Source organism: Anabas testudineus, chromosome 9 (genome assembly GCF_900324465.2).
Source record: "Anabas testudineus chromosome 9, fAnaTes1.2, whole genome shotgun sequence".
NCBI lineage: Eukaryota > Metazoa > Chordata > Actinopteri > Anabantiformes > Anabantidae > Anabas > Anabas testudineus.
Window position 1 is genome coordinate 5968429 of NC_046618.1, and position 65609 is coordinate 6034037.

Sequence of the window (65609 nt, forward strand, 5' to 3'; positions counted from 1 at the left end):
TAACAGCCAAACTTTTAGCTTTTAGCAAAACTGAATAGACCATGTGCCACATGAATAAAAAGTCATGTGTCCATGTTACATATCTTAGGCCTAATATTATCATGCAGTATTTAAAGTGTGCATCAGATACCTCAAATGTTCCACTCAAGTCTGTGTTTGTCTAAATGTGCGTGAGATAAGAAGACTAGAGAACTAATGGAGTGTGTTTAGGGTCCACTTTTATGAAGGGGATTGCATCTGTGCAGATAAAGGATGACCCTGGCCTCCCCACCTCCTTGCTAGGTAAAAAACAGTCTGTCCTCCATCAAGGTTTAGTGCAGTGAGATATTTCTTTTTCTGTCTCCTTGATTCCTCCTCAGTCTCCCTCTCCCTAATAAAATAATGAAATTGCTCTCTCCCTTCCTCTCTTTCTCGCTGTCCTGCTTGAGTTGACACTTGGCCAGATTCCTTGGTGCAGCTGAGTCATAAAGGTTTCAGTGCACTCTGATTTATGGACAGTGATGTGGGTGAGGGTGAGGCAGCAGGAAAAACACTGGTGTCAGCTCACTGATCACACAGAGACTGTAGGCACATCAGAACAGAGACAACCTGCTGACTTGAGATGAAGACAAAAAAGACACTGTAACTTCAATATTTAACAAGAAAAAATGAATGATGTTCCACTAGCAGGCGATGCTGATGATGTGAAGGTTGATACTGTCTGATAACCTCATGTGTTTTTTCACTGATGGAAAGACCTTAAACAATCCTGACTTGCTGACTTGCTGTTTTGCTCCAGCCCCTCCAGTCAATTGTGATTTATCAAGGGCTCTTTAGCTGCCATATGTACTTTTACCATTAACCTCCATTAACATTCCAGTGGGAAGAGAACATTTAGTTTTAAAGCCAGAATAAGAAAAGGAGCCCCAGGCAAATTAACAAGTAAAAAATCTCAATCCTGGCTTGTGAAAGTAAGTAGAATAACCTAAAAGCTGAATATCATTTTTTACTAATGCGTGCTAAATGTTGTTTGATTTGTCATTTCATTGAAAGTATTCCTGTTTATAAGTACAAATGAAAAGCCCGGAGCCAGCTCTAGGTTGACAAGGCTTCAAGGCTTTATTGAAGATCATTGCAGCACATTGTGGACTTAAAGCACTCAGTGGAGACCTGAAGTAAGGCATTTCAAAGTCGGTATTGCACGTACAGACATACAGGCATGTTTCGGTGGCAGTAAAGCACACAGGTGTTTGCAAACAAATCTTCACAATGCAGAATTTCTTTTCTAGACATGGTATCTAGCTTTTAAATAGTTTAATTCCTTTGCTGGGACATCGTGCACGTGGGCATACGTGTTAGGCACGTTGATCATACAGAAGCTACATTCAGCAATACTTATTTTCAAAAGATCAGTTGGTTTGAATAAGACATCAAGAAATCTCGGTATGTTGAGCACCAGAGATCATTCAGCTACAAGCTAGCAGGTATTTATAAAGCATGAAAATTTAAACTTTTTTATCTGATGTTTTTTCATCTTTGTCTTCAGCCTCCACCTCCTCTCCTTCGCCAGCTTCTTCGTCCTCCCCCTTCTCACCCTCTGCATCACCCTCTTCTTCTTTCTGCTGTGCGTCGTGCTCTTCTTGAGCTTGGGTCTCATCTCCTCCTTCCTCTTGTTTTTCTCCATCTTCTGCTTCACCCTCTTCAGTTCCAAAATCAATGAGGAAAGATGAAAGACAATAATTTACTGCTACACACATGCACATATTAATTAAACAAAATGACCACACTAACCTTCTCCATCTGCTTCTTCCTCTCCCTCTTCTTGTTTTTCCTCCTCCTTTTCTTCCACCTCCTCCTCTTCCTGGCCCTCTTCTCCCTGCTCTTCCTCGTCCTCTCCTTCCTTCTCTTCCTCTTGCTCCTGATCCTCCTCCTCCTTCTCTTCCTCTTCCACCTGCTCTTCCTCCTCCTCTTGAGGAGGGCTAGCCTCTGCTTGCTGTGCCTGGCTTGCAGAAATTGTCTCCTCTGTGGAGAGTGATGAAGTATACAAGCGAGAGCTCAGCAGGTACGGCACTGCAGACTGCATGGAGACGTGTGTTCTTCCATAGGCTGGAGCAGCATACATGGCTTGGGAGTAAACCATGGCAGAGCCCGGTCCTGCCACACTTAAACGGCTCTCTTCTCCTTCAAGGAGCTTCCTGTGACAAGAAACACAACAAGAAACACATTTTCATTATATCTTTTTAATTTTACATTATTATATATGGCACTCAGTACAAACACAAACTATAATAAAGTAAGCAAAACATGGCAAAGAATCAATTAATGATTAAATTACTTACCTGTAAGCTGCAATTTCAATATCCAAGGCCATCTTCACATTCAGCAGGTCCTGATAATCTTTCAAGTAGCGAGCCATGTCGCTCTTGTTTGCTCTCAGCTCTTCCTCCAGTTGACTTATTGTATCCTGTATAGAAACAAAATAAATGTGTTAGTGGCATATTAGTTAGAACATAGTGGATGTACATAGTATCTAATCTAATCTTTGGGGTGTCATGCTCTAAAACTGGCCACAAGGCTGTAACACTCATCTCAATTTCCATTCACCATCTTTATTTATTTTTAAATTATTTTTATCATAGAAAGAAATGTAGGGACACAGGCAACACTGCCCCTTTACTTCAGTGTCTTTCTGTTTCTGACCTGCAGTGCAGAGATCTCAGCACTTTGTTTAGCTTCCACCTCCTGTAGTTGGTTTTCCAGAGCTTGGTTCATCTCCTGGCAGGCATCAATCTCCAGCGTCTTGGCTTTGAGGAGCCGGCGGTATTCTCCAGCCTCATCTTTGACATTTCTTGCACTTTCAGTGTTGAGAGCAGCACCTACTGTCATCACATTCATCTTGTTACAGAACCACTCTTCAGCTGACTGGAGGTTGCGTTGGGCCAGCTTCTCATACTGCACTCGGATGTCGCGAAGAGCAACAGATAGGTCAGGTTTAGTGACCTCCATCTCTACTGACACCTCTGCACTGTACTGTATTTGGGTCTGCAGCTCTGCAATTTCACTCTCACACAGACGCTTCAGGAAGGCCAGCTCATCCAGCAGAGTACCAACTCTTTTCTCAAGTTCAGCCTGACCCAGTGCAGCTTCATCTGCACCCTTTCTAGCATCCATTAGCCTCCCCTCTGCCTCCTCTCTGCCAAGCACTTCCTCCTCATAGCGCTTTTGCAGGTTCCTCAGCACATCATCCATTCGATCCCTGTGATCTTGGGCTGCTTCTTTCTCGTGGCGGGCCTCTTCTACAGCAGCACGAAGCTGGCGGATCTCATGCTCATACAGGGCCTGTAGATTGGATGGCTCTGCATTCCTCTGCCTGAGCAGTAGCAGTTCAGTCTCCAGCAACTTGTTCTGCTGCTCCAGTTCATGGACCCGCTCAATGAAGCTTGCAAAGCGGTCATTCAGGTCCTGCAGCTCAGCCTTCTCCTGGGTCCTTATTGCTTTGAACTCAGAACTGACCTGGGCTGCTTGGTCAAGGCGTAGCTCAGTAGCAGCTGCAAGCACTGGAGCAGACAGCACAGAGGAGTAGGTGGAAGTAGCTCGAGTTTGCGCTGGATAAATTCTGCGTGAGGATGCATAGGAAGCTATTGGGGCAGAATGACTGAAACAGGCAGACCTAGATCCTATTCCTCCACCGGCTCCATATCCTGTACTGCGCACAACTACTCTCCTCTTGTAAGTAGAAGGGTAGTAAGGGTCAAAGCCAGTGGAAGTCATGCCTTGAGAGATGGGCTACTCTATGTCTAGCAATATAGCTGGGTTGACTGCATAGTGGGTCTGCATTACCCTGACTTATATAGAGCCAGTAATGACTGTGACGTAAGCTTTTTTTTTGCCGGTATGCTGACAGAATGAATTGATAATGGTCCAGGCTGCTAGTCTCAGCCAAGACAGAGACTGGGTGGGGTGAGGAGTGTAGGAGGGTGGAGGAGGATTGGAATAAGCAGCAAGGGACTGCAACAGACAGGGTCACTGAGGATAAAAACAGTATCTGTTACTTGTAAAAACTGCAGAACTTGTTACAAATGGCCACTGTAAAGCATGACACATACATAATTTATCTGTATTGATGGAAGGGGAAATAAAACCTTCTAAAATGGCACTGGGTGGTATCATTTGTCTACTGTACAAAAAAAGAGCATTAATTATTATGATATTGTGAGTATAATGGATAAATATATTAGAATATGAACAAAAATGTAACCGTCTGAAAGATCCCATGATTGAAAAATATCACCTCAATGTCAGACATTTTACATTATTATGATAAAGGTTTGCCATCTAGTGGTTGTCTGTTTACCATACACCTTACAAATGCAAACTATGAAACTGAAAAAGATTATGTAGATTATGATGTAGGAGAAATGTAGTACGTATGGTAATTGTCTACACAAAGTGCTTATAAATAAACCTACTGTTTTTGAGACTGGCAATGGTTTGCCCTGCAGTAGAAACAGGGTATGGAATCTGTTGTCGCATGATTGAAATTAATAATACTGTTGGTTTAACTTATGAGAAAAAAAGGTTTGGCTGAAGAAAATACTAGTGAATATTATATTTTTCTGCAATGGTTACACTGACATGATTCACTTTGTTATTTAACTACTACAACATTATGTGGTGAGACCGTTTTACGTAATTTAAAAGTGTATCCGCCATATTAATAGCTAAAGTCTAACTATGCTTGTCATATTGTTATTTCTAATTATAATTTGCCTGGGAGGTAAGTTACGTTTGTTGAGGTGATTTCACTTAAAATCACACTCTGTGATTGGACACATAAATACGCCCACACAACTTATTGACCAATGAGTGACGAGGTTACTGACTGGCGGGTAGCAAATGTCGTTCTGTGACGCAGGCGCTCCTAACGTTGACAACAACAAAGGATGATGGATAAATGAAGTTTACAACTTGCTTTGTGCTTCATGTCCACTCATGATCGCAGTGTTGGAAGGTTCGCTGTCTTGCTGCATTGTTACCAACGTTAACACACGTAGTTAAAACGATTATGAACGGTAAGCCTCCCTGCTTTGCAAGTGATGGTCACCCGGTGAAACACTGTTAGCTAACCTAGCCTAGCATTAGTTAGCTAGGTGTCTGATAAACGTTACATCAGCTAGCTGAGGCAATAATTTGCTGTTACCTGCTGAACTTGTTTGTTAAAACCTAGGGAAAATATATTCACCACCTTCTGTCCGGAGTTTTGCTTGTGTTATAAGCCAGTGAAGCATCACTCAGGGTACTGTGCCTTATTGCCCCAACACAGAGCTACGCTACCCAGGCTGGGTTTTGAGTGGCATTTGGCTAAGGCTAGCTAATCACTCCCGTTCCTCTAGCCCCTTCTAGTATAGTGTAGACGATAACTGTCTAACACTGTATAAGGTTTCCCTGCTTTTTAAAGTTAGGTCGAGCTGGGCTTTATTTAATCAGAGCACCACATGCAATCAGCAATATACACATTGAATAATAGACGACGTCTTGTAGACGACTGGCACTTAATTACTAATTAAAAGGTTGTGTAAAGCGAGTCTTTATAGGTGGTTGTCGAGAGATGGGCCGTACAATACATTTTTTTTGTATGTTTTCTCACCAAACATCAACACCTTCAACACTGCATTTACTTGTTTTTGTTGTCTTCTTCGCTTGATCTCTATTTGCCTCCCCGACATGTAACGTTATATAGATCATACGAAAAGCTGCAGGCCCTGAAGGTGGAAGGTCTACTTTCCAGCTATTAGGATGGTAAGACTTAATATCGTCGATTGTATCTTTAATGTCTGTTTTGGCTGGCTTATCAATACTTCTTGTGAATGTGCACACTGATATGCTTCCATTAGCTGTCCTTGATGTGTTACCCAAAGGTTATGGTTGGTTTTTCTGCATTGTTCTGTACAGATTCGCATAGCAGCTCTAAATGCTGCTGCAACAGCTGCAGATGAGTCTGAAGACCCATTGAAAACTAACAAGAGTCAGACGAAAGAGGCCCAGGTACAGAGTTTACTGTAACGATTGAGAAATATGTGACATCTTCACTGATGTCATGTCATTACTTTTCACATTATAATTTAAAATGTTGTCACCTTTGTTTTATCCATAGGAAGCAGAGGCTTTTGCTCTATATCATAAAGCTTTAGATCTTCAAAAACATGACAAATTTGAAGAGTCTGCCAAGGCTTATCATGAGCTCCTCAAAACTCCACTGCTCAAAGAGGTAAATATTTGATACAATTTGAGTCATGTCACTGTTGTCAAAAATCTTTAATTTGATGACATAGATCTAAAATCTAAAATTCAGTGTATCTGGGATGTACTACAGATCAGTGCTCTCACATAATCACAGCAATAAAGCCCATTAAGTTTTGATATTATCTGCTAGTGCTGAATACCTTTTTCTCTAATTGCATCAGCGTTCTTTGACTAAAATTCAGTTTATGTGACAAAATTATTTTCACTGATTTAATAAAATGTTCAGTATGCGTCGTGCTTTTATGTTCAAGAAGCACAATACTGTGTTATATTGTGTTTGGTGTCACCAGTAATGTATCCTTTAAATTCTTAGGCCATGCCCTCAGATGACCAGAGAGTGGGTCTCAAGCATCCTGGACTGATGCTGAAATATTCTACTTTTAAAAACTTGGCTAGTATGGCTGCATCACGGGATGACCTGGAGACTGCTATGGAGTTTTATTTGGAGGTAGAACAATACAACAGTGCCAGTCTATTATCCTTGGGAATGGCACCAAATAAGACAAAAAAAATGCGTCTTTTAAATTCATCTGCATAACACTATGGCAAGTGTTCATACAATTTTTTCTTCTCTGTTCCTTTATTAGGCAGTAATGTTGGATTCCACTGACGTCAACATGTGGTATAAAATTGGTCAGGTGGCTGTGCGACTGGTGCGCATTCCCCTTGCTCGACATGCCTTTGAGGAGGGATTGCACTGTAACCCAGACCACTGGCCGTGCCTGGACAACCTTATAACTATTCTTTACACACTAAGTGACTACACCTGTATGTAATACATCATCATAAGCTTTTTATCCTGTGTCATTGTCAATGTGAGAGTTAAAGTAGAGAAGTAATTGGAAGAAATCATATGCAAACATTTTTCCAGGCTGTCTGTACTTCATCGCCAAGGCCCTAGAGAAGGATCATTGTTACACTAAAGGCCTGGTGTTAAAGGAAAAAATATTTGAAGAGCAGCCCTGTCTGAAGAGAGACACATTGCAAATGTTCATGAAATGGTAAAAAGCAGTTTACTTTTGCCTCCTCATCTTAGAATGTGCTTGTGCTGCAGCTTCACAGTTTCACATCGCTGACAAACCCCTGTGTCGTTGTATGGTGTGGTCCATTTACAGCAATATGTCTATCCACTATGTGGAAGTGGAGGAAGAGGAACGCAATACCATTGTGGAAGAGGCACTGGAGATAAGAAAGCGCAGACAGGCTCTCTCCCACTGTGAACCAAAACCTGACCTTGTCCTGATTCAGCCCATTCGCTGCCTCTCGTGAGTGATGTGCTGCTGTGTTTGATGGTCTTGTGTCTAGGTGGTTTCATTTAAATTAGCTCATCTCTTTTGAATAATAATTAAAAAAATATATATATGTGTCAGGATTTGTGCATCTTTATGTGCCTTTCTGAGGATAGGCCAGCTAATACTCATGCAGATCTAGAACATAAAAAAAAAAAAAAGGATATACTACATTAATATGAACTTAACTTATTCTGTTTTTTGTTTGTTTTGCTATTTGTATCCCTTTTTAACACACTAATCTAATGGAATGTTAATTAAATGTTTTTGTTTTTTTTTTATCTTAGATGGAAGCATGTGGGGGAAAGTCTTCTCGCGATGTACAGACATCAGACCACATGTGAGCCACCTCGGCCGAGTCTTGGCCGCAGAATTGACTTGTCAGAGTACCGTGACCCACACTTCCTCCAGAACCTCCCCCAACCCAGCAGCCCGGTCAGTTTAGGCCAGACCACCGTGCTGAGCAGCAGCCCTAGTTCATCCTTGCCACCAGTGTCCTTGCCTGAGCCAGCAGTGTTACCCCAACCATGCACTCAACCTCTGATTACACCCAGTCAAACCACTGTGGAGATCAGTTCTGCTCCACTTGTCGGTTAGTTGTTGATGAGAAATATATCCTCTTTTTGCCTATTCATGATATTCGAGAATTCTAGTAGTATTAGCTTATTAAACTATGAAAGCAACTGTATAGTCAGCATTCTGTAAAAAGTTTGTCTGTTTTATGTTCACAGCTACAGCCATGGAGGTTTCTCTCACCGACAAAGTGAAGAAAGCTCCGAAAAGGAAACGCGTGATTGAAGATAGTGGAGAGACCGCCAAGCGACGCTCAGCACGTGTTCGGAACACAAAATGCAAGAAGGAGGAGAAGATTGATTTTCAGGAGCTGCTTTTTAAGTACCTACCTTCCAGGCTAAAAAAGTTTGACCCGGATGATGATGAGAGTCTGAGTAATCTTGGAACACAGTGTGAAGGGAAAGAGGACATACAGCCTTTGCATGGGAGTTGTTTGCCTGTTGATTCAGTTGAATACATGGAATCTGGTATGTTGTGTATTAGGTATTTACTATGCATGCCTGTGGCATCACACCATTTCAGTTATCTTAACAAACTGTGCATTCTCTTGTATAGAACAACAAGATGTCCACAACTTTCTACTCAATAATATGACCAATGGTGGCATACTGGACCTTATGATGCGCTATCTGAAAGCAGTGTGTCAGAACTTCATGGAGGAGTGGCCTCAAGGGCTCACTGCTGTGGTACTGGATGTCTATCAGATGTGGAGGAAACATAGTGGTGGTCTTCCTAACCCTCTGCTTCGGGACTGCAGCAACCAACACATCCGGGTATGTGACAAGAAAACTGGTTAAGTTTCTTGATTACATGAATTGTAATTAGATTGCAGATGTTAATTGTTTTAGAATGATTTCCTGTGAGCCAGAGACTCGCTGGACAGAAAATATTGCTCCCTGCAACATTCAATCAGGGAAAAAATCCTTAACTATAATTATTTCAACAGGTTCACTTTGGTGTTGTGCATCTTAATAATTTTTGTTTTGTGTAAAAATGAAAACTGTGAAAAAAATTGTGTTATTTTAGCAAATGTCTTCACGTCCGTCCAGGGTCTAGTAGGTTTAAATATTCTCAAATTGGAACCAGGGGTTTAACTGTAGTGTTTCATCATTATTGGTTTTGCATTTTGAACCCACTCTGATGTGTTTATATCTGCTACATGTGTAGGAGATGTTGGCAATGAGCTTAGCATGCATGGAGTTGAAGCTGGAGCAGTGGTTACACAAAAAAGGGAAGACTTGTAAGTACTAGTTTACTAACCATTAAGATTCCTGTTTTCTGTTTTAAATGTTGTATGGCATTTCTCAATTTTTATTTACCTAAATGTGCAAAAATTGTTGTGATTTAATTTCAAATTGCAATCTCTGGCCCGAAGGGGGCACTGCAGTTACACTTTTGAGAATGATATACAGAATTTGTAAAAGGAATTTAATGGGAGCAGCATTTTTTCCTTTACCATTACGCATGGCCCGAGTTCAGTTCTCCATATATTGAGAGCCAGTCAAAGCTAATTAATGTTCATATGTTAATAAATTGACAACAGGCCAAAATTAAACCCGTCTGTTCCTTAACTTCAGTTTCAGGAGTCACATTCTCCCAGTGCAATCTTTATTGATAATTTCTCATGACTTGTATAATAAATTGGAGTTTTTTTCCTTATATAGTGTCACCGAGAAGAAGCAGCATTGGTGCTAGCAATGATACAGCTGACTCAGAATTCCCTGGGCAGCATTTCCAGGGTGATATGTTACTCCTGGCATTAGGCTCATCCCAAAAGGACTTGTTTGAGAATGACTGGCTGGATGTTATGGTGCGTGTCTACTGGCTCAAGGCACGGTTCTTAGCCCTACAGGTAAAGTGAATATAAAATAAATGCTGACTTCTGCTTTTGAGTCCTTTACACCCAGTTATAACTAGTACTGTAAGTCTGTGTTTCTTAACTTCTGTCAGGGAGATATGGAATTGGCCCTGGAGAGCTACGATGTCTGTATAGGCCTGTTACAGAGCAAACCAAAGACCCCTGATGGGAAACATTACGCTATCAACCTGCCTAACTTACGTGCAGATGCAGTAATCTCTGTGGAGGAGGTCAGTGGACTGGTTGATAAAACAAATGTGTTTCATTGGTTTAAATATTGGTTCCAACATGTTATCAGAACTAATTTCTCAATATTACCATTCCAGCTTTTCTGTGGTAATACATTGAGTGTTATATATGCACAATAGAAAGTTTTGCTTAAAAAGATCAGCGTAATATAATATATTATATATAATATAATAACTTCAGCTGTAGCTGTTGATGTTGTGGGATTCACTTTGGTTTCGACGGTCGTTCACAGATTGACAAGAGGTTGAAGTCTCTGGAGCGTTGTCAGTCTTTGGAGGAGATCCAGCGTCTCTTTGAGTCTGCAGACTTTGAGTCTGTTGTGCGCTTGTTGCAGCCCACTCTTAATTACGGGAGCAGGAGTAAATCTCTGGAGTTTGTGAGCTCAGCACCAGAGCGGCCTGCTCAGCTGATGCTACTGCAGGTTAATTATGCTACATCAATTCAACCAATGTGTCTTTTGAAATGTGTGATGGTTGACACTTGTCATTATCCGAAATTACCCCGTTTCCATAGAATTCCCTGCTGAAGCTGCAAGACTACCAGCAGTGTTTCGAGTGCAGCGAAGTGGCTCTGAATGAAGCCCTGCAGCAGCTCAGCTCTGCTTCGAACACCTCTCCCCCAAGTAAGGAGGAGTGGGTCAGCATCATAAGAAAGTTGCTGGATGGCATTGAGGTCTGCTTCAACAAAGACTCTGAGCTTCTAAGCAAAGTTCCCCACTTCTCTAGTATGGCTCGACTGGCTAACAACCTGATTCAGGTTAGAAGAGAGCTAAAGATAACCCTGGTTGTCTGAAAGAAACAGTGAATATAATAATTAACCTAAAGCTTTTTTGATATTTAGATTTATTGTGTCATTGCTGTTGTGTTTTCAGCTGATTGATCTTAGCATGACCATTTCCGACGATCCCAAGGAGCCTTATTTCTTCTCAGTTTTGCCTTGGATTATCCTGTATCGCATTATTAAACACGAAGAGGCTGCTTTTAACTGTATGCTTCGACAGCATATATCAATAGGGGATGATGAAGGTTTGTTGATTCTTGTTTTAATGTCTTCAGTTTTACACTTCCTGTGTTGTCCTGGCAGTTGTTAGTGACCCCATCCCATCTCATTTTCAGATGATTCAGACACTCCTATGCTGCCCTCCTCCCTGATGCTTCTTAACACAGCACATGAGTATCTTGGCCGTCGCTCCTTGTGCTGCAACTCAGACGGTGCACTCCTTAAGTTCTTTGTAAGTTTCTTTGTAGACTTACGCTTATTGATTTTTTTATTGAAAGAAATTATTGAAGAAATTAATAATTATTCTATATTCATTGCTTCTTAAAACATTTATCTGAAACAGACTTTGTATTACTGTGAACCCATTTATAAAAGCCATTTCAATAATTTCATTTTTATGCTTTGTTGTAGGTTCGAGTTTTGGAAAAAGAGTTTGCTGCTCCCTCGAACAATGAATCTCACCCCTACAAAGAGGAGTTGGAGATGGCTTTGGAACAGTGCTTTTTCTGTCTATATGCCTACCCTAGTAAGAAGAGCAAGGCCCGCTACCTCGAGGACCACTCATCCCCTCAGGTCAAACACAGTAATACTAATACAAACTGGTATACCTGTATACCTCTTAAACACACTTGAAGGGAGAACTACAAACTTCCATAATAAGTTTATGTTGCACAATACCACACAATACGTCTCTGCCAGTTTGAGCCAAAATTTAACATTGTGATCATTGTTAAGGTTGAATTCGTGGTTTAATTGCTGTATTGGATCACACTAGATTGTACAGATGTACGTTATAAAGTGGACAGTGAGTGTAGTATTTAATTGAAAGTGTAAAAACACAACTCCAATTGTGACTGAGCTGGTAATTACTTGATAGCCAAATGCTGGTGAAGAGGCGGTGAAATAGTGAAGAGGTGGTGAAAATGGCTCAAAGCTTTATTTAATAGGTATGATTTCTCGTGTATATTGGCAAACCTACATAAATAGAGTGCTTGATGACGCATTAACCTCCACAACACAGAGGAAGTCTGCTTCATCCATTAATGTTGTTTTGTTGGCTTACAAGGTACACACGTTAAATAAATTGAGGCTGTGAAATGGCATTGATGTCATAATAGCATTAATTTGCCGAGTGGAAAATGTGAACCCATTTAGACAAACCACAAACATCATTCCCTGAAAATTCTAGTTTATAGTACTTTACTGTTTTATTTATAGTAAATATTTTGTGCACTCTTCTGTGTCTACTATGTGGAGTCTAACACAGTTAGTCCAGCATTTATTTGTTTTGATAACAATCATTCTTTGGGAATAGCTACATGTGACTTGACTACAAAAAATTTAAAATCTAGTAACTCTAATAATACCTTGCAAATTTAATCCCTGTGTGACTCATAGCACTGGGAGGCTTGACAGAACTTGGTCGCTTGTACTTTTTGTAATGTATGTGTCCCAGCACTAGGTGGGTGTCATTCCCTCTGTTCCTTTAGATAACTACCGTTCTAAACCTTGTTACCACTAATTTGCTCTGGTGCTTTTTGTTACACTCTTAACATAATGCAATATGACACTAATACTTTCTGTGTTTTACAGGTTGAACTGCTGTGGAGTGATGCCCTCTTCATGTTCCAGTATTTCAAACCTAAGTCACTGCCTGAGTTTGACAGCTATAAGACGAGCACAGTGTCTGCAGAGCTGGCCAATCTGCTGAGAAGGTTTGCTGGCATTGCTCCCTCAAGTGACACCCCAGTCCTCAGCATGGAAGAAGTGGCAGCCTATATTGAGGGCCTGTCAGAGAAGGTCAGTCAGTGGGTCGAGAGTGAATGTAGGGAGCATCAGTGAGCTAGACTATCTAAACAGTATCTTAATTTTTACTGTGTTTTTAAGTCTTGTTGTTCTTCCTTTATCACTTCACTTCTTGTAACTGTAACAGTTTAAGACATTTTTTATTTAATTTATTTCAGGCCCCATGCCTTCCTGAGGGCAGCGCTCCTCCACCTCTGATCATTAATGAGGTTTACTACCTGCTGGCCGATTACCATTTCAAGAACAAGGAGCAGTCCAAAGCCATAAAGTTCTATATGCATGACATCTGTGTATGGCCCAACAGGTAGCCTATTTCTGCTTATCAATGTTGGCAAATAACAGTGCCTTTATAGGGGTTTGTTTTGTTGTATTTTACATTACATCAAATTCAAAGATGTTCCTTTCCTCAGGTTTGACTCCTGGGCGGGTATGGCTTTAGCCCGAGCCAGTCGTATCCAGGAAAAGCTCAACTCCAATGAGCTGAAAAGTGACGTTCCTATATGGAAACACTCCCAGGCAGTACTTAACTGCTTTAAGAGGGCCCTGGAGATGGACAGCTCCAACTTGTCTTTGTGGATCGAGTATGGTACCATGTCTTATGCACTGCATTCATTTGCTTCTCGGCAGCTTAAGCAGTGGCGCAGCGAGCTGCCCCCAGAGGTAGTTAAACAGGTGAGGCCCCTGTCAACATGAGCAGTGTATCTGTATTCCCTGTCAGTTTATGTTAAGTCTATTGTTATGCTACATTTTCCACATATAAGCTATATAGATGTTACACAAATGTCACATGCTTGTTACGCATGTGAATTAGTTGTAGACTAAATTGATCTGTCGTGTTAAGCTCAATTAGGCATGAGGGCTCCACTGCATGTCTGTGTTTTGTGCTGTGTGTTGTTTTAGATGGAAGAAAGGAGAGATTCCATGTTGGAGACAGCGCTCCAGTGTTTCCAGAGTGCATCCCGTTGTGAGGGTGACAGTGATGAAGAAGAGTGGCTTATTCACTACATGCTGGGGAAGATAGCAGAGAAACGCAAGCGGCCTCCAACAGAATATCTGCAGTTTTACAAAAAGGTAAAGAACCTGTAATACTTAACCCTGCTCATACGTCTTAGCCAATGTTATGTGAAGAATATGGTGAATTATTTATCATTTAAAAATGAAATTTGATGTTGAGGATATCCACAGTGACTATTATATGGATTATAGTCCTTATGATCAGTTTAGGTTTGGTTAAGTCCTGCTCTCTTAAAGGGCAAATTACATGACTCACATTTAAAGGGTGATTTACAAAACAGCTCTTTCACAAGAATGCACATAATGCTATGTGACCTACATATAGATTTTGTAATTTTCTACACTTTTTCAAATTCATCCTGCTTCTGAAGTTGTATTTCATGATTATCCAAGCAGTGTTTATACAGTCTCCATTAATTGAGATTTAAAGAGGTGACTTTATACATGAGTACATTAGTGTAATAGACAAACATTCTTAAAAGTAAATTCATTAAAAAAGGACATTTTTAATTCAGTTGTCATCACGGAAACCGAGAAAATAAAATCTTGATTTAGAAAATAATTGGAATAATCCTTCAATACCAAGGTGATTGCAGGCATTTTTCTTGCACTCCCTGGAGTAGTTTTGTAATCCGCCTACAGAAAACAAAGATCACTGCCCTTCCACCCTCGCATTGTTCTTCCAAGAGAGAACAATGTATGGAGTTAGTCATAGTTCTGTTGTTCTGATTAGATGAGTGGGGGCAGATGAACCTGGAAGAAACATGGTGTCATGAAGGTCAGCAGAGGCTGAGTGGGGCAGTGTGAACGTAGTGAACCCTGATGTAGGCATACATATTGTCTTCTTCTAATTATTGCACTCATTTTGCATATTTAAGTTTAGATAGACAGAAGTGAAAGTTTTGCTCATTATTCTACACTTAATAATCCATATTGACAAAGTGAAAATGTTGAAAATGTATTAAGAATCATACACTGACATCTCATTTGTAGAAGCCCCTTTGGCAGCAATTACAGTTTTGATTCCTCTCAGATCTGCATCCGAGTGAGTTTGTTTTTCTGATTGTTTTTGTGCTGTTCATAGTGGCTGTTTTAGTTACATACATGATAACCAACCAGATGTGCACTCCATGTCCTCTTCTCACTTCTCACTGATCTTGAGGAAACGGCAATTGATACAAAGACAATATGGGTAGAACCTGGCAGAAATTCAGAGCAGAGTGAACAAACTTTGCCCCATGTGTTCTGATTATGGGAAACCTCTGGTTAAGGGTCAGTAAGTTCCTGTGGTCGAAAAGAGACTTGTCCTGAAGCCACACCCGCATTATCTTGACTGTATGCTTCAGGTCATTGTTGTGCTGAGAGGTGAACTGCTATCCCAGACTTAGGCTGTGTACACTTTTTAGCAGAACCTGGTGATTTCTCTCTATTTGGCTGCAGTCATCCATTTTTCAGGTTTGACCAGTCTTTCTAAAGCACTCGTTAGCACAATGCTGCCACTGTAGGACAATATTAACTAAGGATATAGTACTTTGTCAAGTCTCTAAACTGCATTCACTTTTCCCTCAATTACATCTTTTCCCTTCATTTAGTTTCATTTTGTGATAGAACTAGTGATGTGTAATGTGAAAATTTTCTAACAAGGAAAATTAGATGTCCTGTCTTCTAGACAATCGTGTGTGTGAGACATCTGCAAAGCAGAGTTATGTATCAAGACTGGGGGACCCCAATGACTTCTAGTTTGAGTGAGGAATGATTACTTAAGAGACTTGGGATGTACACACAGTATTTGGAGGTTCTGTTCAAAGGTTTCACTTTTTGTCTCATCAGACTTCAGAATCTTTTTCCTGAGTTCGTTAAACTCCAGATCGAGCTGCCATATGCCTTTTGTCTACCATAAAGGCCTGACTCCTTGAGTGTTATTGGTCATCCTTCTGGCAGCTCCTCCTAAAACCTATCCAGTAGACTTCTGAACTAATTTAGAGTGACTGGTTCTTTGCCATCTCCCAGATCTAGGCTGATCTTGACCAGAAGGGTTATGGTTGTACATTTCTTTAATTTCACAATTATAGAGGCCTCTGTGCTTCTGGGAACACTCAGAGCTTTAGCAATAGTGTTATATTCTTGCCATAGTCGATGCCTCACTACAGTTCATGGAGATTAGAAACATGATGCACCTAACTATGGTTTGGTGTGCCACAGTGTTTTGTTGTTTCCACTTGTCATTAAGGGTTATTGTACATAATGAGCAAAAACAGCATCAGTTTTTACCATTAAAAATTTAATTTACAAAAGAGTGTGAAAAACAAAAAGGGTTCTGAATGCTTTCTGAAGACATAGTGTTTTGCCAGATGTTTGCGTTGGGTTGTTGATTTTCTCATATTTGTTTGTAGGCTGCAAACTACCTGCATGAAGAGGCTGCTAGGTACCCTCGGAAAATCCATTACCATAATCCTCCTGACCTAGCTATGGAGGCCCTTGAGGTAAACTACCTGTGGCTGGTAGCTCACATAGTATCACATATCTAGATGTCTTGTCACATCAGTGTAGTGTTATGTAAGGTAACTGTCAGAAAGCATGTATATGGAACGAGGTTGTCCCTAAACCTGTGGATTATTAATCTTCTTTTTCTTATTTTATTTTCCAGTTGCATTTCCGTTTGAGTGCCACCATTCTGAAATTATTAGAATCTGGTTATTTTGATCTGGACCATGAGCTCTTGTTTAATTTGCTGGTTGAGGCAGCTACAGGGCCTTTTGCAAGGGGGGAAGAGAAAAGTATGCCAAGCATGCCAAGATCCCATGAAAAGTAAGCCTTGTCAATATAACTTAGCAAAAATAACTAAAAAGCATTTAAAGTTACGACCATCCATTAATTCTCAACACTGTTTATAATTCATTATAGGGAGAAGCCCCCCTCCATGATGGATGAAGACTTTAACTGCTCATCAGTTTGCATAGGGAATGTCCTGAGCTCCTCCCTCCCATCAGTTACCACCCCAGGTCTGACATCCCCTCCTTACGTGGCCACGCCGTTTGACCACGATTACGCCAAACGCAAAACACTCCGACGGCAGCAGTGGCAGCAGCAGCGGCATGAAGAGCAGCAGGCTGATGGTACAGTCCCAGTCCTAGACACTGTCTCTGGGGTTGGGCTCTTTGGCCTTTCTGCACAGGGACAGGAAGCCCACTGGGGAGTGCTCAGATTGCTAATCACCATGCTTAATGGCTTTGGTTTCAGTTACAATGATCCCCATGCACTGGGTGATTGGGATGTGGTGAAATGGGCAATATGGCTACTGATTATTTGACTAATTTGCTATGCCTGACAAAACAACAGTGCTGAATCAAATAGAAGTGAAGATTGAATTTTGCAGGGTGCATAAAGGCATGTGTGTATGTGTGGGCGTGTGTGTTTGTGTAATGGAATAACATCAATTTCTAGTCACTGCTTTGTTGCTGGTCTGATTTTTCTTTCCTTACCAATCATCTTGCCTCTCCTTATATGTTATAATTGTTTTGTTTTAACTTGCTTAGGCTTACAGCATCATGGAGACATCTGTGCCGTATTGCAGACTTGGACACTATTCAGCCTCCATCAATTTGTACCTCGACAAAAAGGCTGCCAATTCTCAGCAGTCCTGATTGTTGCTATTTTGTCTGCTAGTAGTAGTTAGCATTGTTTTGTTAGTTACAATGGTTACAAGTTTATCAGCATGCATCTCTCACCTAGTTTTAATCAGGTAATTTATTTTCATTAATCTCTTGTAAGAAACCCTTGAGTACAGCTGAAGCAATGAGAACAGACAAACCACCAAGTACATGTATTATACAAATAACATCAGAAACAATCTAATATCTCTAAAAAGGTACAAAATTAAATCGCACCTGGTCAGAAGCAATGTTTTATATGTTGATAGAAACCAGTGTTTTCAAGTTTACTTTTTCTCCACAGTGCATCAATAATAGACTGAAGTTATCATAATAGGTTTGTCTGAAATTAGCAAAAGTCTGACAACTTGGGGGTTCTCTCATACAAATAAAGATGCTAATTTCATGTTTTAGAACAGCTGAAGTACTCTCGCCAACAATTCTGATAAACAGGATTTTCATTGTTATTTAACCCACAAAGCAGTGTCTGGTTTTCTCATGATGCTCAAAAATCTTTTCTCTTTTTGATGCAGTAATGTGCTACATGTACATAATATGCTTTCGGTAATGTGCATCGCATACATTCTATACAATGAACATTATAGCTAGCCATTTTGATTCATGCACATTAATCATCTGTTATGTAAGCTCTTGTCTTGCAGTGACGCATTCGTACCTGTGTTAGAATTTAAGAGAAGATACTTTTGGTATGCCTGAGTAGGTTTTTGTCATATTTTATTGTGTCATGAAGACATCAGAATTAATTATGTTCAAAGTCTCTACAGGGTATTGTGAAACAGAAACTGAATGTTGTTTGGAGAACACAATCCTGGCCATTGCTCCCATATGAAAAATAATGTGACGTCTGTTCACCCACCCCATATGTCATGTTTAGCTTGAATGTGCAAATAACGCAGCCATATTGCCCACGTTGCCAGTTTTGTCACCCTTTCCAGATTCCTTCCTACCTACCTACCTGCCTGCTACCTCTTTGCCTGCTTGCTTTTACCACCTGCTTTGCCATTTAAATGCATGTAGTTCTAATGGGGTGAATGTCTTCACGACTGGACAAAGTTAGTCCTGTATCACAATCCACTAAATTGTCTGGTGTACCATGTGGTCTCATGTTATTTGAGCTTGGTGTGGGCTTAAATTGACAGAAAGTCAAACTGCCAGGAGATATTTCAAAATCTTGCCTGAATCCTATGTTTTGCTCTTTTCCACTAATTGGCCATAACTTTCAATTTTTGCCAATTAGTGTGAAAATGCCAAGTCAGGAGGAACATGGTTGGCCTGTGGTTGGCACACTCTGTGACTGAAGTCAGAAATTACCCCACCATGCACATGTTTGCTTGTAGGTGTCCAGTCTCTTTGGCTTGAGTCCTGCTTAAAGCACATTGAGGTGATAAGACTGTAAGACCTGATTCAGACATGCGCTTGATCAAATCTTTATCAGGAAAAATGCTCTATTTTATAATCTAATTTATCATCTACCAGAGATATTCTTTCTGACTTTTTACCATGTATTTACTTCCTGTTGCTAAATGTGTCTGAATCAGGTTCTACATTTTCAAGGAGAGTGGTATTAAATCTGTACCTCGTCTATCCGGAAAGATAAACTATTGATTTCTTTTTTTTAAGCCAATTGCAGATTATTCTTAAGGTGACGTTTTACATGTTTATATTTTAAAACCAGCTCCCCATATCTTCAACAGCCTCACCAGAGTTTGACCATGATTACTGCCTGCCCAGGTCTCCAATTTGGCTGGCTTCCCTGAATGGTACTGCTCTACCCACGAAACTCTTTAAGAGGCTATCATTTTAATCCAGTGTGTTCTTGCAGGAAGCACTGAATACACAGTTTTCAGTTTACATATTAAATACTACAGTACCATAGTAAGTTTGCTGTTAACTATTCACTGAATCGTAGTCCCATGTGTGCCCTATGTTATTCTCTGAAATAGCCAGAACTTGATTCTGTTATTTACAGTTCCCAGCCAAGGACCATTTATTTTTGCTGAGGCTGCACAACATGGCAATTAAGAGGAATGCTGGTATTTTGGTTCTGGACCACTTACAAAAACAAACCATCTCTCCTTCATAACAGTGTGTCATTAGTGATGCACTAATAAGGATTTGTGGCTCATGACCTATTTTTGTTTCATAATTATAATTTATTACACCCCCGTTACCCCACATTACAACAGGGAATGTTTGGCATTGAAAACAAGTCACCAACCAGTAGCTTGAAAGGCCCACACAGCATGCTGTTAAAGCATGCAATTACCCATCCTAGATAATTGGTTGAAACAATACAGTAATCTCAGTGTATTGACCATTGAAGACTATCCCACCTGAATAATAACTGTGTTACCAGTTTTTAGAAGCAGAATATGTGTATTTATCCATCATATTCCAAAAGACTAAAGTTATTTGTCCCTATCTGCAGCCATGCAACTGGCAGCATGACGTGTTTTTTTTTTTTTTTTTTTTTTCTTTTGTTGGTGTTCCATTGGCAGAGCGCAGTCAGGACAGTGAGGTGGTGATGCTCTCTGATTCCAACTCCACTCAGGATGCCTTCACAGATCCGACCAGCTCTCAAGACAGCAGCCACAAACCCGCTTCAGGGAAAACCAGTTCATCCTCATCAGAAAGTACAACTCCCGTAAAAGATGGGCAGCCTGCATCTGAGGACGCAGGTAAACAGTGATTCAGATAATGGAACTTATTTTTGACTGTAGTTACCTGTCCCACTACATTTAAATCAGTCAGCACATGCACATATGAATTGTAAAAAAATATACATGAGCTATACTATAAATGTGGTGTCTTGTTCACAGTCTTAAAGTTTTTGATTTAAATCTTACACCAGTGTCACGGGGAGACCATACCAACATCCAGACAGAAGAGAAAATTATCCAAGAAGTAGTAGAAGCTGTGGTGGTGACACTACCGGAGGCTCCATTCTCTAAGATTTCTGTGGACTCTTGTCCTAATCCGCTGATTGTCCCAGCGACGCCTCCAAAGCCAGCACCCTCTCAACAGGCTGCTCCTCAAACCCCAGCCAGCGAGGGCAAACGGAAGCCAGAGCCTCCCGCTGAGGTGATTGAGGTGCCCAAGGCCCTGCCTACTGAACGTTCCGATCAGAGGCGAATGCTGGTGGAAATGTGCGTCCGTGCTCTCTTCCTCTGCCTCAGCCGCTTCCCTCAACACTACAAGAGCCTCTATCGCCTGGCCTTCTTCTACACCAACAGCAAGACGCATCAGGTCAGACCATCCGAGTTAACTGATGGCACTAGTTCATTCTCATTTCATTTCAAAGGCCAAGTCATCCATTACACCCAAGCTATACACCTATAATCAGTGTCTCCTGCCATTAATGGTGACATTTACAGAAGATGAGTCTTACTAAGACTTCCTGCAATTTCCTCAAAAGTCACATGGACTGTTGGCATTGATTATTTTTGTGACAAGTATATAAGAGCTATGTTGGATATTTCGTATTTCTTGGATATTCATGTGGGCCTGTGAGCTCTGCAGTGATGCACAAGTTGCTGAAACAGCCTGTGTTGCCTATAAGGCTCTGTGGGCAGAGGTGTGTGTGGGTGGTAGCGCAGTGCTCTCTCAGCCAGTTTGGCACAGGGAAGTTGTGTCGAGCTTTACTGTGGTGGCATCCTTCTGTCAGCACTTTGCATGTTGAACCTTTTTTAATACAGCCTTTGTCCTTACTCACTTAGAAATGGAAAGGTCCTGTCTGTTTTCTATTTTACATTTTGTTAAATGTTCACTTACTTGAGAATACTGTATTATGGTAGTGTTCTAATGTACAAATATATTCTTAATAGCGTCTTCATTCTATATTTTATTAGTTAAAGAATTAAATTAATTTGAGGCTCATTTAAATGTAGGATAACTTTCGGTTTAGGCTTACAAAGCTGGCAAGGTATCTCTCAGCTTTTGCCTCCAGTGTGGTTTTTAGCAAGCTGCAAATGCACCCTGGCAGTGACTTGATAGCATAGTCACTTGATGTGATGCTGTTGACGCAGGTCGCTCAGCTGCCCTCACAGCTCATATTCAAAAAGCATCTCTGCTCCTTTTTGTTTTTAGGAAAATCTCACATCTCACATAGACTGGCCATCTTTATTTTCGCTCTAAAGATGGAAGGCGAAGAAGCCCTTTAATTTCGTTTTCATTTTGTTCATTTCAACTAGTAGGATTGTGAAAGATAAGACGAAGTGATATTAGCCATCTCTTCAGACGGAGCACTGGTACAGACACTGATTTGTGAGTCATCGTGCTGTGAAAAGCATTCTGCATTTTAGTGATTTGCGAATGAGCATAATTTTCTTTTTATCAGATATTAAACACTGCATGCAGAGATACATCTTGTGTTTATCTCTTCTCTGTTTTGAAGAAGGGGGTATCCCCTTGGTTTTCTCTTTAGTAATTCAACCGTGTTTTGTATATAAAAATTGACATAAAAATGTATGTGGGATCTTTTCATTTATTTATTTATTTCCCGAAACAGAACCTACAGTGGGCCCGAGATGTGTTGCTAGGAAGCAGTGTCCCATGGCAACAGCTGAAGCACATGCCAGCACAAGGACTTTTCTGTGAAAGAAACAAGACAAACCTGTTCAATGTAAGTCAGAGTTTAACATGCCTGCATGTTTTCTGGGTTTTCAGTTTTTTTTCCTCTTACGCTATATGTTGTTGCATCACCACGTGTCATATAATACATTTTAGTAACCTTTGTCATTACTGGATTTATTGACTCAAGGTAAGTCCAGTATTGTGTTAAAGAATTAGCATGGTGATAAAGATTAATTAACACATTAAATACCTTATATTATTGGCACATTAGTAGAAACTAGAGAATGGAAATAAACAAGGATTTGTTTGCTTTAGTCTTATTTCTGTTTAAGCAGAAAACGGAGTTCAAAATGATTTTGACAAAGAAACAATGTTTCAGCATCACTTAGCTGCCTGTATATCTGGGATTTCACTGAATTTCTTTATTTTACCCCACACAATATTTAAATAATAGCTTTAAAGGTCAATTTTATGTTTAAGAGAGATTTGTACTGGCAAATATTTAATAATCCAGCTTCAGTCAGTGTCGTGTTAATGAGTTACTGCAGGCATGGTATTACTTGGGTCAGCAGGAAAGTAGAATCTGATGACACTTCATATACAAGTTATTTTTGGTTGTTATTTATGTCACCACAATTTGACCTTTTCTAATTGCGACCATATATAAAAATGTTTGTCCATGAATCTACCCTACTTGAAATCTACCATACAAACTAAATGTGGCATTGTTTAGATCGTGTTGCTAGAGGCTGTTCAGTCAGTTTCAGTGCCATCAAACCTGTAGTACTTTGATATTTTTCATTACACATCAGCACTGAATGTCTAAAATTTTAAAGTTAAAAGTCTTAACTTTAACTTGCATGGTAGCAGCTAATGCAGAGACCCAGAAGAAGAAGCGCTGATAAGTGTCCTTGCGTTTTTCACAAATGGTCAAATAGTCTCTTATTAGGAAATAATGCTAAGTGTACTACAGTCAGGCTTACCCTTTTCAGATTTGCACACAGTTTACAAATTATATTATGCACATATTTCAGTCGGAAGCACAAAAATCTGTCCTAAAAATGGATCACTAGAAACAAGAACTGCTATAAATGGAATTACGCAGTGAAAGATTATTTAATTATCTACCTCATAGAATTTCAAGGCCTCTTTTGGGTTCCAGTGGAGGAGCTCACTGTCTGAATCTGTCTTCTCTCCTGCCTGTCAGTGTGTTTACCTTTCTAATTTAACTTGATATGGATTTTCAGCGTGAAAAGAATTTGGCATACTTTTTTATTTGTTCTGTGTGTGATTTGTCAGAGTTAAATTGCTCTCATTTTTGTTACAGAGCAGAATGTCACATCATGTAAACACCTCATATCAGTCAGATCTTGCAGCATATTTTGATGGTGCACGTTATTTTGGACATGCAGGATGTGGAGTTGAATGCAATCTCCAGAAAGCTTTTGGTAGCTGTAGAAACAGGTCTGAGCTGGAGGAGAGCTCTGCAGTGCTCTGGCTCCCACTGGGTTCTCAGAGAGCCCCTTCTGGAGGCAAACCTGCCACCCTGGCATACCAACTGTTGGAGCTTTACTGTTCCTTACAAACCGTGCACACTCTCTCCACCACAGGACAATGCAAACCTTTCTAAACATCCTTGTTTTTAATAAGCATAAAAGTTTGTGGCAGTTATTGCATTGAACAAAACGTTATTCTTAAATTAAACCTTCATGTTGTCAAGTTCATGAGAGCAGCAGTGGAAAGACACAGAAAGGCATTTTTTACCACACGTTGTTTGCATGGTACACGTTGATTTGAGGTTTAACACCTTACTCACTGTAAGTTTTTAAAAAATATATTGTGTGTTCAGTGACACAGTAACCACAAAAGAGCTGCCACAAATTGATACTGATCACATCAAACACGTTGCACCTTGATGTCAGTTTCAAGGAGACTGTCAAGAGAAGTCCGTGAATTCTGAGTTCCCCAATATAGGTCAGGATGGCCTACTTCTCCTGCTTTGACTGGGTTACACTAAATGGGGCCTACATAAACTAACCTATATACTGCAGTTTAGAAATGGTCCAGATGAGGTAGTGTTGCATAATTCATTGGTGTGGTTGTTGGCACAGGGGCTTTCCTGGAGTTCCAGCTCATTGTTACACCAATACAAAAAAAAACGTTATACTTAGTTATTTGTTAAAATTACAATGATCTAAATTAAGTGTGTGTTGTATTTCATGGTACAGTCTTTGGAAATGCCTTATTGACATCTGCCTTATGATACTCAAACAGAAATTTGGACTCTTTCATTTTTCCACTTTATGGCTCTTTGACTTCTTAAATGACGCCGTATATGTTTATACTCCAGTGTGCATGTGAAGACAGCTCTTGCTCCCACTGTTTCACTTACTATTTAGCTTAAAGATTACTCTGCTATATTATTAGTATTGTTAGCTTATCTTTGTTTTGAAGTCCACAGATATAACATGGATCATGTAAACTATTCAAATTCACAGTGTTGTGATACTGTCATTATTGTGGACAAATCATTGTGATGGCATTATTTAGCATAGTTATTCCTGACCCTTGTAACATAATATTGCAGCTGTATCGAATGATATCGGTTATAATCTTGTCTTAATGCCAGGCTCTCAAGCTGCTCAGGACTACTGTTGAGTGATCGTGTGCAGTCCCCGTGTGTTCACTCAGGCACGGTGGCGCCTCCTCCCTACACACAGCACACCACACACATAGTCTTGCTTACATATTCTTCCACCCACTCACCCACACACTCTGTACAAAGCTCCAGAGAAAATGGCTGTCCTTGTTGCTACATTTCCAACATAAATCCATCTTGGTCTTGTAACTTAACAGAGAACATGTTTTGAACAAATCCTGTCTATTCAGAACAAGATTTCATGTTTGATTCGACTGCTTGGATGTAACTTTCCTCATAGGTAGGCTTTAGTGTCCTGTTGTATTAGGTTGTGATAGTCTTCTGGGTAAATCTTACACTTGCATTACTTGTCTCAGTTGGATGTATGACTCAAACATTTGTGTGTTCAGCTGTGCAGTGTGCTGTAGGTGGAGCTCCACTCAGGAAAACCTTGTTTTGTTTTGTTTTTTTTTTCTCTTAGGGGAGGAGTATTGGTCCAATGAATACATTTTGTAGAAGTTGATATTTTCATTTGCATGTTGGAGGGTTAAAATCTGGTTGCCAGTGTGTTTTCCATTTCCTTTTTCTGCTCTGTGTTCGGTTGAGCTTGATGTTTTTCAGCAGTTTTTCCCTTACTCACACAACAGGAAGCAGGAAAAACAAGGTGTGTTTGCTTTAGCATGTTTATGGTGGCCAACTGAAGAGACACGACCTGAGTTGAGAGGGAGAAAAGGAAGAAGGTGAGGGATGTTGTCAGTGTATTGTGTGTAACAATCTTATGTGTTCAGGCACCACAGTTCTGCAGCCCGTGTTTTCTCTGAAACTTCACTTATGCAAACTGATTTTTTTTCTCTTATGTTTAGTGGGTGTTTTTCTCTGCTTGTGTCATCTTATTTAAGCGTCCCAGTACATTGATGTACACTGAGTTCAGTTTTCAGCCGGTTCATATTCTCTTGTTCTTTTCTTGTTGCTCCTTCTTCAGGGTGATCATGCTCTCCCCCTCCCCCTGATTCTTAATCGCTCTACTCATCTACTTTCTCTGTTGCACTCATTCTGTTTCCTCATTACTCTGTCTCTCTCACTCCTCTGTTTGTGTGTGTATTATGTGGGTGTGCTCAAATGGGCGGGAGTTTCTCATCTTGCTTCTGATTGGCTGGCAGGGACCTACTAGGATTGGCTGTGCACTGTGCATAGTGCGGGAGAAAGCAAGGAAGGAGGGGGGGGGAGAACTCCAGCAGGCTGGGGTCAGGGGAGAACAGAGATAGAGTGCGTGGGTGTTTTTGTTTTGAGATGGCAGGGTTTGAAAGCAGGAGAAGAACGAGTCAGCTCCTCTCAGGCATACTGAGCTTATAGGCCCTGACTCCAGCGTTGTTTCTCTTCCTGCCAAGGCAGCTGCCATTCTCCTCTTCTTCCTGTTCCATCGTGTGCAGCTGTAATTCCCTCTTCTGTCTGCAGCTTTTGCTGCCCTAGCACCCAAATGCAGCCCACCCCTTGCTCTCTGAGCGTGAGCCTCTTTCAGAGTGGAGGCGCTGCCTGGGCTGCTGGTGCTGCTGCCGCTGCCGCCAGCAGGAAACTCTCCAAAAGAATACTAACGCAGGCACCTCGGATTAGCTTTCTTTGGTGATGGTGAGTCTCTTTCTCTCTTTCATCCCGACTTTCTGACTTTTTATATAAAAAGTTTCTGTCATTTTGAAAATTGGCGTTAGTTATACTTAGAGTGGGGTCTATTTTATCATTTGTACTTATTGATAGTGGTACAGAACTTCAAAAGAAAATGCCTTTATTAGTCTTCCTGGCAGTCTTTGTTCTCGTTCTAATTTTTGAATGTCACAAAAAACAAATGTGTGAAATGTAGAAAGAGATGTAAAATTACACCTCCCACCTGCCAAATGCTGGTAACATTAACAGGTACCCTGCCATCTTGATTGTTTGTTTGTTTGTTTGTTTGTTTCCACTTGTACAATAATGGTTGTGACCAATGTGCAATACTAGCTGGTTACTACAAGACACATTAACGCTTTCCCGCCGTTAAAAAGTTTTAACATTGGTGTTGTTTTGTTCCTATGCCTTCAGTAGACAGAGTAAAAAGACACCAGGTCAATGTATTGTTATTTTTTAAAGTGGTGCTCAACTGACAGCCAACAGTTAAGTAGGTGGACATTTGTTACATTTGCACGGTGCCATGTTCTTCATCCCGTGATCTTTTTTCCTTCAGCAGTTTGTGGTGCTTATAGGTTAGCATTACTTTATGATGTGTCAGATACACTGCCTATTTTGTTTCTTGTCATCCTCTGCCAAAAGAAGAAATTCTTGAATCTGAAAATGGCTTAAGGAAAGATCATATTCGGTGTGTGCCCATATATTTCCTTGTCATGTATTTATTTTCATCCAGTTGTTTAGTTGTTCTCACTCTCTGCTTGATTCCTTCTTGGTGTATTGGCCACATCTGTGCCAAAGCTGTCAGTCCAGATATGAAGCAGTGTTCAACATTTTCTCCCATAAAAAGAGGGAAAAAATGCTTAAAATCATTGCGGTTAAAGTCTTACAAATCTGCTTTAGCTGTTGTGCTACAGCATAATCTGTATAAAGCCATGGCTCTGCTCTCCCTAAACAGATTTACTGTGGTGACTGCTTCTCAGATGAAGAACAACTCTCCTCCATTAGAAATGTGAAGCCCACCCCCTCATCATACTTTTCCTGCCCCTGTATGGGGACTTTTGGTAATCTGTGCATTGAAAGGTTAAAACCTTTCCCGGCCTTGCCTGATTGCATCAGATAATAATAAATCTTCTCATGTTCACATAGGCATTAGTGTCTTGTGGTTGTTCTTCAGCAACACTGGCTGTGACTTGGGATTATTTCACCAGTGATCCTTGAGTCCTGTAACATCATAATTGAATTGATTCATGAACAGTCTGTTCTATAAATATATTTATATGAAAATCTTAGGAAATGCCCACAAAGAATAATGGTGTCCCCCATGAACTTAGGATGCAAATTGCATATTTTTGTAGGACACATTTTCATATTACACTTGGTGGCCAGATTTGTCAATTTCTTTAGTGAGCAGGCTGATATTCCTCAGAAATTATTATTTTTTTGTCCTTTTTTGTTTTGCTTTTTGCTTTGTTCCTACTCAATAGCTTTGAAAATGTCATCTGACAATCAGGGTTGTCTGTTAGGAGCATCAGTCCCCAGCAGTGCCTTCAGCAGCTGATAGAGCCATCTCATTTGTTTTGTTCACTTCTTAAATGGTCATCTTTGTTTTGTCTCGCACATTTTCTGAGGCCATAGCTCTACTTTGTGCCATTTTATGACTGGACACAGCCTAGGCCACCATCTGCACTCACGTCAGTAGCACTGGCGTGCAGAGCCTTGCCTCGTTTCACCTGCTGAGAGGACATGTGCTCACTGTAAAGGAGGATTTGTCCATCAAAAAACACCTCATCTCAATTTCTGCAAAAGAGGACTGTGTTTGTTGGCAGCCAGTATGCTGGTCTGTGGCATTGCTTGGACAGAGCTGAACACTAATGAGGCTGCCTAGCATGTGTGCCCACAGAGAAAGCCCTCCCATCCCTCCCTCCCCACTTCCTATACGGGCAGCCTGTTCGCAAGATCTCTCCTGCAGCCTTTCCATTCCCTCATTAGAGCTTTCTCGTTTGAATGCCATGTTTGTAGCTCACATTAATTCCTCTTGCTTTCTCCTCTAGTTCCATTGCTTTCAGTTTTTCCATTTCCCTCTGTGGTGTCATGCACTCCATAGGCCTTTGAAAACTTAGAGTAGCAGCAGAGAGCACATATAAAAACAAACTTTCCAAAATTTGCAAATGATCCTGTTGGTTTGTTGTCCAACTACATGTGACTCCTCCTAGACACCAAATGGCCATCTTGCCCAATTTGAATAATATTTTCTAACTGCACCACGTTCAGTTAGAAAAGAAGTTCCTGCTTATATATTATATTCTTTGTCCACAACAAACTTTAATTTTATTTTATTTTTTGCTTCTCTTGTTTTTCTCCCTCTCTCTTTGTCATCTCCAGGGCATCTGGCGTATTCCGGTAGATGAGATTGATCGTCCAGGTAGTTTTGCATCTCATATGAACCGATCCATTGTCCTCTTGCTGGAGGTGCTGTCTCATCTTAAGGATCACGATACTCTGCTGAAAGTCTCTTTTATGCTGCAGAGAACCCCTGACCAGGGAAAGTAAGAACCAGCTTCATATGATATCACTCTTTCTGTTATGTGTAATGTATTTGGTCTAAAACATTTATCCTCCTGTCTCTTTCTCTTACATGTAGGAAGTATTTACGGGATGTTGATCGCCAGGTTTTGGCCAAGAAAGCATTTTTCCTAACTGTAAAAGTCCTGGAGGACAATCTAAACAGTCTTACTGGGGTAAGGAAACACAACTCACCTCTCTGTAAGCACACTAAGAGCTGAGAGCCCTTTAGTGTTTTAGACATCTGGCATGCACCCACTTAATGTTTTGACAGGTTCTGTTTTTCTTTTTTTTCCTTTCATTTCCCAGGTGTCTGAGCAGCTTCCCAAAGTGCCTGCACCCTCCATGGGGGAGATGACTACAACAGACACATCCAGCAGGCCCGGTTCAGAGGACAGCAAACATGTACAGCCTAAGAAGCCTGGGCTCACAGAAGGAGCCTGTGTCATTGACACAGAACCCAGGGAAGCCTCCCAAGTGCAACTTTCTCCACCACCGCCATCCACAGATAAAGGGAGTAAGGTTCAAGAGAGCTACCCTGGGAAAGTTGAGACTGGTGGAAGTGAGAGTCACAAAGCAGGGTTAGAGGAGCCCATGGAGCTGGACACTGGCCACTGGAGGAAGCCATCCACCACCACAGATTCTCAGGGCAACCGAACGGAGGCTGAGACCTCCGTGAGTGTAGTAGATCCCCAGCAGAAAGTGACTGACAGCAACCGGACACCAGAGCTATCTCTAGAGGAGCTGAGTATCAGTTCCAGGCAGCAGCAGCTCCAAGCTTCAGCACCAAAAGTCTCTGATCAGGGTTTGTTACAAAGGCCAAGCCGGAAAAGGAAGCTTCTAGAGGATGTGGAGTCTGGAAAAACGTTATTGCTTGATGCCTACAGAGTGTGGCAACAAGGCCAGAAAGTTATGACCTACGACCTGGGACGCATTGAGAAGATCATGTCAGAGACTTACATGCTCATAAAACAGGTAAACCTCTTCAAAACCACACACCTCCTCTGTGCACGAACAAATACCAGTACTAGTATAAACTGCTACATTTTTGTTATTTTGCAAAGTCATATTTTCTTAATATGGGCTCTCTTAAAATAAAATGGGGTTGGGAAACCCCTCTTTTAACTGAGTTAGTAAAACAACACCCCCTGTAGAATAGGGACTTCCCCTCTTTCAGTTTTCAAACACTGCAGCAGCCAGCTCATAAAGTGCGGTTGTGTTTTTACTCTAAGTAACCCAAATTCAACTTCCGCTGCTTTGGTCTTTCTGCTATTACTCCTACTGAACAGGTAGCTGAATCTAAATGTAGTCTTACCGGGTGTTTTTAGGATGAAGTGGGTGGGTGGTGTTTTTTTAATTTAATTTAATTTTTTTAAATTTTTTATTTTTGATGAAATAGCCACAGGGAGCCACGGTGGATTAGTTTAACTACTAGTATGTTTGTATCTAGAAATGATCCGCATTTGTTGAAAGTTAGTCCAGCTTCAGTGCTTTCTGTGGCATAGATGATGTAGTTGCAAAACAGCCCACATCCCCTCATAAAGCTATATTGAGCTGCAGATCAATGCTGGTGCTACTGAAGGTGCCATGTCATTGGCTGTTTAATGCTGAGATCTGCAGCTCAAGTGGGAGGACAGTAGGAGAGGGACAGTAGAGGTGGAGAGAGAAGAAATCTGAGAGGATAGACTAACTTCAGAAGATTTTCTTTCCTGTGGTCTTCAAGAGGCAACAAACGGTTGTCTTGGTCACACCCACATAATGAAAGTAGCCAGAACCATCTACTGCATGTTTCCTGCCACCACATGAGTTATGCAGTTAATATGCCTGGACATTTTCCAGAAACATTTTCTGATGTTGCACCTACTTGCACAAACTGCAGATGTTTTGTGGTTTCATGGTCTGTTGCATTGCACAGATGTGCACTATAGTTTTTTAAACCTGTGCCTTGCATCATTTAGATTTTTGTTTTGTCAGTACTTGCATGTTTCAGTCATATTTTTCTTATTTTGCTTTCTTTCATCTTACTGTTAAATATTCTATAACTTACTAAATTGTGCATTCTAAACAAACACCTCTCCTGCCATCAACATATTTACAACTTGACAAGTAAAACATAAAGTCTTCTTAGTTTGGCTCAAAAAGACGCTCATGTTAGCAGTCCCTCCACGTTTCACCACCCAGATCATTGCATCATATGACAGCTCTCAGCTGTTATCAAACACTGTCTGTTAATGGCTGTGTAGCAATCTCTGAAAAGCCATGTTGGCCCTCCAAACCTTCCCTTAGGCTCCTCTGTCTGCTGTCTGATAGTCAATCAGATAAATTTTTATAATAACAGGACAAATCAAACGGTGTTAAAAGGTGATTTAATTGCACAATATCATGCATTACAGTATGCCCTTTCACAATAATTACATGATTTTATTTATAGAGAAATGTAAGTGATTTCTGGTTTAAATTTGCCTCACTCTTGCAGGAATCATTATGTGATATTGACAAGTCATCACTGGGAACAGTGTGTGGAATGACAGGGAAGGTTAGCAGGGAGGTAGACATGAATTGAAAGTAAAAGGCTGGGCTCTGCAATGCACTGGAGCTTAACTCAGTCCATTTAACAACTTGCATAATTTGAAAACTGGAATGAAGCTGCAATTTAATCCTTCCCTTTGGGGTTCCCTGAACTTCTACAGCTGTGCAAACCCGATTACCACTAAGTGTACAATATTGTGCTGTAGCTTAGCTCACTGACTCCCACACATCCACTAGCCAAACTGGGCCTTAACGTGAACCTTTCTTCACTGGTGCTGTGATAAGGGGAAGAAACTCTGAGAACATCCTGCCGGCTGTGATACATAACCAAATTAATTTGTTGGTTTGTTTGGAATTAATGTACAGTAGAGACACCGAACAATTACCATGATATCTGCACAGGTGACTTGCATGTATGCATGTTGCATTTGCAGAATCCAGTGATCCAGTGATGCATGAAGAAATTTCACCGTGGAGAAAGAGATGTGTGAAAAAATTTCACACAGAGGAATATAATCATAAGCATATGAAGATATGTTACTCTGACTTAATGTCTTTGTTCTGTCTGTTCTCTTGTCAGGTTGATGAGGATGTAGCCTTGGACCAAGCTGTGAAGTTCTGCCAGATACAATTGGCCACTTCTGCCCAAAGACAGGTAAAACAATGTATCTCGGCATGCTCATCTGCCAGCTTCTCGCTACCTCTGCACTTTCTCTTCCTTCCATTTAGAGACCTAAATTCATTCTGTCTCTCCCTGTTTTATAAGTTAATGCCAAATACTGTCATTATCCTTCATGTATTGAGAAAGGTCTTAGTCAAGCTTTCATGATTTGAGGCATCACTGAAAATATCTTTATTATACAGCACCAATATTTTAGTCACTTAGTTTTGTAGCCTCTAAACATTCTGTTAGCACAATGAAATAATTAATAATAGTTCATTTTAAAAGATAAAGGTCAAATCAAACCGATAATTTCTGATTAGATGAAGCAAGTGGGAATTGATACAGTCAGGATTAATTACAGTCTGGTCTCCAGCATGGGAAACTGATGCCTTAGCAGGCAAGCTAAAATTATTGGAGTTGTCATGATGCTGTACACATAGCCATGGCCTGTCGTTTGTGTTATATGTGGGGAAGAAACATGCAGAATCTGTAGTAAAATGTGCCAAACTGATGAGTAATTTGGTAATTCCCAGACGTCAAGTCTATCCTGCTTCAGTCTGCCAATACTAAATATAGCCCAAAGCGTGGTGTGAATACTCTCTGTTGTCCCTTTATCTTCACTCAATAGTTGCTAAACTTGTCAGCAGTTTCAACTGAGTATTGCTATGAAGGTTTCTAATTCGCACAAATTGCAAAGTAATTAAAAGACAAAGCGAATTATCCAAAAGGACGTATCCAAATGCATAAAATAAATGCCTAATTGTAATAAATCTGATGAATTCAGCTTCATCTTTAGTACTCGTGTTCCTCATTGAATCAATAGTTGCTCTGCCTCATCCTGTGTCGGTGACTCCCCTTTCCTCACATTCCTCCTCCTGCCCACACACAGTCATCAAGGGTCTCTCTGCCCACATCCTGTTGTCACGGTGATGTTCCCCAAAACCTCAGGCTCATGAGAAGTAGCCGTGGGCAAAACAAATCTGCTTTCCTTGTTCACTGATCGTATCATCTCATTTTCCGCATGACTCTTTCTGTTCTTTGTTCGATTTATCATTTCACTTGTTTGTCTAATTTACACTCATAAACGACAGCATGGAAATAATGGTGCAGATGAGGCACAGATGTCTTATGTTATTGAAACAACTGTGTGAAATCAGTTTTGTGGTGGTGTGTGTGTCTGTGTGTGTCTATATTATCTGTTCCATGTCTGCATCAGATGTGTTTAGTTGTACTTAACTTACATGCAAAAATACAAATTAGCAAATTTTCCTTACAATCATAATGTAATTTAATTCCATGATAAATAGCAGTGAAGTTTTGATGCCAGTAACATTTTAGGAACAACAACTTCAAATTTCATCTAAATGGACAATTGTTTATATTTGAAAACTTCATTAAGAGGTTTCATTAAGATAACACTTTTGGTGACTAAATATCATATGTGAAGTTTTAACCAAACACATACAAGTCCCTTGACTTCTGGCAGGCACACATGATTATTATTGTTATTGTCAGATGTACACATTAGGTTAATTATCCTGTATGTGCTAGTGCTGCATCTGCATACAAGCTCACTTTGCAGTCAAATCTAACTGCTGTTTATGTGCAATTAGTGTGCCACCGGCTCATGTCGTGGTTTGCATTTGGATGCACTTGCATGTCGTGGGAAATATGAGTAGGCACTGTGCAGTTCTCAACTCGTGAAAGATTCTTGCCTCCTTCTTACAGATTGTCACATTCGTTCAAGCCTCCACGAGCTCAGAGTGTTATCTGTCTATAAAGTGCTGAGCTGGATAATCGGTGTATTGTTTTCTCCCTCCATCTGACGCCTATCAAGAGGAGAGCATGACGATGCTAAATAACCTGTGGCCTTTGGCATGTAGAGAATATCTGATATACTCTCATAATCTTGCTCTCCTCTACTTGAGGTGATTGTGCAGCTTTTTGAGACACTTGATTAGAACACTGCCTCTCCCCCGTCTGAATAGCAGCAGACTCCGAAGAATATTAAGGTTTTTTTTTTTTTTAAGAATACGGACGTTTGCTTCTCAAAAGCTCTCCAGTGTCAGTCCAATTTGGCCAGGCAATTTAATTAAAATGTTCGGTTGAACAGCCTTTCAGTTGTGTTGGAAAGACAACCAAACCTGTACATGACATCTACAGCTGCTCTAATCTGATTTAAAGCCCAATCTCGATAATTGCAAAGAACCGTCTTTCAGTTCACATTGTTTGGCAGGAAGCAGCCCACTCATACAACACGGCAAACATTCGAGGAACCTACAGACCGGCTGCATGCTATGTGCTGCAATTTTCTCAGGTACAGTTTTCCTAATGCGCATGGTCCAGCTGACTTGTTGGTGTCTTTGTTGGCATTGTTTAATTCATGAGATATGAATCATCAAAGCTGGCTTTTGAGTCGGTGCATGCTTGAAGCCGCTCTGCCGCTGTGTGTTCGGCTGAAGGGTCTGTTGCTGTTTAAGGTTTTTGGAAGGCTACTCTGTTTATTTTATTTGCCTGTGCTCTGCTGTGTGAATTCCGTGGGGAGCGTCATCATGCACAGCTCTGATTCAAAGCAAAATTTGACTTCGGCTCTCAGCAGAGAGCGTGAGAAAAATTGTACGAGCTCTGTTATTGCCAAATTGTCTTAGGCGAACATATGTATGTATGTATGTATATCTGTCAAATTTACCTTTAACATAGAAGCAATTTCTGTTGCAATAATAGCAATATTTAGATTTTGTCTATATATTTTGGACAGCACAATTTTATGTAGCCCTGCACTGAATATAAAAATATTTTTTTTTCATCAGCTCTCATCATTTCTACTCATACATAACACTGAAGGACTAGTTTTAAAGGCTTATAAAGGCTATTTTTTATCCATTTACAGTAGAACACTAGAGAAGGTGTTTTCATGTCTTTAACTGTGCTCCTCTGTGTTGTCATGACAGTGGCTGTGAGAGCAGGCTGGCTGTTGTCACAGGTTGTTTGTGCAGCTCTTGTGTTTATAAGTGGTCCTCTAAAGGACACCCAGGAAAGTGTCTCAAAGGGATGTAGTGTGGTAAAGAGTGCTACTCGCTAATTTACTAATATTGCTGATGTGGGTTATTCGAAAGGTTCAGTGGTATCGACAGTGGTTCACTAGCTGCTGGATAGTGCAGTGGTAACTTTGCCACCTTCCGTGCAGGAGACTGGAGTTTGGATTCCAGTTGAGGTCTACCTTCAGTAGGGGTCCTTAAGCAAGACCTCCCTATGCTTACCCTGACTTTGCCTTGTACCTTGTTCCTCACTTGTAAGTCGATTTGGATAAAAGCGTCTGCCAAACGTGAATGTCTCCAGGGAGGAGGATGTGCAGATTGCAGAAATCTGCCTGAGCAGTGGAGAGTTAGTGCTGCAGATGGATCTCCAAGGTCAGTCACACCTCCTCACTACCATCACTTTTCTTCTCTCTCAAACAGTCTGCAGGCGATACCCCAACTACACCTAAGTACACCAAGGAGCACCGAGACATCTTCTTCCCCGCCTCCCTACCAACGCCCGTCCTGCTCAGTCATTCCGCCTGCCACCCGCTGTCCACCCCCGACAGCCAATCCAAAGTGGTGTACGAGCCACTGAGCAAGCTGCCCAGACCTCAAGCCTCGAGCTTCCACGATCAGCCACAGCACAGGAGAGCAGCTAGCCACCCTGCTGCAGCCATGGCCTTCCTACCACACACAGGTACAGTGGCCTCACACTCACACCACCCCTCACCACAGTGAAATATATATGCATGTTAGCAAACATTTTGATGCTCTGAAGCTTTTGGAGAAATAAAATGCTATTTTTGTTAAGATTCTGCTGTTGTTGGGCTGAGGCTTTGTAAATATCAGTTTAGTTTGAGATTGTAAAATGATAAGTGACCAGCAGGGGACACCTGTGGGCTTCCACAGATCTGTTACATAACAGCAGACTGGGCTCTGTCTGTTTAGTTCTAGAAATCAGTGTCCTCCAGATTGTGGCTCTTTTTCTGCTTACATGAGCTTGTGGAGGGGTTTGGCAGACTCATCACTAATCCTCCCTGATGACTATTCTAGTGGATAAATATGCTGTTTATCTTATATTAAATATCTAGAGTTGTTATTCAAACACACAGTGTCTTCAACCCGAACCCCTGATATTCTAAATGGCCTGAAAAGGAAAAACAAAATATCAGCTTGACCTGTCCAGTGATATATATGTAGAGGTCTATGTATTGTATTAATAATTGGACGCGTTCTTTATATTTAGTAGATTTGATTTGTATTTACAATATTTATCCTCATCTAATTTGTGCATGAGGCCAGTGGAGCCATCAGAGGGCAGTAAACTGCATTTGGAGACACTGAAGATCCTCTTATTGGTGAAGCGACCTATTTTTCATTACTGTCAGATGGCTCAGTTCCAGTCTGCCCATTTTTAGCTGATGCTAATGGGTTTTTACTGACGTTTTCTAAAACTTTAGCTTAATTTCACCTCCTAGATATGTGAAGATATGTTGCAGATACTAATCTTAAAACTGTTGTTGCTTGTGAGATCTATGACTAAAAATAATTTCCTATTTAATGGCTTCTCAAACCATGTAACTAAATGATGTTCATTTCTATGGAAACAAAACTCTAACTTATGTTACATATTGACACACATAACTAAGAAGTAGTCGACCAATTGATTGGTTGGCCGATTAATCAGGCTGATCTTTAACATTTCTAATTAATGCCATTGGCTAATGGCTGCGCTCATGGCTGCTGGTTAATCAAAACTCTCTGCAGACACATCTGCAGCCCACATCTGCAAGATTTTCATGCACATTCATGACTGAAAATTACAGCTTAACAATGTGAAAAAATATTTGGGTGAACCAGTGTAAGGGATGCATTTTATTAACACTTGAAAAGTGAAGTGAGTGAGATTAGCAGATCCATAAATATAGTTCTGGTGTTAATGCTGCACCCTCTCCTCTGTGTGACCGAGGGTGGAGCGAACAGCAGGCAGGAGAACAGTGGGAGCCCAGGTGAGCTGAGACTTCACCAGTTTAAAACTGTATGTTGTAACAACCATTCTTCTGGGATTAAAGGGATATTTGTTACAACATAAAGTTTGTGTTAAACCGGTTTGCCATGCACAGGAGTTTACCACTTAGCATGTGCGACCATTCCTCACAGCAGCAGAGCCTGGGAGGCGTTCAGGGACAGTATAGAGTGTAGGTCATCTGTGTTTCTGAAACTCTTTTTATTTTTAAAGTACTTAGAATAATTCACATATTTTCAAAATGGACTAAATGCTAATGTACATTCAGCATACGTGTGTCTCAGCTGTAATTATTAATTATTATGTTGTCTTTGATCTGATGCAAAAAAGGGAAAAAAACAGCATTATACATCTGCCTGCCTCTCTGCCTTCTCACCGTCAGCATCAGCCATTGAAATCCCATGTGGGTCGAACCACCACTAAAAAGTTTATATAGACACACTATATTACAATTTTATATTTCCTGCCCAATTATCAGTAGTTTTTGTTAAAGCTAATTCATACTTGTTACATAACCTTTGGATAGAAGTTTTATTCATGTAATGTAATGTTTGCTCTGTCTTAATGTCTAGACAACATTCATCCTCTCTCAGAGGAATAAATTTCATTAATCAATCAATTCATAAATTTATATGTATATGTGCTCCTGACAAGATCGGTTAATCTAAAGGCTGTTGTACAACAAAACTCAAAACACAAATCTAACTATAGTGATCAAATATAGTGTATGTAGTGGCTTCTGGGGAGCAGTTTTTGTTGTTGACATTTTAAACAAAATCAAGATAAGTGAGGGAACAATCTGCCTCCAAAAAAGTGCAAAACCTTTTATTAATTAATTAGCTTTCAAACAGGAATCTCTGCAATGTTGGTATTCATTGGAAATGCATCAGGCAGCTTCAGACTTGCCAAAGCTCAAATTCAGTGTTGCCAACTTAACATTTGTGTTATCCATGCTGTGGTAAATTCAGCTAGACTTACTGAAGGTCACATGACAGGCTGAAACCTGCTTTATATTATTATCCGACACCGAGAAGATCACATTGTACTGCATTTTCATTTACATTTAGTTATTTGGCTGGCGCTTTTATTTAAAGTATTGTTTCAATGTGTAGACGGTGATTACGTTTATTATTGGTGGTAATAAAATGTCTGTTGAGTGCCTGTGTGTCAGTCTACGTGAATCATTTGAAATTTCCTGAAGTCATCAAAGTTTGATGACCTTTGAAGTCTGTGCAGACGCATGCAAAAGGAAGTGTGTGTACACATATTCATGCACGCACACGTGGGTTAGTATCAAGCAACACCGTTGCAGTGTGTTATGTAATGGTTACCAAGGAAACATGAGTGGAGGGTATTGGATGATTTTTGTTTTAATTTGTATCTGAGCTACAGGGGGACTTCTTGCAGTTGGCTCACATGCAGTCATTACAAAAAGTTGTCTGTTGAATGATTCACATGAAATGGAAAATGATTTCTGAACTTGTCAGTATATTATCTGACTACACACACCTAAACATTTACAGACTTATATTTGCATGTCTTACCTCAATGTCTTGACTCAAGCAGAAATAGCCTCTTCTTAAGCAAGTCAAAATTGTGTAAATACTGCTGTGTTTTTTGTTGCCAACAATACCAGGAATCTAACAGAAGATGCATCAAAGTGCTCGAGCTCGGGTTTCATGTCATTCCTGGTGTTTTTCCATGATCAGTAACTAACGCTAACACCAAAGTCAACTAATAATCAGTGCTACCAGTTTATTTCTCATAAAAGCTAATTAAGATAGTTTCTACAGGTCTCTTTGTTGGCAAGAAGACAGATTAGAGCTTTAAATGTGTTATTGCAAATAATTAAATATACAGAAAAGATGCTAAATATTCATACTGTAGTGCAGTACTATAGTTTTACCACGAAATTGTTGCTGATTTTCTTTTCTTCTGTACACAGAGGAGCGAGAGGAGCCCTCAGAGGGGCTTTCGTATAGACAGCAGGAGTCGCACCTTTGTCAGCAGATGAAACTCGCCACTGTATCGCAAGGGCAAGAATCAGCAGCAGGCTGGTTCCAGGAGGAAACTGCCACATGTAGCACCGCACAACCTTGCCCAGGTAAGAACCTTTGACTCAGTGTGACAGAAAAAGCTCAGAGCAGGAGACATGAGTTGATATTGACAGTTCATGTGTCTTGAAAATGTTCTGAATTTTTTTTTTTTCTCTTTTCTCTCTCAGACCAGCAGCAGTATGCCAGCAATGAGCAGTCAAAGCTTCCAGACCCCAGCCGAATCCGCTCCCGCGTCCCACCCAACATGCCAAAGCTTTTCATTCCTTCCATAGTTACCAAGTTCCCACCAGAAATCACAGTAACACCTCCGACACCCACACTTCTTTCCCCAAAAGGCAGCATCTCAGAGGAAACCAAACAAAGACTGAAGGTATGGAGAAAACTTTATGCTCACGTATGCACATAAGAATGCATGTAACTGTATAAGCTGTGGTCTAGTTCAGCACCTAACAGTGACCCCTGCTGTCTGCTCCTGAACAGAACGTCATCCTGTCATCTCAGTCTGCAGCCACAGTCAAAAAGGACACTTTGAGCCAGCCAGTGTTGGAGGTGCAGGAGACGTCCAGCCAAGAGTCTTCTCTGGAGAGCGAGTCAGACGAGGAGGACGATTACATGGACATCTGAGTTTCTAAACGCCTCGTGAGCATGCTGAAACCGAACTCTTAAACACAACCTGGGCTGACTGCCAAACCCTGTGTCCCTGTCTTTAAAAACAAACAAAAATAATAATGGTATATGTCACAGCAGCTGTCTTTGTTGATGCTATTGTGCCCTCATGTGCATTACAAAAAGCACTCCCAACAGGATGCAGTATAGTCTTCGCCTGTCGTGTCACTGCATCACACTTGTCAGCAGTAGTGGTGTACAGGACAGACGACGGCGGCTTTAGTCTCGCAGCATGTCTGTAATGTGCCATTTATGCATATCACACATCAGCTTGTTGAGCTCTCCTGCACCCAACTGTACGCTGAATCTGGCATGAAAGACTCTGGGCCTTTAAAACCATCCAGTCACACGCTTATGCATTGTCCGTTTGTTTGTTTATGTTTTATGCTAACTAAATCAAAGCTGCAGCTATATCTTTTTGAGAACTCACCAATCTGAGGTGCCTCAGTCTGGACCGACGCTCCTCCACTTCAGTCATTTCCTTTGAGCATGAGATTTCTATCTGCAAGACACATTGATACATGATCTATTTCAGCGGACACAAAGGTGAAATGAGGACAATCAGCTGCATTCGGGGTTCGTCTGTGGAGTTAAAGGGCCACACAGCCTCACAACCTGTAGCAGATTGGAAATGTTTACACTTAACATTTGGGACGTTTTTCAGTTGGCACTTAACTTTGTGCTATTTTTGTACTCTCTGTACTTGTTGTAAAGTTTTGTCCTGTATGTACATTTTACTTTTCTCTCGTGTGCATTTGTAGCTAAGAGGAACAGTTCTTACCAGGAAGACGTCCTGACACCAGCACTGATCTGAATGATATGGAAAGACGTTTTCATGAATTAGAAATTAGCTTTTGTACATATCACAATCCAAATATCTTTCCAGTATGTTTGGCTTTAACGAGTCAGGTATCAGGCCAGAGAAGCGCGTGCATGTGTGAGAGTGTAAACTTTAAGGTGAGGGTTGCTTCAATTCACATCAGCTCAGGAAACGACTCACCGTTAGCAGACACTTGATGTGATCTTTCCTGACTTGAGTGGAATTGAAATGCGTACTGACTTTCTAATACAGATGCCTTGCCATTGAAACCATTTTGGTAAATTTGTCACAATTCTAGCTCAACTCAGAGGAAGACAACAGAATGTTTTTTACAGATTGTTTTCTACAAAAAGAAAGATATTTACTGATTATGTTTCTTGAAAGCTGTCTAAAAAATCATTTTTAAAAAGGATTCAAATTAATAATTGTAAACTATCACCCTTGATTAAAAATGTTATGTATTTGATTTCATTTTTTTGGATGTAAGATAGTTTTCTATTGTTCTATTCTGACATAGCTAAAGAGGAGACCAGGTTTAAGGCTGGAGCTCAGCCCAGTCCTCCTGGCTCAGGCTGCTGGAGGAGAACTGTTCTATGTCTGGACTGAATGCATTATAGATGTCAAACCAAAAATATATTTGAGAAACACATTTGTTCCGTGTGTTACTTTAAAATCATTCAAATGTGCATAAAATGGGGTCTTTGTATCAGGTACTACAGAGCTTTTGTTTTCAGAGAGCTCAGGCCTGCAGATCAGCACCACTGGCTGTAACAAGCATTTGTAGCTCAATACCACAGGCAATAGTTTACTCTAATCAAGAAAGTAAATGCATGAGCAGACACTGCATAGTTTACTACATATACATAATATTCATGTTTCAAAAACTCCAAAACTTCAGTCTTAAAGTAGAATAAAAAGATTTGTGTGCAGTATCCACATAACTTGAATGCAATGAGAATTTCTACGCTTACAATTCACTTTTGTTTTTGATTCATTTCTTTTCTTTTCCCTCAGTGGACATTGGGTTTTTGAGGGACTTGTTCTTGAGTTGCTTAATTGAATGTAATGCAGTTTTCCACTTGTACTACACTACATTTCAGTGAGAAGCGTCTTACCCACCTTTTGCCTCATTTATCTGAGTGTTCCAGTTCCTGGCAAACAAATGTCTGTTCGCTTCCTGTCCAGTGAAAACTCTTTGTCCTCCCATTTTATTTAGTTCACGGTTAAATATTTGTTCATGGGTTGAAAACATTTCTTGGGCTAAATAAATTGAAGCCTTTTCTGCACAATACGTTTTTGCAAAGCTGAGTTAGTGCTGCCTTAACGACAGCAGTAAAAAGCACATTAAGGGACATTAAAGCCTCAGTAATATCTACATAAAAACAGTTCATACTGACCGGGACTATTTTTCCTGCTGAGTTCCTTCACTTGACATTTTAAGTAGATTTTACTTTTTTTTACTGATATATGTAATAAATGGTATGTTCTGCATAATGAATACTATTACTTTCTGTACTTTAAGTACATTTTGGTGTGTTTTTGCGTATTTCACAAGTAAAATTTTAAAAGTAGGACCTTTACACAGTGGTATTGGTACTTCACTCAAGTAAAAGATGGGAGTATGTCTATGTATCTACCACCGCTCCTGCAACATGAAGGTCAACGTGTATAACGTGTATAACGGTTTACTTTTCCTTCATATAACCACACAACTGTCAAATCTACAATGAATTTTAAAAAGAGTCCTGGAGCAACGCAGTAACACAAAACTATGAACACGGGCTACAGCTACAAACTATGAATATGAGTATTGACTTTCTCTCAAACGAGATGTTTCAGATGAAAACTTTTTACTATAAGCCATAAATCCTTGTTTTACATTAAAGGATAGTTTCACAAATTTTTAATTCTGCCGTAATAATTCAGGTGCTCATGCACAGTGTGTACGGTCAAACTGTTTATTCTTAATGCAATCGTTCCTCCTGTTAACACTGGCCATTGAAAGACCTCCTTCTTAATGCACTGTATGTTATGGGGGTTAAAATCATATTTACACATTCGGATAAAGGCGTCTGCCAAATGAGTAAATGACTGTAAAACTGCCGAAACCACATTTTAGCTTCATCTCGTCTTCAGACAAACAAAGTAATGGAGTCTTCTGCAAGGAAGATGATGGTTAATCACTAAAATATACAGCAATTATTTTGTCTCCATGGACATAACTACACAATCTTTCAAGTTGAGGCATGTGTGGCCCGTGAAACCCTGTTATATAAATGTCATCATTAGCTCAGCGCTCAGTAAAAGAGTCCTGTTTAACCCTATCATTTTGGATCGGCTGCTAATAAAACAAACAATAAATGAGCCCCTTCTGTCAGGATGAAACAACAATGACTCAGTTATTTTTTTGTGTTAATAAAGACTTTTAATTTCAGTGTGAAATTTTTTTAAAACCTAAAACAATATCTCAGCGAAAGCTCTCTGCATCTCCAGTAGCTGGCAGACCACCCGGCTGACCACACTGACTTTGTGGTCAAAGGGCTCGTACACGCTGGTGTGAAGTCTTCGACACGAGGGAAGTCATTAGTCTTCATTAGCAACTTCCAGGAGTTTCTTATGAAGTGCTGTGAAGTTGTCATTTGCCCCCTTTGCCAGGCAAGCTCGATGTGAGGTTTGTTTTCTTATGTGGTGGACCAAATGTGAGCTCTGCCGGCCCCTGCTCGCCGCACGTGAGACCAGGCTCACTCTGCATTTGAGTCAGGGCACATAAGGTAAGATATTCTAATATCTGCAAGCCATACAGGAAATAGAGAATTGGCCTATATGTAATAAAATCTGACTCTTTAGACCGGCCTCACTACATGATGACATGATGTGATGTCCCTTTCTCTATATGTACACCTCACAGCACAGCAGCTCAAACAGATAAAGTCAAATCATAATGAGGCTGTTATCAAGTTAAAGGCATTTCTCCTGCCACATGAGATTGCTCCGGCTCCAGTGACATCATGTTGTTTCCAGCCATGGGGCTGCTATCTCTACAAACCCCTCAAAGTGGCCAATTAAGCATCAAAAGGGCATGCTGCATGGCTAATGTGAGCGAAAGGTGTGAGATTTCTCGTCAGTCCACTCCAGGGGCTCTTTATTGGGCTGCTAGAGAGCCGTCTGATCCCCGGGCCCTGGCTGTATATTGGCAGCTGTTAACTGATGAGCACAAGGGGATCTGTGCAGTTAAGGCAAATGGCCAAAGGCTGACACCTGGGAGGTGGATCGCCACGGCTGAAGGTGATCTGGGACTAGATGCAGAGAGGAAAGCCACAGTGATACCAGGCCTGAGGTTGTGCGGACTCTGCTGCACAATCCTGCTTCGTTCTAGCCAAATATTCATCAGCAGCTACATTTATTGTGTACTTCCTACAAATCCACCAGGGTTTTTCACCCCCTTCTTCTCCAGATGATCTCCCTGATGTGTCATCAAGTCCAAATCGCCCCCAGGCTGTTAGATGAGGCATCGCTCCTTTACCAGTCACACGTGTCACCTCCAGATGCACTGCGTAATGGAATTGACGCTGGCCCTGCTGAAATGTACACCTCGTCTCTGACACTGACGCACACGCTCGCTCTGCTGCTAGATCTGAAGTGACCTGCAGAGAATTCATCATCGCAGTCTCCTCATTTCTCGAGGCGTCCCGTTCCTCTCCACCCCCGGGAAAGAGTTCAAGGGGGATCCCCATGCAGGCCCTCGGGGAGCTGGCTAAGTGCCAAGTGAGGAGAGCCACACTGAACCTGTGATTAATAACTCCTCGACAACAAGTGGTTTCACATAAGGTGGATAAAAACACGTGACACTAGCTCAAGGCCAATGTTGTGCCACCACGTTTCACAGAGGGGGCAGAGGTGCACCAGGGCATTTAGCACAATGAAATGACAGGACTGAGCTCTTTGCATCTTTAAGTGCATCCTTACAGCCACGAAGTTGTTATGCTCTTTATTCTATATCGACCCGGCACCACTGTCTTAAAGAAGCCGGTCAATATTTTCACACAGAAGGCTTTCTAGTGCTAAACATCTCTTTATGATCACTTAACGCCTGATTCTTAAAGAGTGTGGCAAACGCTGCTTTTAAAATCCTACACGATGCACTGTATGTGGTTCCGGCTGCAGATTTGTTCCCCATACAATTACACAAAAGCAAAAGATTCCTTTGTGCGTGGGTGTCGGCGCGGCGCTTACAGAAGGGTATTGTATGCAGCACGCAGACATGAGAATACAGTGAGAGAAATGTGAGTGGAAGTGGTGGAAGTGGTGTGTCCATGCTAGAAAAAAGAGGCTGAATGAGACGTGAGAGTCGCCTCAATTCAAATGTTCAGCTCACTGGAAACACAAGGGAGATCTGTGGTTTGATTCCTTTCCTCTATGCTAATGCCTGCAGTGCTTAGCGTTTGTTTTCTGCCTGTGGTAACATGGTACGCTACAGGTGGAGACGACCCCATGAATAGTGACACCCGTGGATTTTGCCTGGATGTGGATGGTGGCAGGACGGCCAGGTTGTTGTGGCAGGTCTTTATTCTCTGACCCCTCCTGCCCCATTCAAGGCTGACTTGGGCCTGTGGTGCTAACTGTCTGTTAATTGCCTGCCTACACACAGGGCTTTATCCACATGCAGAAACTCGCTCCTTCAAGGGAAACTAGCCTAATGAGATTATCTATCAGAGCACGGGCCTGTCTAGACACCCCCAATACACAACCGCTCACCCAACCCCACCATCCCCTCTGCATGCAGCCCTACATGCTTCACAGGATGCCCCCAGGTAAAAGTTACCTGCAGAAATAGTGCTTGTTATTATCACACCATTATGGGTTTACACAGATTCCCACCTACTGTGTCATTTCTCTCTGCATGGAGAAAGCAGAGGACGTGGAAAAGCATAAAAGTGATCATGTGCACATTTCAAACTTTAAGCGTTGATCATTTTATTGCACTTCCAGGCCTACATGTTGAACATTGTAAGTCTGGGAATAATGTTTCAACTTTGACATTATTTCAAGAGGAAATACTTTTACTATTCAGGTGCACACACGAGCCACAGCGGAACATTTAAATATTTATTTAAATATACCTTCTGCTACAGTTTTCCCATTTGTGTCAAATAGATGTAATTGGGTATTTACCACATTGTGCAAACACACTAAATGACATTTTTGTGTGTGGTTGTGTCCGTGTGAAGGATATTTACACAGGTCCTGGTGCCGCTGTGAGGCCTGATCTGCAGCAGGGAAGTCCGTCCATATTTGTTTTAAAGTCTCTTAGCAGTTAATAAAGATGCATTTCCTCAGTCCCCCTTCCTGTGGGGACGGTATCAAGGCTCTGTTAAGTCTCTTTGATTTCCAGCACCCTCCAATCACAGCAGGACACTGACTCATCATTGTGCCACTTCAAAGTCTGGGAATGGCTCCTCTGACCCCACCCACTCCAGGGCTCCCCTTAAAAGTCATGGTCACGGCATCCAGCAGGACCCATGATCTCAGAGTCTCCTGCCTGCAGCAAGACTGACCAACCCTTTGACTTCCTGAACCACGGAGTTCTCCACTTTTTTTCCACATGAGGCAGGAGATCAGAACTGAAGACACGTTTGGATTTCACTGAAACCTGGATTGTCTATTTACCCTCAGTGCATGAGCCTTTTCAAGCTTGCTGCTCCTGAACCTGAACAATGCAGTCCATCAGAGGTAAGGAATCAAACTGTATCTCATATTTTGTCCAACCACTGATTGTTCATCACTAAAACTTGCTATGATTCTTCTTTTTTATGTGTAGACTTGAAGCCAAACTTCAGCGGCCCTCCTCCCTCCTCCATGGCTGCTGGACCAGATGCATATCTACAGGGCAACATCAGGATGACTCTGGAGGACCCTGAACTCTGGAAGACTTTCCATGAAATAGGAACGGAGATGATCATCACCAAACCGGGAAGGTAACACAACAGATGAGGAATAGATTTTAATGTGAAATATAAGGAAAGATCTTCCTGTAACCGTGTTCGCTCACGTGTTCCGCTCTGTGTTTTTCAGGAGGATGTTTCCACACTGTAAAGTTAACCTATCTGGACTTATTCCGTGTGCTAAGTACATTTTACTGGTTGACATGGTGCCTGAGGATGGTTTCAGGTATAAGGTAAGAAAACAGTGTTTTGTTTTGAGACACTTTCCCTCTTCAGTCTTACTTAGTGGTTACCACATATCTCCAGACAAGACACCCCCTGTTTGTCACCCACCCTCTGCTGACATTGTACATCAAAGGCTGCTATCTCTTCCTGTTTTTCTATCCCCTGCTGGGAGTCCACTGTACTACCCCCTATCTCTGTGGGTGGTACCAGCCAGCCGTCACTCTCCACTCTATCGTCCTCTTCTCACACTGTGGGAAAGGAGTTATCTGTAAATCACCTTTCCCTATGACACAGTGACTCACTATCTGTCTCCTTCTTACAGTGGAATAAAGAGAAATGGGAGGTGGCAGGAAAAGCTGAGCCTCAGCCTCCCTGCAGGACCTATCTCCACCCCGACTCTCCAGCCCCGGGGAGCCACTGGATGAAGCAGTCCGTCTCCTTCCTCAAGCTCAAGCTCACTAACAATACACTGGACCAGCATGGCCATGTGAGTACCAGCATTCAAAACGAGAACTCCTATCTTTAATAACAGCAACTGCATTTTTGGGATGGAAGGTAGTTGAAGTCTTTAGTTGACTAACTGGACCCAGCAACTAATCGCTCTCTTCTCCTTTCTGCAGATCATTTTGCACTCAATGCATCGCTATCACCCACGCTTCCACATTGTTCAGGCAGACGACTTGTTCAGTGTCCGCTGGAGTGTTTTCCAGACCTTCACCTTCCCTGAGACTTCCTTCACAGCAGTCACTGCGTACCAGAACACCAAGGTCAGTGTCTTAAGCAGCACAAACCTCCGCTGACCTCACCACACACGACTGAGATTTTAACTGAACAGATGTCCCTCTCTCCTACAGATCACAAAACTAAAGATCAACCACAACCCGTTTGCAAAAGGTTTCCGGGATGAAGGCACTAATAAAAAAAGGTGAGTGTCTCACCACTTGGATCCAGACATTGGTGACCGGGTCAAAGAGTTTTTTGTTTTCTCATTTAAAAGATTTTCCAGCAACACTCCTGCCGTCAAACACAGGGAATTAGTGCATGGAGTATTATTTGAATGACTATGATGTTCCTCCACAGACGTGCAAACAAGAGCCCAGCCGGTGCTGAGAAGCGACCAAAGATGTCAGACATACTGAACAGGGACTCGGAGGAGGACAGTCCACCAGGTACGCACTCATGACTCTTACTTCTGATGGCGTTTCGACATCTTTGTGCTCCGAGCATCGGCTGATCTGGTGATTTGCCTTTTCTCAGATTTCTGCCAGTCATCTTTTGACGGTTATGATGGAGAGGAAGGAGACCTGCCCAAAAGCAAAGAGGTTGATGCTGTCAAAGATGAGCGCTACTCCCCTTGGGCTGCTGAGAGGGAGCACGGTGGGAGGACTGAATCTCCCGCTGGGGCAGAAACCAGGGACATGTACAGCTCAGAGCAGCTTGTTCCTACTCCAGCTTCCTACCAACCCTACAGGTGAATATTGATTTTATATATATGTGTAAATAATAATGAGCTTAATGTTAATGTGAAACACAGAACGCTGAGCTTCTCCTTTTACTCTGCAGGTTCCACGAGTATGGAAAGTCTCCCTCCCCCTCTTCCAGCATCGGGAGCAGCAACGGTGGATCAGGACGCAGCAGCTTTGAGTCCAGAGTCCCCGATGTGGCAACTGTTCCAGACGAGTCCTCTAAGAGCCGCACGCATGAGATTGGCCCTTCCGCATGCGGCCCCCAGCATCTCCCCGGCCCTCAGGACTACACAGGGGTCCTCAACATGACCATGGCGCAGACCAGCAAGCCAGGGGTTATAGGCCACCACATCTACAGCCCCTACAGCGCCGAGCAGCCTCTGGGCCAGTGGAGTGGCCCTGCTCCGACTCAGTATCCCCCTCCTCACCACCTGACCACTGACTACACCACGCAAGCTGTGCACCACAGCTATCACCATGGCAACGTGGCCGAGTGGAGCCAGTACCCACTGTTCCCTTACTCGTGCTGGTGAAGGGATCGTCTGCGTCCGCTGACTAAGAGTGACTTTTACTCGTGCTGCTGCTTCATCTTGCCAGAATGTCGACCCCGTACTCACAGCTATGAGAATGCATGTCCGGGAGAGGCTCAGGACCAGAGGCCTGCAACCAGAACATAAGAAGAAAAAACTAAAGATGAGAAGAAGCAAGGAGCCGCCTGTCGCTTTCTTCTCCTGTTCAGACTGGGAGGAATCAGACTCCAGTTATGATGACTTTAAGTGTACTACGTCATGCTGACTGATTGTTTTAATAATTGTCTATTTATTTTGTATTTCATCTCATCTTCAAGTGTAAATATTATTTTTGTAAAAAAGAAGAAGATGAAAGAATAAAACCTAGGTGTGCAATTAATGTCTATCTTCAACTTGTGGTGTGATCTGAAAATAAAAACCCAAATTCTTAAAGTTACGTGATTCTGTATCTGTTGTGTTTATAAATACGTCTACTTTTTATTTCTGTCTTTAATCAGATTCATTCATACTGACATAGAGCAGGAGTGAAAACCAACATGAACAACTTTGTGATTGAAATCAATGATTTTACAACTAACTTTCAGCCTATGCTGCTGGCATTAATAATGTATTTGAACATAGATGATTCACTTTTCTATCACTCATTACATTCACATACACTACAATACTCACATACAAATAAGGCTGCAGAATCTTTATAATTATAATTATATAATCAAAATCTTTATAATTTGCACTTTTGTTTGAGCCAATCTGTAATTGTGGGACTGTTCGTCCTGTCTATGTTCTGCATACAGCAGGTTTACTGCCCGTGTTTTTGTCCTGTGAATGGACATCTGCATGCTTTGTAACTGGCCACCTCGGATAAGCAGCACATCCTTTGGTGGCGTTTGTTTGTATTTCCTCTTTGTTGATCTAATGAGGAGCACTCTGTAGTTTCGACAGGCCCAGCATGCATTAAAGACATAGTGTTACTGTGACTCCGGCTCACCTGCTGAGGTTTACCCACCGGCATCATAAAGCGCTGCACGACTCTCGTTCTCCATTTCAATGAGCCTTAAAAAGCATGAAAATGGGGGGCTGTTGGCTCCTTTTCACAACTGAAAAACACAGGCTAGGCCCATCACCTCCACCCTGGTTGGATATGAGCTGCTAATGACTGCTGTAAAGTCTGAGGGGGAGGGGGTGGGGGGGTAGAAGTTGGAGAGGAGGTCATCCTTCAGGAACTATTCTGGCTTTTGGGTTTTATTTAGTGTGATTCATTATCTTGGAGGCTTCTTGAGTCAATATGTCCAACCTCAGACTCTCGCAGTCGTGGGATGCGCACAGCTCATTTACTCGTTTTAATGAGGGTAAGAAAAGACATATCTGAGCTGCTGGGCGAGAACGTCACAGTGATGAAGTTCAAATTCTGAGAAAAGATGCTGTCTCCCAGAAGTCAGCAGCACAGATAAAATCCCATTGTGTATTGTTATTACATAATATTTTACATTCATACACGTTTGCACAGAGGATGCAGAACTAACCGGTAGAAAACAGTGACTCCCCACATTTACAGCACTTTGGATATGAAGCTTCAGTTCAATTTATCAACAAGATATGACTGTGACTACAGTCATTTGAGAGTGGTATAGTTTAGCTGATATTGTACCTTAGAAAAGGTTTATTTTAAAAGGGTTTGTCATCATATTTATCCTTTTCAGTGGAATCGACACAGCTAACTCCGTCTCTTACCTAAATCACTTTCCCTGTTAAATGATGCACAGATGCTGAAGTTAATGATTTATTTTGTCCTTTATAAACATTTTGTATTTTCACTGTGACATGCAGTAAATAATGTATACTACATTCTTCTTACAACTACCAAACATGTTCAGAGCTATTACATTATTGTCACTGGGTGCAGCCACCGCCGGGTCTCCATCTGCAAGTGACTGTCTTTGTTGTGTATTGACGTATTCTCTAACTTTGGATGTCCTCCTCTCTTACTCAGCAGGAGTAACAAGAGAGTGAGCACTTAGTAAAATTCCCTCGACACACAAACACACACACACAGCTCCACTGGGTTTAATCTGCATAGCTCTACATCAGTGGGTAATTTGGGCCTTTTAATTGCTCTGATAATGATCCAGCAAAGAGCTCCACATCGACCTGAACTCAGTGTCCGTAAATGCCGTTGATGGTTGTGGTTAAGTGCATGACATATGTCTTAAGTACCCCCCAGGTGGTCCTATGGCTTTAAAATGAAAAGACTGACGTACAATCGGAGCAGGTTGTTGATCGTGGATGACCGGTGCTGGTGTCAGTAGATCCCAGCAGACAGCTTGGTAGGGGCTGGCACAATAGTGTGAAACAGAGGGGTGGGGGAGACATTCACTTAGGGCTAGCGGGGGGTAACAGATGCAGATGAAACAGCCTCAGAGGGGAAGGTAGCAGTCAGCCTTCATAAAGCTGATGGAGGGTAGGGACAAATGGAGAGGAACTAGTAGAGACTGGCAGAATAAATGTCAGGAGGCAGCAACTAGCAGCCAGTTCAAACAGAAGACGAGCACCTGTGGAGTTTTTATTACACACGTATAAAACTGTGAAACATTTAATTTAAAAATGTAGTGACTAAGCACAAATCCCAAGACCATAGCCAACAAATAACAAATATAAACCATTTGTGCATGTGTTTCCTTTAAAGGGAAAATCATCATTTATTCAAGTAAAAGGCAACTAATTAAACTCAGAAAATGTCTATTATCCTTGTAATTAGCGCTTGAATTCATATTTTTTCCTGACAAAAGCTAATTATGCATTTTTCAGGGAATTGTTTAGAAATATTGTGTTTTAACTACCTCATCACTGGTAAAATCCCTAATTTCAAAGTGCTGCGGCCTTGACGTCAACTAATTTGCACACATGACAAAAGCAGTATATATTACTAATTTTATTCAATGTGAAAACTGATGGCACAGACTGGATACTAACTTTGCATATCTTGTATGATAGTGGGTTTCAAAACATTGCATTGTTTCTTAAGACAAAACGTAACTTACTATATGGGAAAGATAAGTCAGTTTTAAAATGAATCTGTTGAAATAAAGGATGCAGAGTGGTGGTGGAGCAATGTATCGTCTGCATGTATTAACAGCGTTAGCAATGAACTGAGACAACAAACAGAATCACAAAGATAATAGAAATATTCTAAAACTACTGTTTGTCAGACTATTGAATTTTGATAAAGAATAATAAGGAATTAATTAAGAATTTAAATGAAAGGATACAAATGGCCAAAAATGTTTTGGTATTGATTACATATACCCTATTATCCCCATCAATTTACAGACATTGTGACATATTTTGAATATGTTTACAGTGTCTACAACCTGTAGCACCAGTGCCTCATCATACAAACAGAAATCAGGTTTAAACAAACTGTGATATCAGAAGCACAAAAACTGAGTCTCATCTCCGTCCAAAGACACTGATAAACATTGAAAACACACCTCACAACACAGGTTCCAGATGTAACCGCAAAAACAAGGCACAGTGTTACATTTTAGCAACTTCATGATTACTTAGTAGTTTGGATGTTAACTGGGTTTACTTGGATAAAAAACATGAACTGCCAGTTTGGGCACATGGCATGCAACTAAAAGAGATAGCGTCTATACCGACTGACCCAGCTTTAGAACAGCATATGTCAAAATGTCTCGAGCAGGCAGGGATTCATGGTCAGAGTTTGTTTATGTAAATCATAAAACAAATCTGAGAAAAGTCAACAGAGGGGTGCAAAAGTCCTGAATGACACTTTGGTTCAGAGGCACTCAAAGTGGTCAACATGCAAAAAGGGCACAGTGCTGCTGTAACCACTGCCTCAGAATGCTTAATACAACATGCTGAATACAAAGGTGCACGACAGTCTCCGGTGCTCAGAGATTCAGCTGAACCCAGGCGCTTCAGTCCTCACTAGAATCCTCTGAGTTGTCCATGTCCACATCTTCCCAGGAATTTTTCGTGCGCTGTTCCCAGTTCCTGGCTTCGGCAATCACAGCAGGGGACATGAGCACTACGCAGGCAGCCAGGCCGGAGACGCGCTCCTTAAACTCTGTCTCGTTTTCCCACTCGCCTATGTCAGTGTTGTACACGTGAACGTATTTCATTCTATTGCCTTTATCATGAGAGCGTCCTCCCAGCACATAAATGCGATTGTCCAGCACAGCTACGCCGGGTTCTCCATGTCCAGCAGGGAGGGGGGACAATAAAGACCAAGAGTTGACTGTGGGGTCAAAGCACACCACCTGAAGAAAAAAATCATTGGGTATTAATTAAAGAAGGTGCTGGATACTGGATTATTAGCTTAATATATTATAAATGCCTTTATGAAAATCTCAAATAAGGTGGGACTCAACAGACTGTAGAATATTTTGAAACTTAGATTAGTTATCTTTAACAAATACATATATATGAATGAAAAACATTTTGAAGACAAAAAAGAAGAGAAACATGTCATAATGCATGATCAACCAACATTTCACACTGCATTTGTGAACCTGCTGTTTACCAGTGTAAACACAGCCTTTATTGTGCAGCATAAACACCATAGACTAATTGTGAAATTGTACCTTCAGGACATCCCGCCGATATCCACGTTCATCGTTGCTTCCCCCAAAAACATAAACACGTCCGTTTACAGCAGCCGTGCCGTGCCATGCTCGCTCCACTGGTCCCTCTGCGCACGGTGTCCAGTGATTGGCTGCAGGGTCAAAACAGTATGTCTCCCTGAGGTATGTCATCCCTCTGCGCCCGCATGTTATATAAATTTTCCCATCCACCACTGCCCCAGCATGGCCATAAACCTGGAGGGTAAGTTAGAGTAACATTAAAGGAAAAGGGGAAGAACTGGTCTAATGCTAGAAAAAAACACCATCAGTGGCCCAAAGCTGACTATGCAGCGCCATCTTGTGTGTGGCAGCAGTATTACTTGCATAAAAAAACTCTTTCAACCCTATTCTCATACCTCTCTCTTTAGGGGTGACACAAATTCCCATGTGTTGGTGTGTGGGTCATAACGCTCCACAGAGTCCAGCTCACTGCTGTAGTCTCGGCCTCCAATGGTATAAATATGTCCGCCCACCACACAAACACAGTGGTCAGCATGCTGCTGCTGCAGAGGCTGGATGGTGCACCAGCTGTTGTGGCGAGGGTCGTATCTGAGTAAAATAGAAAATAAATAATAAAGTGTAAAAACAGTCAAACAGGCAGTAAACGAATCTGTGCTGAAAGTAGCTAAAATGGGCAAAAACCGTTCACTGTACCGCTTTTTGACATGACTTTAATTTATGTAGGTTATTAAGGACCTTATCTGCTGTTATGTGACAGCTACTAAATAGATTTTGTGATGCGATTAGTTTTCTTATGACATTTCTAACGTCATTGCTAAATGTTGAACCCCGTTAAGCCAAAACACATGTAAAGTGCTGAAGTGAAGTGCTGAAAAAATATTAACTTGAACATCTGCATTTCCATGACAACTCTATGTGTTGATTGAGATCATGTGATATTATCAAAAAGTGAAGGCAGGATCTCACCTCCAACAGCGGGACTCTGCCCGAAATCCACTTGTGTTCTTGTCTCCTCCAATAAGATAAACAAAGTTGTTGAGAACAGCAACGCCCTGGTTGGACATTCTGGTGGCGTGAGCTGCAATGAGAGTCCTCCACTCCCCCCAGCTCGGGTGGAACACCTGAAACAAGTGCTTGCTTTCTGTGAGGGCACTGGAGCTGAACATCCCCCCAAAGCCCAAGATACAGTGAAAGGTGGAGCGTGGCTGAGTGAGAGGACTCTGCAGCACAGGCTGCCAGATCTCCTGCTCGTGGTAGCGCAGGGCAGCTGACAGAGAATTCTTCAGTGGACACTGATTTAGTCTGCCGTACAGCCTCTGCAGCACTTGTTTCTCCATCAGGCAGAAACGCACAGCATCGAGCATCTTGAGACTGTCCTTCAGATCAGAAAGATTAAATTATTGTCAAGAGCAAACTAAACAGATAAAGTGGGAGTCTAACTACAACACAGTAACACTAAGTGGATTTATGGCTTCTATTTCACCCAGGAAATCTGATGCTGTTAGAGAAATTAGTACAAAATGCAGACACACCTTGGGACTAACCTGCAAATACACCTGATCAGTTTCCACCTGCTCAGGACTGTAGTGGTAATGAAGTGCCGCCTCGTACACCTCATTTTCACTGTTCACCTGAAGCTCATCACTACTCAGTGCTCTGAAGACTTCATCTTGCGGTAGCTGGCGGTACACGTCTGTTTGAGACAAAGTCTGAATGTTCCTGAGGATATAGGAGTGGACCTTATCATTAAGTTGCTGCAGTCCATAAAGATCAGCTAGACGGTGCACCTCCAAAATGTTGCTCTCATCCAGCCAAGAGAAGAGGAAGTCGCAGCAGAAGGTGATGACATTTTCAATCTTTAAAACAAAACGACAAAGCTTATGTGAAAAAAACAAAACAAAAATAAAAAACACAAAAACATTTAACAAAGGAGCAACAAATAGCATACCTGCACAAGTGTGGCAGCTACCAGGACTTCCTGAACACACTCCAGGTCTAACTCAATCTCAGAAGTGTAGATGTAGTCGAGTATTTTTTTCATGGCCATATAAGATACCCCATGAATTAGAATCTCTTTTTGTTGAGTCTCCCGAAGGCCTCCAGCAAACATTCCCCTAGTAGAGAAGAGTGGCTCAGTGATGATGAGATGTATAATATAGAGCCACAATAACCTCAGTTTGTATACTGCCGGGTACCTCTGTTCAGCAATAAGTATTTTTATGCATTTTTTCTCTCATTTTCTACTATGAACTGTCCAATAAAGAAAAAATGCCTAAAGACAAAGATGAGCTAAAAAAAAAATCCTCTGAGGATTGTGGAAATCTCATTCTGAGATCTGATTCAAGATCTGAAAATGTCTTTTTTAATCCTGCAGGCAAACTGCTTTGCCTTGTTACAGCTGCTCTCTTTAAAAAAAGAAAAGAACCACACCAACACAAAAACACACCCCAAAAAATTTAAAGGTGATCATTATCCATTAAAAGCCTTCATATGTTTTCAATCAAAACTTTATTTAATATACTAAGCCTTGGTTCTAATTCTCTTTAACTACCCGTATAAATATAGTGTAAAGTGTTATACAGACACCACTTATAATTTTCTTCTGAATGAACGTGGACATCAGTATGTGTGACTTGTTCACAGTCATGATGGAAGGAGTGTAGACACAGAGAAAGCAAAAGCAAAAGCAAACAAACAAAAGTAAATATGAAATGACTGCTGATCACATGACAACGCCTGTTAGCTGCAGGGGGGAAAGTCAAATAAGAATAAAAGTAAGATCATTCTGAGGCTTTTGGGAGTTTTTACCTAAAATAATCGCAAGAGGCTGCCAGGAGTATACGGTGGGCTTGGATGGGCCGCCCCTCCACCTGCAGCACCACATCAAACAGGATGCCACTCTGTTTGAGAGCCAGCAGGCCGTCCAGCAGGCTGCGGAAATGGGCCGAACTTCTGTAGGTCTGTCGGCTCGGACGGTCTGACGCAGCAGCACGTCCTGACATTGGACTTAGGTCTCCATCCTCAGCCATGGCAAGAAACTGATCTTTGGGCTTCATCGCGTTTATTTCTCTTATAATAACATCATCTTAATTATTCTCCAGAGAAATCTAAGCCCCCAGTGCTGACGGCATGCTGATGTATACACAGGAAGAGAGAGAGGCTGGGCAGCTCACGACCAGAGAAAGGATGTTTACAGTTGCTGTTTATGTCACTGAATAGTCCCTACAACCTTACTGATATGCGAATAAACGGTAAATGACGATAAACTACGGTCTGGCTCAGAATAGTAACAACATATATACCCTGTACTGACGCCGAGCTGCGAGGCCCTGACTTAATGTTTAGTTTAAGGGCTGAGTAACATCAGCTAGCAAGATATCAGCTGCTTCACGTTAGCCTGCTAGCTCATATAACGCACAGCAGAAAAAAAAGAAAAAACAAACACCAGACGTTCAACAAATTGAACAAAATCTCACGTAAATATCTTCGTGTTCCTCAAGAAAAGAGCGTTTTCCGTCAAATGTTTAACACAAACCCCTCTGTTGAAAGACGAGTTAGCTCAGTCAGGTTTGACAGGTCAAAACAACCCTGCTTACTTTTTGGAATCAGGTGGCGAGGTCAAACGCCATTGGTCGTTGCTGTTGTATTGTCCCGCCCAATGGCAAAGAACGAACCAATCAGAGTCGTCTGTCACGTTGCAGCCACTCTCGGTTTGTTTGGTAAAAAAAACAACAAAGCGTGAATGGTGCGTTTAAAGACGGTTATGTCATTTCTGTCCTTTTATAAAAATATATATAACGTACAGTGATCAAATCTGAGAAATTGAAATGGATTAAATAGACGTTTATTGATACAATAAACGTCTTCGTCAAGCGAATGTGTAGATACTGTGACTCCCTCTTTTAAACACAAGAGGATGCTGTTTCCTGTTCAAATGGTCTGCATGTCATACAAATACACCAACACCAGCGGTGGACAGTAATACATCCACCATACACTGCTGTAGTTTGTTTGATACTTAAATACAGCAAGAGAGCTATTTGCATTTTTCTGCAACTTTTTTTTATTCCACTGCACTCTACGGGCAAATTTTGTCATTTTTACTTTACTGCATTTTCAACATTTGCATTTGACTTCAGTTATTAATTTTTATACCTGTATATTCTACTTCCATTTATTTATCCCTTTTTACTGCCAGTGCCAAATGCAGAATAGTTTCTTTAGACATATAATGTATCTTTGACAATAACTATTAGGCTACATTTACATAACACCATAACAATTAAATCACATAGGCCTAAGCATTTGATAAAAAGATGAGCCATGCATAATGTGCCAAGTTTAATTTATCATTCTTGTCAGCTGTTTATAATGTTTATCATTTTGTCCCTCTCATAGTTGTTCTCCATCTGACCAAACATTTTCCAGATTAATTTGTCACTGTTTGATGACTGCATGAGCTGCAGATAGATTTCCTAAGGCAGCAGTCATGATGCTTTTTTTTTTTTACAACATTCAAGCATCCATATTGCTGAGGTTTCACAGTCTCATTCATCTTCTGCCGAGGTTTCAATTTGCATATATCATTTTCAGACTGGAAGAGAAGAGATTTTTCCACTTGCTAAAACATCGTTGGAATAATCCATCACTTGATTTATTTTCCAGTCTAGTAATAGTAATATACATTGTGGTGGGGAGCACGGGGGGAATCGAGGTAGGGGAATGTGCCCTGGCTTTTTGTCTTGGGTTTAAAATACACCCTACAAATTCTGTATTTCTTTATTTTGTAATTTTTTTTCTTTGCCCTCACACTTTGCCTGTGTCTGTCATGTGTCTAAAGCAATATCTGGTCGAGCCTTGTGCAGCTCCCTGAACAGAAAACAGCTGAACGTGAAATTATTAGTCTATTATGAGTCGATTGGCACAAAATCATTTTTTCATGCCGAATCTACAAACTGTCCCTATTTGAATATCTTTGTCTTATGCCAAATCAAACAGAACATATTTAGGTCTTGCAGAGTAGGTTGGACAAAACAAGCAATTTAATGACCAGTTTATGATGGGCATGTTTCACTCTCTTCTAAAATTAGCAGACAAGAAAATTAATTAGACGTATTAGCCGCATCCTGATCACAACCTGTCTATTGCAATTGTCAGTGTGCTGATATAGATCTACAGTTTTACAATTGCAACAGTTTCTGTGCAACTTGGAAAAACTGGTCTTATAGATAATTTATTTTCTGGCATAAGGTGTCACCGCTTGTAAAGGGCGAATATCACACTGTCCACTTTTTCTGGAATGAATTTAGATTACATTTCACAAGTTACCTGCTAATTTAGCTGACACCTGCGTCAGACATGGTCAAGCCATTTAACAGCCTTTATTGGTTGTTATCTGGATCATAGAGGTTGGTTAAGCGCTCTACTCCACCTCCCAGTCTGTATGGTGACAAAACAATAGCTGTATTGTTTTGTCATGGTTACAATAAGAAATGAGGAACGTTCAGCGTTTAGGCACAAAAACAGCTTGGTTAGGCTTAGATACAAAAGTTACTTGGTTTGGTTTACGAAATAATCATGCTGAAATAACATATTCAATTAGCAATGTTAACTATAAGTTTGAAATGGGAACCAAACAGTAATCTTCAATTTTAAAGTCTGTGTTTTGTTGACCACCCATCCTTGCTGGTTTGTAGGTAAGTACAATTTGCCCATTATGACTCTGATAGCAACTGATAACAACTGTTTAATGGGCTGTTAACATCTGAATCACAATAAGTAATAAAGACGTAGGACTAATTAAGTGCTATTGTTGTAAAGTTAGTTAAAGGGAAAGAATTAAACCATGTATTTGCGGGATCTTCCAAAAAGTCATTACAACCGTTCTGATACTCATGCTACATCATTCCAGTACATTAGCAGTGGACCAGCTCATCAGGAGACAGCAGTGCAGCAGGAATGCCACAGGCCAGAGGAAGAACTGACAAACAAATGAAAACAAAGTGGGCTGCACTTACAAAATTAGTTGTCAATCTAAACCATGAGTAGAGCTTTAAAAGGGATAATGGCTACTGCCAAGACATCAAATACTCCATTACCTTTTAAAAGCATTCCTGTTTAACAAATCCTGACATTTTCAGGCATGCTCCCAATCCTGTCTCCTCTGTGCTACATGGGATGAGAGAAGAAAGTGGCAGAGCAGAGGACAATCTATCTGATTGGTTTGGGACAGCAGAGTGCGCATGGCATTCATTCTGCTCGTACCCCATCTAAGAAGGTTTCCATGCCAACTACCTGCCATCTTTAGCATGGCACAAAAGACTTGACTGGTAAATTATAGCCATGTTACATGCACACTTGATTTTAGATTATTCTTGAACTCCAGTACATGCAGAAAACAGTGTGGAATTTCATGACCAGCCTTTGTCTATAAATTTACACATTAAATTTTACTGTGATACACGGATTAGGGCTGAACCTGTATGCAGTGTGTAACAGTCAAAATAAAAAAATGGACAGGTCATAAAGGACTGGCAGCAGTGTGAAATGACGTGTATCTTCTGTATTATACACACTCTCTGCTCTGTGATTCACTAGTTGAATGGATGGTTGTAAAGTGACAGAGGTGCAGCCCTGGCAGATGCAGTTTTGCTGTTGCTGCTCAGTGATAGTGAAGCGAGCAATCAATTTTCATCTGCACCAAAATCCTGAAACAGAACTACTTCCAGTGCTGCTGTTTGATAAAGCCTGCCAAACAAGATGGCAACCACTGGGTGATACATAATTCTCCTCAAATGGTAAACAGTGGGGGGGTCATTTACACAGGCACAGGATTTGGACAGATCTATATTTTGTTGTGATTATGAATCATTTTGTGAGAAATTGTGATGGCATTCTACAGTGAGTCTGAAAAAGAGTCCACTTTTAGTCTGTATTCAGTAGGGAACCAGGATAATTAAACTGGAAAATACTGACATTTATTGTTTGACTTTAATGGCATCTCCCAAGTCAGCTAAAATGATGTCTCTTTCCCTCTTTTTGTCTCTAACTGAGGTCAGAGTCATCTTTGACAAAATACTGGGACATTTCTCTGGCCCACTGGGGACATTGGGTAAACAAAACCAACGTTTCTGACATATTGAAGTCTTCCAAACATGTGTGCTGTCCTACAGCATACAATGATTATCAGTTAGTGCCGAAATAAAGAGGAAAAGTGAAATAACATCACTGAATTTCAGCATTAGACAGACACATCATTACTTCTGTTTCTCACTTGGCCCACACATGGCAGGAAACTGGCATTTCCCTGTAGAAGATATTATACAAGACCGCAGGCAGAGACTTGACAACACCAGCCAGCTCTGCTGGACTGTGATATGACACCAGCTCAGAAAGGAAAGGTTTGGTGTGTGTCATTTGCCTACATGTTAATGGACTATCAGAGGCGATGGGAAAAGCTGCATGCCACTAGTTTTACACTGACAGGTAATTATGTGTTTTCTGTGAGATTTCATAAGTGTTTCAGAAACACAGCCATGTACAGTAACCCTGGTAACTGCCTCTCCAAGACTTGCAATGAGGCCAAGTAGAACAAGACTGATGGTGGATCAAATTTTAATTGGGATAAAGCTAAACTCTTGCCAAGAACCTGAGTGGGTGGCTGGTCATATCTGCCATGTGTCAGTGGATCTGGATTCATATTGAACAGGGCTTCTGAGGATCAATAGTGACTTGCTGTCCTCTCTCTATCATGTTAAGCTGCCTTTAAATTCAGTTTTCACCTCATGAGGGATATTTTGGGGGATGACAGCCACCGTCTTATTCGCTGTGACAATGTTGTGTAAACTCTGAATCATATGCCGACACAGAGGAACACTGAGGCAGTAAGGAATTGTCCGTGCTGCACACAGATGTGACTGGAGCTGAGTAGAATACTTATGTGGCTTTAGAAAGCAGGAAGGACATGCAGAACATTTATATGAATTAAAGGAGGAGGAGGGTCAGCAGGTCTAATGCGCGCTGAATTGATTGTACCTTTCTGCAAATGCAATTGAGCTTTAATAAAAGCTTTTCTGGGGCTACTCTCCAGTCTATTTCTCCCTCTTTTCTCTTAGTCGCTTTTTCCTCTTTTCCCTGCTTGAAATCAGTTTATGCCACTACACTCAATGTAATTCTTAGTCAGTTTATTTCAGCTTTGTTTTATTTCATACTTGATAGACTTTATGGACCAAAACTCTAACACTGATTTTCAATTTTGTGACATAGAAGCACATTAATGAATGGGGAGGAATAGTTTTTGGGATAATACATAAAGTTAGATGAGGAGATTTGCACTCTCATGCCCGTAAATGATAAATAAAGCCACAATCTGGAGACATTTAACTCAGTTAGGTTTAAAATGAACTAACACTAAAAGCATGTGCTCAAGCTTCTTCCTTTGAGATAGTAAAGGGATATTATCTGTGTTGAAAATACTCACCAGCTTTATCCACAAGTCACATTTTAAGAGGAGCAGAATGAGCTTTCGTGTCAGATGTACAACTGATGGGGGTTGTATGTCATCCATGAGTACCTGAGGCATTGTGGCATTTGTACTTGGCTGGAGTTATTTAATATCTCTGAGGATTTATAGGACCACGTTGCAGTGACGGTGTCAAGGATCACTTCAACTTGGTTCATGCAGGGGGCTATTGCGGGGGAGATTGTCCTTCGCTTTGTGAACACAATGCGTATGGATTAAAGGTCACGATGAGAGAGGAGTTGAGGGGGAAATTGAGCCAGTTGATCAATATGGTTTCTGGGTTTGATTTGAATTGACTTGAAAAGTTGAAAAGATGGATTGACATTATATTAGACAAAAAGATTTACATTTATTTCCATTGTTCTCTTCCCTGTTGTGGGTTCTTTGGATTGTTATGTGTTTTTTTGTCTTTCTAATATGGAAAAACACCAATCATACACCAACAGATCACCTATCCCATACAACAAAAATCACAAATCACAGAAAAAATGCACATGCATTTATATACACAATCAAAAAGTGCAGTTTAAAAAAGGGTTAGCATTAGCCTTTCTCAACCAAGCACAATAACACTGTGTGCAGCTTTCGATTAATTAGTGCAGTAATCAGTAATGTTGATGTTTGCCTTACACACTCTGCACATCCATGTATGCTGTATGCATAAGGCTCCTTATCACAGCCTGATATATTATATGACTAGCACTATAATTGTTTGCACAGAATAACATGCTTGTGGCAATAATGCCAGGCTTAGCCGCTTTTAATCTTCGATCTTATAATCTTTTCATTGTGATATCTTAATACTTACCTATGTACAGGTAATACTACTAGCGCCTAATAGCTGATAGTGAAAAGTAGATCACATACACATAGGTGATACTAGTATTTTCATTATTATGCATTAGTACACATTTGCATTAAAGATACTTTTATGTACTAAACAACAAAAGTGTTACACGACTCAGATTAGGTTTCATATTTTACATTGTCCAAAGTAGCTGCATTCAAAGTTGGCCTAACTCACCCTCCGAGCTTGAACCATGAAGGGTTTCAATTACTACCTTGTCATTAGTTCATCTGTGACATTTCTTGCCTTCTTAATGTACTTTAGACCTTCAATTGTCTCTTGCAAAGGAAAAGTGGCTACAGAGTCAATAGACCTATCAGTGCTATTACAACTACTATCACGAAACACTCAGATAAGTAAAGAGAAAAGACGACGGAGTCACCAAAACCATCAAACGCTGATAGACTAAAGCCTTCAAGGAGAAGCTCTGTCCCTGCTGCTGTCCTGCAAATCATTAGAAATATGATCATAAATATAATAACAAATCGGATAAATCGGAGGTCTGTAAAAGTGAAATAAATCACACACAAAAACAGGCTTAGTGGCCATACAACTACACAGGGACAAAAGCTCCCCACCTAAACATGGCTATGCTCTGCTACAGCCGGGGAACAGTTTGTTGTTAATAGAGCAGAGCACTTTATTGATTTACATTGGCAACGAGACATAAAACTATTAACAATTTTCCCACAAGAACCACTTGTTCAAGTGCTTCAAGGAATGAGTCTTTGTCTAAATCCAAATAAGGCCTTGTTTGAATCAGGTTACATTGTGTATTGTACAAATGGACGGGAGTCTAAACAGTTGATAGAGTTATGGAATAAAAAAAAAATCATCAAAGAGCACTTAAATATTTTAGTGAGAGCAAGATAATGTTTTAAAAATGTTTGTAACATGTTATCTGTCCCACCTTATCATGCAAGACGGAGCAAATCTGCTTTCTGTTCCTTTATGTACAAATGTTAGTTTTAGGAACAACCTCCCCTTCTCTGTGAGACGCATGCTTCCTTTCCTGATTGCACATGCTCTTCTCGGGCTGCACTTATTGTGCTGACCGTCTTCTGGCCCATCAACTTGTCAATCACATTAAGCTTGAGGACACACTGTCAAAAAAAAAAAAAAAATCATGTCACCATAGTGATCAGTGGTCTAGACATTGCAGATATATTCTCCTCTCTCCTTCTGTCAAAACAAGACCAGAAAAATCCAAATGTGAGTGACAGTGGAGATTGCACAAGGTGCAGCAGCCATTCCAGGTCTCAACAAACAGACTAGTGGCTCGTGAAAGGAAAAAAAAAATAGTGCACTGCTATTCTGTCATTTTCAGCAATCTGATGTTTTTTTTTTCTCCGAAAATATGTTCATAGATTAATTGTGAGAGTGACTTTACACCTGTGTCTGTGTCAAGTAAACACCCTGGGAGCTGTTGTTGTCCGTGGCCGGTCACTTCGGCGCTCTACCTCTCACAGAAACAGCTATTACTGTTCTCTCCAACAGCCTCCACTTGAAACAGGAGTGTGTGGGGACAGTGTGAAGATGCAGTTAACAATCTGTTGCACAAGCAAGAGAGGTGCAAAAAACTGGTTTAAAATAGTTCTAGGTGTTAGCTGCAGAGGGATCTGGACAGAGATTTCAGTTCCACATACTATCCTGCAGATGCAGAGAATATAGCATATGTATGTTTGGTACTGGGTATGAACAGCAGTGGACATTTCAGGTGTCAAGGCTAACGATCATTATAACTGATAGGGAAGTCAGCCCTGCACGAATACATGCAATCAATCAATATCAAGCTGCATCCATCAATATTCATCATTCGATTCTAGCAGCAGAAAAATGATTTAGGTTTGTTTTTTTTAGGACTTATGCATCACCGTGTTTTGGCAGACAAAATATGCTTCTTAAAATGATGTCTTTACGTCCTCTGCAGCTGCCACTCAGACACACCAGTCATGCTTTGCAATCACAGACTCTCGGTGAACACATAACACAATCAGTGTGTGGATTTGTGATTGTGTGCCCAGCATTGTTTCTAACTACGTTCCCACTGGTTCCCAGTAGAACACAATTAAAGCATGATGCTGTATAGACACAGTGCATCAGCCTCAGGAAAGCCTCCAGTCATTTTAAACAGCTCACTCCTATTATATTGGGGTTTCTCATTTGGGATAGGTTATATATGAACCTCGGCTCGTTATGTGCAGGCTCAGCACGTCTCATGCCTACATCTACATCTCTGGTCAGCAGGTGGGTGAAACACACCACGTGGAGCCCACAAATGCCAAAATCACTCATTTCCCCGTTGGAGATTTGATTGTGTAACATGTTTCCAATCACGTCCCCGGCCGAGCCCGTGCGTGAGGCGCTGGGCTGCGGACAGAGCGCCCCCTATCTGCAGTCTCACCTGACGCAAAGCGGCGCTCCAAGTCCCAGAAGACATCTTTCCCATTTTCTGTGAATTTCACTCTTCTTCCCTCCAGTTTCCTCTTCTTTATCTAATTCTCTTTAAACATC

At 41.1% G+C, this 65609-nt stretch overlaps 4 protein-coding genes across 9 annotated transcripts; 2 read left to right on the top strand and 2 right to left on the bottom strand.

Annotated features, from left to right (window-relative positions):
• Positions 1–1094: 1094 nt before the first annotated feature.
• neflb (neurofilament, light polypeptide b) lies at positions 1095–3753 on the bottom strand. Its single transcript, XM_026343670.1, has 4 exons — positions 2680–3753; positions 2319–2443; positions 1771–2174; positions 1095–1678 (listed from the first exon to the last, which is right to left on the bottom strand). Exons 1-4 carry the CDS (start codon positions 3748–3750, stop codon positions 1485–1487), a joined length of 1794 nt encoding a protein of 597 aa, XP_026199455.1. The 5' UTR covers positions 3751–3753; the 3' UTR covers positions 1095–1484.
• Positions 3754–4883: 1130 nt separating this feature from the next.
• On the top strand, positions 4884–41603 carry cabin1 (calcineurin binding protein 1). 4 transcript variants are annotated; one of them, XM_026344329.1, is made up of 38 exons: positions 4884–5051; positions 5720–5778; positions 5932–6024; positions 6134–6247; positions 6596–6730; positions 6870–7050; positions 7154–7283; positions 7398–7547; positions 7859–8163; positions 8303–8611; positions 8700–8917; positions 9312–9384; positions 9809–9996; positions 10095–10232; positions 10484–10672; positions 10765–11007; positions 11123–11276; positions 11367–11482; positions 11662–11823; positions 12844–13050; positions 13215–13360; positions 13467–13728; positions 13957–14127; positions 16464–16553; positions 16718–16878; positions 16975–17186; positions 19436–19501; positions 20240–20419; positions 20593–20987; positions 22249–22362; positions 28993–29156; positions 29252–29348; positions 29482–30147; positions 32282–32356; positions 35824–36082; positions 39357–39515; positions 39636–39838; positions 39949–41603. In XM_026344329.1, the coding sequence occupies exons 2-38, from the start codon at positions 5776–5778 to the stop codon at positions 40090–40092; spliced, it is 6672 nt and encodes a 2223-aa protein (XP_026200114.1). In that variant the 5' UTR covers positions 4884–5051; positions 5720–5775; the 3' UTR covers positions 40093–41603. The 4 variants fall into 4 exon arrangements, with proteins under 4 accessions (XP_026200114.1, XP_026200116.1, XP_026200115.1 ...); XM_026344331.1 differs by having other exon boundaries at positions 16975–17072; XM_026344330.1 differs by lacking the exon at positions 19436–19501.
• Positions 41604–46668: 5065 nt separating this feature from the next.
• Positions 46669–49120, top strand: tbx16 (T-box transcription factor 16). Its single transcript, XM_026343805.1, has 9 exons — positions 46669–46684; positions 46773–46929; positions 47027–47129; positions 47444–47608; positions 47742–47888; positions 47976–48046; positions 48202–48290; positions 48379–48592; positions 48685–49120. The coding sequence occupies exons 1-9, from the start codon at positions 46669–46671 to the stop codon at positions 49118–49120; spliced, it is 1398 nt and encodes a 465-aa protein (XP_026199590.1).
• A 2914-nt stretch (positions 49121–52034) lies between these two features.
• On the bottom strand, positions 52035–57324 carry klhl22 (kelch-like family member 22). Of its 3 annotated transcripts, none has more exons than XM_026343978.1 (7): positions 57204–57324; positions 55676–55841; positions 55260–55583; positions 54694–55103; positions 54123–54315; positions 53728–53961; positions 52035–53403 (listed from the first exon to the last, which is right to left on the bottom strand). In XM_026343978.1, exons 2-7 carry the CDS (start codon positions 55835–55837, stop codon positions 53062–53064), a joined length of 1665 nt encoding a protein of 554 aa, XP_026199763.1. In that variant the 5' UTR covers positions 55838–55841; positions 57204–57324; the 3' UTR covers positions 52035–53061. The 3 variants fall into 3 exon arrangements, with proteins under 3 accessions (XP_026199763.1, XP_026199762.1, XP_026199760.1); XM_026343977.1 differs by having other exon boundaries at positions 55272–55583; positions 56536–57324; XM_026343975.1 differs by having other exon boundaries at positions 56536–57324.
• Positions 57325–65609: the final 8285 nt, after the last annotated feature.

Excerpts from the sequence above, each read along its gene's own strand:
- neflb (XM_026343670.1), bottom strand. The coding sequence starts at position 3,750 with ATGACTTCCACTGGCTTTGACCCTTACTACCCTTCTACTTACAAGAGG. Across the intron at positions 2,444-2,679 it reads CTGAGATCTCTGCACTGCAG|GATACAATAAGTCAACTGGA; the intron begins GTCAGAAACAGA and ends GTTTCTATACAG. Across the intron at positions 1,679-1,770 it reads GGAAGAAGCAGATGGAGAAG|AGGGTGAAGCAGAAGATGGA; the intron begins GTTAGTGTGGTC and ends TTGGAACTGAAG.
- cabin1 (XM_026344329.1), top strand. Across the intron at positions 6,731-6,869 it reads CTATGGAGTTTTATTTGGAG|GCAGTAATGTTGGATTCCAC; the intron begins GTAGAACAATAC and ends TTCCTTTATTAG. Across the intron at positions 39,839-39,948 it reads AAACCAAACAAAGACTGAAG|AACGTCATCCTGTCATCTCA; the intron begins GTATGGAGAAAA and ends GCTCCTGAACAG.
- tbx16 (XM_026343805.1), top strand. Across the intron at positions 46,930-47,026 it reads ATCATCACCAAACCGGGAAG|GAGGATGTTTCCACACTGTA; the intron begins GTAACACAACAG and ends TGTGTTTTTCAG. Across the intron at positions 47,609-47,741 it reads CACTGGACCAGCATGGCCAT|ATCATTTTGCACTCAATGCA; the intron begins GTGAGTACCAGC and ends TCCTTTCTGCAG.
- klhl22 (XM_026343975.1), bottom strand. The coding sequence starts at position 56,783 with ATGAAGCCCAAAGATCAGTTTCTTGCCATGGCTGAGGATGGAGACCTA. Across the intron at positions 55,842-56,535 it reads GCCTCTTGCGATTATTTTAG|GGGAATGTTTGCTGGAGGCC; the intron begins GTAAAAACTCCC and ends CTTCTCTACTAG. Across the intron at positions 55,584-55,675 it reads TAGCTGCCACACTTGTGCAG|ATTGAAAATGTCATCACCTT; the intron begins GTATGCTATTTG and ends TTTGTTTTAAAG.